The sequence below is a fragment of the Puccinia triticina genome, chromosome 18A (genome assembly GCF_026914185.1).
Source record: "Puccinia triticina chromosome 18A, complete sequence".
NCBI classification, from domain to species: domain Eukaryota; kingdom Fungi; phylum Basidiomycota; class Pucciniomycetes; order Pucciniales; family Pucciniaceae; genus Puccinia; species Puccinia triticina.
This window is the reverse complement of record NC_070575.1, coordinates 1,820,148-1,879,436: the sequence shown is the minus strand read 5'-3', so window position 1 is coordinate 1,879,436 and position 59,289 is coordinate 1,820,148. Positions and strand designations below refer to the sequence as shown.

At 48.3% G+C, this 59,289-nt stretch overlaps 12 protein-coding genes across 12 annotated transcripts; 1 reads left to right on the top strand and 11 right to left on the bottom strand.

Annotated features, from left to right (window-relative positions):
• Positions 1 to 3,101: 3,101 nt before the first annotated feature.
• On the bottom strand, positions 3,102 to 5,256 carry PtA15_18A245 (uncharacterized protein; the record flags this gene model as incomplete). Its single annotated transcript, XM_053164765.1, has 5 exons — positions 3,102 to 3,410; positions 3,495 to 3,835; positions 3,922 to 4,004; positions 4,083 to 4,347; positions 4,428 to 5,256. The coding sequence occupies 5 exons, from the start codon at positions 5,254 to 5,256 to the stop codon at positions 3,102 to 3,104; spliced, it is 1,827 nt and encodes a 608-aa protein (XP_053028742.1).
• Positions 5,257 to 5,813: 557 nt separating this feature from the next.
• PtA15_18A244 (uncharacterized protein) lies at positions 5,814 to 8,560 on the bottom strand (the record flags this gene model as incomplete). The annotated part of the gene is made up of 9 exons (XM_053164764.1): positions 5,814 to 5,816; positions 5,879 to 6,169; positions 6,276 to 6,405; positions 6,482 to 6,558; positions 6,635 to 6,803; positions 6,898 to 7,187; positions 7,347 to 7,696; positions 7,792 to 8,116; positions 8,204 to 8,560. The coding sequence occupies 9 exons, from the start codon at positions 8,558 to 8,560 to the stop codon at positions 5,814 to 5,816; spliced, it is 1,992 nt and encodes a 663-aa protein (XP_053028741.1).
• Positions 8,561 to 8,670: 110 nt separating this feature from the next.
• PtA15_18A243 (uncharacterized protein) lies at positions 8,671 to 9,029 on the bottom strand (the record flags this gene model as incomplete). Its single annotated transcript, XM_053164763.1, has 2 exons — positions 8,671 to 8,734; positions 8,842 to 9,029. The coding sequence occupies 2 exons, from the start codon at positions 9,027 to 9,029 to the stop codon at positions 8,671 to 8,673; spliced, it is 252 nt and encodes an 83-aa protein (XP_053028740.1).
• Positions 9,030 to 13,691: 4,662 nt separating this feature from the next.
• On the bottom strand, positions 13,692 to 15,315 carry PtA15_18A242 (uncharacterized protein; the record flags this gene model as incomplete). The annotated part of the gene is made up of 4 exons (XM_053164762.1): positions 13,692 to 14,025; positions 14,114 to 14,404; positions 14,499 to 14,833; positions 14,893 to 15,315. The coding sequence occupies 4 exons, from the start codon at positions 15,313 to 15,315 to the stop codon at positions 13,692 to 13,694; spliced, it is 1,383 nt and encodes a 460-aa protein (XP_053028739.1).
• A 9,942-nt stretch (positions 15,316 to 25,257) lies between these two features.
• PtA15_18A241 (uncharacterized protein) lies at positions 25,258 to 25,692 on the bottom strand (the record flags this gene model as incomplete). Its single annotated transcript, XM_053164761.1, has 2 exons — positions 25,258 to 25,548; positions 25,630 to 25,692. 2 exons carry the CDS (start codon positions 25,690 to 25,692, stop codon positions 25,258 to 25,260), a joined length of 354 nt encoding a protein of 117 aa, XP_053028738.1.
• A 2,742-nt stretch (positions 25,693 to 28,434) lies between these two features.
• Positions 28,435 to 30,494, bottom strand: PtA15_18A240 (uncharacterized protein; the record flags this gene model as incomplete). Its single annotated transcript, XM_053164760.1, has 7 exons — positions 28,435 to 28,674; positions 28,778 to 29,130; positions 29,237 to 29,315; positions 29,392 to 29,467; positions 29,549 to 29,633; positions 29,711 to 29,996; positions 30,078 to 30,494. The coding sequence occupies 7 exons, from the start codon at positions 30,492 to 30,494 to the stop codon at positions 28,435 to 28,437; spliced, it is 1,536 nt and encodes a 511-aa protein (XP_053028737.1).
• Positions 30,495 to 37,460: 6,966 nt separating this feature from the next.
• Positions 37,461 to 38,288, top strand: PtA15_18A239 (uncharacterized protein; the record flags this gene model as incomplete). The annotated part of the gene is made up of 1 exon (XM_053164758.1): positions 37,461 to 38,288. One exon carries the CDS (start codon positions 37,461 to 37,463, stop codon positions 38,286 to 38,288), a length of 828 nt encoding a protein of 275 aa, XP_053028736.1.
• A 1,126-nt stretch (positions 38,289 to 39,414) lies between these two features.
• Positions 39,415 to 41,106, bottom strand: PtA15_18A238 (uncharacterized protein; the record flags this gene model as incomplete). Its single annotated transcript, XM_053164757.1, has 9 exons — positions 39,415 to 39,451; positions 39,566 to 39,633; positions 39,770 to 39,833; positions 39,946 to 40,025; positions 40,101 to 40,228; positions 40,306 to 40,450; positions 40,558 to 40,790; positions 40,890 to 40,973; positions 41,043 to 41,106. 9 exons carry the CDS (start codon positions 41,104 to 41,106, stop codon positions 39,415 to 39,417), a joined length of 903 nt encoding a protein of 300 aa, XP_053028735.1.
• Positions 41,107 to 48,302: 7,196 nt separating this feature from the next.
• Positions 48,303 to 49,273, bottom strand: PtA15_18A237 (uncharacterized protein; the record flags this gene model as incomplete). Its single annotated transcript, XM_053164756.1, has 4 exons — positions 48,303 to 48,833; positions 48,919 to 49,009; positions 49,085 to 49,136; positions 49,222 to 49,273. 4 exons carry the CDS (start codon positions 49,271 to 49,273, stop codon positions 48,303 to 48,305), a joined length of 726 nt encoding a protein of 241 aa, XP_053028734.1.
• A 1,306-nt stretch (positions 49,274 to 50,579) lies between these two features.
• On the bottom strand, positions 50,580 to 51,877 carry PtA15_18A236 (uncharacterized protein; the record flags this gene model as incomplete). Its single annotated transcript, XM_053164755.1, has 4 exons — positions 50,580 to 51,016; positions 51,078 to 51,276; positions 51,338 to 51,646; positions 51,743 to 51,877. 4 exons carry the CDS (start codon positions 51,875 to 51,877, stop codon positions 50,580 to 50,582), a joined length of 1,080 nt encoding a protein of 359 aa, XP_053028733.1.
• A 2,382-nt stretch (positions 51,878 to 54,259) lies between these two features.
• On the bottom strand, positions 54,260 to 55,002 carry PtA15_18A235 (uncharacterized protein; the record flags this gene model as incomplete). Its single annotated transcript, XM_053164754.1, has 2 exons — positions 54,260 to 54,313; positions 54,376 to 55,002. 2 exons carry the CDS (start codon positions 55,000 to 55,002, stop codon positions 54,260 to 54,262), a joined length of 681 nt encoding a protein of 226 aa, XP_053028732.1.
• Positions 55,003 to 55,750: 748 nt separating this feature from the next.
• On the bottom strand, positions 55,751 to 57,820 carry PtA15_18A234 (uncharacterized protein; the record flags this gene model as incomplete). Its single annotated transcript, XM_053164753.1, has 1 exon — positions 55,751 to 57,820. The coding sequence occupies one exon, from the start codon at positions 57,818 to 57,820 to the stop codon at positions 55,751 to 55,753; it is 2,070 nt and encodes a 689-aa protein (XP_053028731.1).
• Between the last annotated feature and the right edge of the window lie 1,469 nt (positions 57,821 to 59,289).

Sequence of the window (59,289 nt, the reverse complement as noted above, 5' to 3'; positions counted from 1 at the left end):
TTATACACACAAATTATTTTTTCACCAATGTTTTTTCACTGCTCCTCCCTGGGAATCAAGTAGAAACAATTTTGAAGGCTATTTATCCTAAATTCTTATTTTTATTTTTATTTTTCTGGCTCCTTATGGTTTTTGGGCGGGGCCCGCCGGCGGCCCGCGGGCTGTCCATGGGCAGCCCAAGTCATAAACGGGTTCGGGTTTGGACATCATTTGAATGAGGCTGGCCCGGCCCGGCCCGTCCATCAAGTTCCCAGGCTGCGTCGGGCCAGCCCGCGGGCGGCCCGAGCCCGCCCGATTACCATCCCTAGGTTGACCCGCGGGTCAACCCAACCCACCTGGGTCTGGGGCGGGGTGGGTCAGCTGGATGCCCATTTTTGACCCAGATGGGTCGACCCACTGGGTGGCCCGTTGTGGGTTGGGTCACAGGTTTTTGGGGATGGGTTGGCCCATGGGTACCCATTGAGACCCGGTTCACCGTGGGGATGTGAGTGATCCAGGAATCTGAAACTCAGGAGTTGCTCCAGAAGCATAATGAAGATGAAGACAACTTGGCCTTCCAATAGCATCTTGCTAAGACCAAAGGTGTTGACTTGACTGGGACCCCGACCAGAGAGCTTGATCTTTACCTTCAAGAGGCAAACATCTCAATCTCAAAGGGAACCCAATTTGACATACTCAAATGGTGGGACTTAAATTCAATGCAGTTTCCAACCCTTGCTCAACTTGCTTGAACAATTTTGAGTATCCCAGCAACCTCTGTTGCATCCAAAGCAGCGTTCTCCACCTCCGGTCAAGTCCTACACAAATACCAAAGCCGCCTCAATCCTGATACACTTGAGGTGCTTGTCTGCACTCAAGATTGGCTCAAAGATGACAACAAGGATCATGACACATCTGAAGAATAGAAGTGCTTCACAATGGACACATGCTTTTATTTATTTTTATCTCTTCTTCATTTCAACCATTGTGATAAGCCATACACATGACCAACAGGGTCCATTTTGTATATAGCCAGTTCAACGCACACAGATCTCATTAAAAAACATTTTTTTCAATCACCCTTCTGGACCGACCCATGGGTCGGCCCATGACCCAACCCGCCCCAACCCGCTCCACTTGGGATGGGTTGGGTCATGGGGCGGGTCTTGATATTTTAAATCTCTGACCCAACCCGCCCCGACCCATTTAAAAACGGGGTGGGGCGGGTCAGCATTTTTCCAACCCAACCCGGCCCATCCCCATCCCTAGGACCCGGGTTAGATACGTAGTACATGAGGAGGAGTTTATGGGAGAAAGGCCCACTGGGGTAAAAATGGACAAAAAAACCTTTTTTGGTTGACCCAAGACCTAATTTTCTTTTTCAGGCAAAACCCAAAAAATACCAAATACATTAGGGCCACCTTGGAAAAATAAATCAATTGAGATACATATCTGGTGATTTACATGAGGAGCATTGTGCAAAAAATGTCCCCTGGATACATGCTACATAAGGCGGCTTGGTAGGGGCTCTCCTGGCTCCTACCCCTCATATCTCATGTTTTGATGTCACACTCTTTCTATAAATTTGAAGGAGTTCAATTTATGCACAATTCAATTTGATCTCAAACTTTTACTTATGTAGTGCGTGGGAAAAAAGAAGTTATGGACAGGGCAGATAGTAAAAAAATATCAAAATTAGTCGCAACAACTCCCAAATAAAAATCTGTTTAAAACAACCCACAAAAAAGGGGCTAGGTTGATGTCCCAAACCAGTTGCAATTTGGTCCCAGCAACGTATCATGTATAGGAAATGTTGTTTTACCAAAAAACAGGAGCTGTTTTTCCAACCCTCAAATTCATGGAGGACTTCCCATCAATCTGGGAACCCCTTCCAGACCCAGATCTGAGCCAAATTTTGCAGGGAAATTTAGTCTTTGAGACTCTGGGAGGCTCCCAGATTGCAACAGAAGTCCTCCAATATCCCCCTTTTTTAAGCACATTTAGGTGAGAGATCCAAAAAACTTGCCACCTAACTTTCAACAAACCTTGCTTTTAAAATTCTTCAAACACATGTATCTGGCAATTGCTTGTCATTAGCCTAATTTTGACTGCTTTTCAAGGATGGTTTGAAATCACATGCACGCTTCCTGCATAAACTTAAAAAAATACTGCATAAGCATTCCCTTCAGCAAGGCCTTTACAGGGGAGGTCTTGCTGAGAACTCTATTTATTTTCCAGAGTATCCTTGCATTGAGCTGCATGAGCAGCCATCAAATTTTTAGCAAGTTTCAAAATCAGGCTAACATGAACCCCCCTATGGATTTTGCAAGTTCACACTCAATTTTTAAGATTATGTGACGTTCAACAGTGGAAAAATCGAGAAACGGAGGACTTCCCGTCGGCATTTAGAGAGCTCTAGATGCCCCTCTAACTCCTAAATTAAGACACCTACCAGAACAACAAACAGTGCACATGAAAGCAATGAACTACAAGCTTAGGAAATCATTTTCCCTTCTACCAAAAATTAAGAGTCTGGGTGTGTAAATTGAGATCTGGGAGGCTCCCAGACTCGACGGGAAGTCCTCCAATCATCCAACAATTTAGCATAATTGCCTAGCTGCGTAGTTCCATGATCGTGACTCTGTAGGGCGCGCTCTATGAACCCCTCCGACGCTCTGCTGGCGTGTGAGGCCGAGCAATCTTTTCTCACCACATCCAAAGACACATAGGCCACAAGTCGAACCATGTATTTACACGCATGCAAACGCAAAAGATGAGCATCGCCAGAAGAAAGCCCGACCCCCCAACATCTCCATGTAAGAAGCCCATACCGACCCGAGCTCATTGGAAACATGGAAAGACCAATCGTCAAAGAATTGGCAATACATTATATATCAAAAAGAGCTGAGAGACTTCTTTAGTAGGGGGTAAGGGGATTATGGAATAAACGCGGTGTCTCTCATGAAAAGAAGAACCAGTTATGAAGTCTGAAGAAGAACAAGATCGAGTGGGGAGGAGGACGAGTGCCATGCTAAGTACAACAAAAAGAAAGCCCGCTTCATGAGGCTGTCTTCTTTTTTTTTCTTTCTCTTTTTTTTTTTGAAAAGAACAATAAAAGTGGATCAATTGAGACCTAGTTGTGCCTGGCGTTTGGGCGGCGGATCGTCGAAGGCCTGGAAGGCGTTTGCGGCGTTTTTAGAAGCAGGATGGTGTTGTTGATGGGTGCCATTAGGGATCGTCGTCAACGCGGTTGTCGGAGGAGGGGGCGGAGGAGGATTCGCGAGGCCATTAGGATTGCGCTCCGCGTTCTGGTCCTCGTGGATCTTCAGCGTTCGGTTGGCGTCCTTGTTCTGTTGCCATACATCTAAGGCCGCACAATCGTCTAACGTGTTCGCGAATTGCCACGTCGCTTCTGATTCCGGGTACCCCGCCTGAAACACAGGCACACACACAAAGAGACGACTCAATTTCCCCTGCATACATAGATCCTCACGTCAGAAAAAGGAAAGACGAACCCAGAGAACTTTGTAGATAGTTTCGCCATTGATATCGACGCTTTCGCCGATGATTTTATCGACAACGAAGAGTTCCTCTTCCTGCTCAGGCGGCTGATCATCCTCGTCCTTATAGGTATCGACATAAGACTTAATAGTCTGAGACTTGCGTTTCTTGCGGCCCTTAGTGGAGGAAGACGCGGGGGGAGTTTCAGTCTGGGCAGTTGCCAAGCCGCGCGACTTCCTCTTCCGCTTCGGATGGGTGCTGCTTGTCGTTGAGCCGTGTTGGGAGGGATGAGCTGAGTCTTGCCGTTTCGACGAAGTCGTCGAGTCCGCCTCCAACGTCGTCTTGCCTGTCATCTCTTTTATCGTGACCACCGCCAAGTGAGAATTTTGTGGGATCAGCTTCTTGGGAGGATCTCATGGGCAGGCGAAAGGTCGATCTTACCAGCTGAAAGGGACGTCTTCTTTTTATGGTTGTGTTCCGAAACCTGTTCGTAATCGGGATCCGAGTCTGATTCTTGGATTCGTCTGAATGAGGGTCGATAATCAGTTAGTAAGCCATCTGAGTCTTGGGGAGAGGATGAGGAAAAGAAAAAGTGGACCGACTTTCGAACTTTTCCGAGAGATGACAATGGGTCTCCTCTGAGGAACGGGTCGAGATGATGGGTTGAGTCGGGGTCGTCTTTGCGGATCGCGGGCGATCCTGAGGAGACGGCCCGCTTGCTCTTGTGTCCGCCTCCTGAATCCAGGGTGGTGGCGGGCGACCCTCTGGACTGATGTTTGTTTTTTCCCGTCGACGTGCTCGGCTTATCGTTTTCGAGCTGCGATGTAGCTTTCTTCGTCCGGGTTGATGGTTGACGCGTCAATTGACCTGAATCCACCCCCCGTGTGCCATAATGAAATCAGGACCACTTCTCTTCTCAAAGCGATGACAAGATGAGAGAGACTGACCGCCTGACATGGTAGCCTTGAGCTTTGAAAGTTCTTTGAATTTGTCACTCTCGAGGAATTGGTCGATCGTAGCCTCTTCTCTTCCGAACCGGCCGTGTTTCTTGATGAGCAGGGTGGAGTTTTGGGAGGTGGGAAAGACGGCCCTGAAGGTTTGAAGTTCGGTCCTTCGTTCGGAGAGTTGGTCGGCATCTTCGACCAACTTAGCCGGCTCCAATAAGATCCTTGATTCGAAGGAGTGTTTGAGGAACTTGTCGATGGTGACGAAGGCTTGATAGAAGCCTGAGGAAGTCAGATCGGAAGCAAAGGTGAGTTCGTATGGTTCGGCAAAGGTCGAGCTGGATGGGTCTCGGTTGTAGTGTTGGTAGTGGGAACGATCCTGTACGGCAAGATCGAAGAGCCGGTGTTGGACTGGTTCTAGGAGCTGGTAGCAGAGTTTCCAGGCGTCGATCTCATGATAGGCCAGCTTGAAGATCTCGCCGCCATCGATCATCTCGATCAGGCCGTGGACGAACTCGATATAGTTTTCGATCTCGTTGAGGATCGTGTCGGCGGCCTCTGAGAAGCTTTCGGCAGGTCCGAGGTTCTGGTCGAGCGAGTCGAGGAAGCTGTCGACGAGGTTGTCTGGCTTGCGCAGACAGAAGTTGAGGAAGAGTCGGACGCCGATCGGATCGGCGATCTCGGGCTCATCGACGAGTGCCTGGAGGAAGTCGTAGCAGAAGTCCTTCTGGAATACTGCGGTTGCCTTCTGGACGGCCAGTCTGAGTGCCGGAGTGATTTTGGTGTCGGCAGCCCGACTGCTGATCGGTAGCCCGGTTGCGAGGGTGGTCATGGCAGACTACTTGGTATTCCCAGATGGTGGTTGTTTTCGATCAGCCAATCGAGATGGAACGAAACGGGTTGCTTGGGGGTGATGTTTGGAAAAAGTTGGTGGGCTGGGCCTGGGAGGGGCGGACTGCTGAACAGCCCAGTGACAGGCCACCCCCCATAACCTAACTTAACCTAACTTACCACACAGATCATCTAACAAACTATAACTTCCGAATGACAGCTCCCTTGTTGTATCCAGATCCTCTTTCGTGGCAAAATGGGCACTGTGGGTGCATGGTGTTTCCTTATACATTCTCATCAAAGAAAAAGGTACAAAAAGAAATTAATACAAGATGTATGAAGAACTAACGCTTTGCTTATCTGACTCAACACACACACATCAATAAGAAACAAGAGGCAACGTGTGTCTTGGTTCTCGAAGAAAGTGCATAGAAAGAGGAGGTTTTACATGCAAAAAAGAAAAGGTAAAAAAAGAAAACAAGATGACGATGAGGGAGAGCAAAACTGACGGTCTGAGTAAGTGCGATATTTGATGTATCGGACCAGGAGACCTCAGGATCACTAATCACAAGGAAACAGTTAGGAAAGCGACCACCGAGGGAAAAGCAGGGAGGGAAGCTTACATTGAAAGGATCCTTAGGGCCACCGGCAGGGAGACGTTTGGAGGAGCCAACGGAGGCGGCGTCGGCGGAAGAAGAGCTGGCGACGTCGCTGTTCTCCCGTGTTTTGGCCTCCCTACTCCGGGGATGAAGGCGCTCATGAGACGGCTTCTTCTTTCGGCGCTCCGAGCTCCCGGCCAGCTCTTGCAGTTTCCTCCGCTCCTCCGCCAGCTCCTGCTTCGTCGTCCGCTCCACCATCCGCACCTCTTCTAGCTCGCTCTGCAATTGCTCGATCTGCGATTGGGCCTGTAGCATCTTCAGCCAGCCCATCAACCAGTACATCCCCATCAGTCACACGTTGCAGGATCTAATCGTCTGCGGTCCTCACAGAAAAAAACCCATGGCAAGATCATGAACACACCTTCGAGCGTTGGTCTTTAAGCTTCTCTTGGACCCGTTCGGCAACCCTTTCGAATTCGGACTCCTGTTCGGCCATTTGCCGCTCAAGCTCGAGAATTCTGGACTGCGATTGAGCCAGCAAACGGTTCAATCTGCGCAGGAAATCCATCCCATGTGCGACAGTGTGAGCAAGTGCAGTCCAAGAGATGTGGGCATGAGGATGCTCACCTGGTACACTCATACCTCGATCGTTCGAGAGAGCTTGCCAACGACCGAGTCGTTTCAGGTCCGCAAGAGCTTTCGGTCTACGAAGAGAAGCAGGCGGGTGGCGATAAGCAAATGATCATGATGGCGGTGGAGGAGGGGCAAACAATCACTTACGGGATCCGTTTCAGACGAAGAGGTGGAGGATGACGAGCGCGAGTTCGTTCTGCGCACTTGCTTGCGTCGCAACGCATCTGTCTCCTTGCTCCCGTCTTTCAGGTTCGACTTCAGGTTGGCCACCTGTTTAGAAAGCTCGCCCAGGAATCGCCAGAGTGCCTTATTGTCGCTGCAAGGAAAGATGAGGATGACAGATGAGGGCAAGGTCATAAGATTCACGGGAAACCGCCGGAGGGAGCAAAAAATAAAGGAAGAGAGCTGACGAGGCGTCGACTGGGATTGCGGAAGATCGGTTGTTCTCTGTGGCCGATTGGCCGTGCAAGTCGTCAAGGACGCGTGTGGGACGCGAAGACCGGTCGTCCATCGGGGACCCGAACTGGCTGCTCTGTGTCACTTCTTTCAACTGAATCTCGAGCTGCTTGATCTCCTCCTCCAGTTGACGCTGGTCCCTGGACTGGCTCATGGGTGCGGCTTGTTCAGCGGTGTGGAACGGGTGGATGTGCGTGGATTGACTTCTCTTGTTCTGGTCTATCTTTTGGCGGGGCGTGGCTTCCTACATCAGCAGCAAAGAAGTTAACGGTCCACCATGGAATTGACTTGCCGCATAGAAGAGAGAGAAACGTCATACTGAGTCTACCATTTGTTGGTTGAGCGTCTGGGATGAGGGCTCGGTCCTCCCAGTCTGTTCGTCTTCAGCCTGATGAGTACGCACGTAAAAGCCATCGAGACCCATGAAGTGCTGCAAGCGAGCCATGAGCTGTCTGATTTCATCGTCGCGATAGTCGATTAAGCCGTTCAGACGACTAATCTCATCGTGCTTGAGCTTCAGCTCGACCTTGATCTCCCGTCTCAACGATTCAAGTTCTTCGGTCAGTTCGGCGATCAGGGTGATCGAGCGCTGGTTGTTCCGCTGCGTCTCTGATCCCGTGCTCCGGGCTAATCGCTGTCCGTCGCTGGAAGACCTTGACGAAAGCAAATGAGGCATCTGCGTCGGATTGTCCGCCTGACATTGGAGGTGGAACGTGCACAGATCTTCGCTGAGAAGGCTGTGGTCCTGCCCAGCTGCTTGCTCCGAGTTATCTGTGCTCCCCACCCAGGGCAAAAAAAAATGTTGAGTTGACTGACTTACCCGAAGAATTCCGAGAGGAGCAACTTACGCGAGGACGGTGGTAGAGGGGAAAAGACTTGGATAGCCCCATGCTCAACGATAGACCAATCGCCCTTATTGACCACTTCGACTCGCTCGAGGACAGACTCCATGACCTCCTTACTCTCTCGTAGCTGCTTGTCCATCGCCGCGATCTTCCGCTTCAGGACTTGGTTGACTGCCCTGACCCCGTCGCGCTCATCGGTCAGTTGTTGGGTTTCGCGCTGATGAGTCTGTTGAAGGTCTGAGAGTGTATCGACCGTGGTGAGTAGACGCGACTGGAGTGTAGATTGTAGGTTGGTGAGCGATGAGATTGACTTCTTCAAATGGTTTACCTAGAGTCAAACAACCAATGGGCATATGTTAATAATATTGTTCAGAGGGTTGACCATCGGGCCCTGTGTTTTTGTAGTGATGATCACTTTTTGATTTTCTAACCATCTTTCTCGGTTTTCTCTTTCGGGGTTTCCTCCATCGGGACTTGGTAACGGAGAACCTTGGGGATGACTGGAACCGCCGGCGAAGAGTACCTGCTGTTCTCTGAGTGATTTCAATTCCTGGGCCAAGAAGTTGATAGCATTGATGACGTTGTGGGGCAGGGTTGAAAGACTGGCGGCAAGGACGGGCAGGGTGACTGGCGATTGATGATCGGAAGCTTCTCGGGAGAGATGGGGGGGTAGGAGCGGGATGAGCGAGATGGCCAGAGTCGTAGGATCGAGTGGCTCGAATGTGGAGTTGGAGGATGATTGGCGAAGTCGAGTCGAGGCGAAGGTGGACATTGCGTGTCGGTCCTTTGGATTCGCCAACACAGGTCCAGCTGTAATAATCCTCACAAGGCGCAAGCGCAAAACACGGGTGTCAAAAGAACTCAATTTGTGGGCACCATCTTTCAAATAGACATTGTCGCGCCTGTCTCCGAGAAATAGCGCGGCTCGATTTTTTTGAAAATGTGTCTACGCGGAAGTATTCATCCAAAATTTCAGTAACGGAATTTTCTTTGCAGATTGCGGAGAGACTGTGAGACGCGTCAGATTCAACAAAAATCTACAACCCGACAAACTTTTGTCTCGGCTCCAGACGCGTTCCAGCCAGAGTGATGGGTGCGTTGCGGGGAGTAGGGAGTAGCTGCGAGTCTTCGGTGCCAAGTGGTCTGAGATGAGGGATAGCATAGTCAGTTGATGCTGGTTTGAAGAGACATGTCGGAAAGAGCTTACTGTGGATTAATTGTTGTTCAAGCCTTCCCCACATTCTGCGACAAAAGGCTGAAGCCCCGAACCGCATCAAGTCCCCGTGATCCCCGGAGCGGCTCCGGGTATAGGGCCAAGTCTCTAGATCTAGCACTCTCGAAATTTCAAACGTCATGACTCCCTGGTCAACTTCCGGTGAAGCTGCAAAAAGGGTGACCTTACGAGATCTAACTCCTCACACCAATGCAGAGAAAGGATTCTTGATTATTCCTATGACAAATGGCATACTCGTGCCCAAGGCACACCCAAACCTTGCACTTGCTCTGAAAAAGTTGGAAAATAATCAATGGCTAAAGCTGGAAGATTGGAAAGAAGCAAATGGATCTCTTGAGGAACTAATTCAAATGTTCAAAACCTGCAATACAGAAAGCCTGCCAAGGATTTCCAAATTGTTCCGTACTTGCAATCTAAGTTGGAATAAATATACAACAATTCCAAGCTGGATCACAGAAGTCTTATTGAAAGGTAGCTTATTACTTATCTATTTCAAAAAAAACCTTTTTGAATATACTCACTCAAATTTACACCCTTTTTGCAGTGCAGCTGAAGGAAAGTAAAGGAGACTTAAAGTAAAGGAAATGTAAGTCAATTTCTGCTTAAAAGGATTTAAAGAAAGGGCTTACTCTTTCCTCCTTAATCTTTCAGGTGTTGCACGCAGTATGGAGTATAAATGCCTTGTTCCCCTGAGAAGAAAAGCAGTACTCTGCAGTGAGTTACATCAGATTGGAAATACTGTAACAAAAGGAGGGAGGCTTGCAATCAAGGAGTAATTGTATTTATTGCTCTAGCTGGAGTAGCATTTGCCTTCTTCCTTTTCCTGGGATGAACAAGGGGAAAGTACGAAAAGCAGTGAAGTGCAGTAGTACATTAAGTCATATTGTAATAAGAATGGAATGACTCAGAAAATGAAGCAGACTTACAATTTATTTTCCAGGCTAGTTCCTTCTACTACTGGAGTCTCACAGAATGTTTGGTTCTGACTTTGGGGAAAGAATCCAGATGAACTGGAAAATAGGAGGAGACTTAGGTTCTATCCTCCTCAGGAATTTCTGCAGGTTCTACTGAGGAACTGCTTTGCCTTCTTTCTGTAGGTACCCTGTAAAAATGCAGCGGAAAGGGGCAAGAACAAGTTAGAGATTTGCAGACCTGGAAATCAGAGAGCAAAAGAAAGCAGTGACTGATTCATATTTTCCAGCAGATTTTGTGGTTCAGATTTCAGGAAATGCATTGGTTCACTGAGGTGCAAAGCAATAAGTGCTGAGAATTACTTCTTTGAAGAAGGACCGGAAAAAAGAGTGAAGGCATACCCAGGGGGTGAAATTAGTGGAGAACTAGCAATTGTTATTGGTGTTGGGTTGCCATATATTGGCTCTTGAGTTCCCCCAGGTGTACTAAGTGGAAAATACTGAAGCCACTCTTGCACCCACATTTTTGGGAAACAGCATGGACCTTGCGTGAGGTGGGCACCGCAATGTGATATCCAGACCAAGGACATATTTAATACAGGCGGAAATTGTTCTTGATGGGACAGCCGGTTTGACCACTTTTGGGTTTGGATTTGGGCGCTGGTTTTGGATGGGGTCCACGTTGTTTGCTCCAGTAAACAGTGGTTTGCATAGCAATAACAAATGCTTCAGATTCAGTGAGAGTCTGACCGGGGATTGTAAACTTGTGAATCAGAAGGAAGGAGTGGTTGCCACAAGACTTCGAATCATACGCAGGGAGTTAGGGATGAGTGGTTGAGCCGGCTGCACTGGAATCTCCCGGGTGAAAGGTAATGGCACAACATTGTATATGTTGTTAACTAAAGGATACAAGTTTGTGGTGGATTGGCCGGCTGGTCTTTTCATTGTGTGTGTTGTGGTGGAGAGAGTGGGCTGACAGGAGACAAGGTGCTATAAGATTTAGGACAAAGACCACAAAAATAAAGATGAAACAGGGGAGAGATGGCTGGGAAATAAATTAAGTATGTATTAGGGGGAGTTGGAGGTATATGATAAAGAACCCTGCAGATTGTGGTGAGGATAAGAAGCTAGAAATAGGGTTGTGGTAAGATGGTGGTCAGGAATTATAAAATATTTTGGCCAAGTATAAGGGAAAGTTTGCTAGCAGCAAGTGATAACCAAGACTATGGGATAGATGTCAAAGAAGAATGGAGGAATGGTGAAAACAGCTTGAAGTGCAACTGGATTAAATTCAGGTGATTGAGTAGTGAAGTGTGGAAAAATAAGCAGTTTCAAGATTGAAATTCAAAGGGCAGCTCAGTGAAAAAATTCCAAAGCTTGATGGGTAAGGGCAAGGAGGATGTAAAGTTAGAAATTGGGATTTACTAGGACCTGCCAATGAGAAACAAATTAGGGAGCTGAACAAAGCAACCTCAAGAAAGGCGGAGTAGTTATAAACTCCTCATAATCACAGGTCTCTTATTGTGTGGTACATGGAGTTTTGATGGAGGAGGGGACTTGGCCGACCACTTGGACCCAGTTTCCCAAGCTGGGTGTAATTATGGGATGTGGGAATCTCTGTACGGTTACTGATGATCCTTGGATATTCATAGCCTGTGTTGGGACAGTGGGGACCCATGGTAGCAAGTATGTAATGGTTAACCAATTTACATAAGGCTTATTGATGATAGTTTTGGGGAGCGCAGCTGCACTACAAACCCGCTGTGATGAACGTCCGCAGTGTTTTGCAACCTCATCACGCAGTTCTGTGTGTTTTGCAACATTTTCGGGACAAAATCATGAGAAGTCAAAAAGAAGTTGTTTTCTTGAGCTCTCACATGGCAGAGAATCTTTTGAGTTGGTTTCAAGAAGACAAAAAAAAATGATGCAAAGAGGCCTTGGCAACCTGCTTTGAGGCTGTGTTGTTGACTTGCAGTGGTCACAGGTCAATTGTTAGGCCCTACGTGGGGCTAAAGATGTCACTTGATACCCGGGTACCTCCCCAAAAAAACGCTAATTCTTGGCACCCGCACCCCTCTGAGGAGCAGGAAGCAGGTACCTGGGTACCCGCGGCAGGTACCCGGGGGTGTGGAGATTTTTTGTGGCTAAGTAGCAAGGAAGCCTTCTTGGCCAGTTGGTGTAAGTATACCGCCCCACCAAGAGGAAGTCCTCTTGGCAAGCTGGTGGACGTGTTCCAGCCCGCCAAGAGGAAGCCCTCTTGGCGAGCTGGTTTACGTATACCAGCCAGCCAAGAGGAAGTCTTGGTAAGCTGGTGTATGCATAGCAGCCCACCAAGAGGAAGCCCTCTTGGCAAGCTGGTGTATGCATACCAGCCCACCAAGAGGAAGCCCTCTTGGCAAGCTGTTGTATGTATACCAGCCCGTTAAAGAGGAATCCTCCTTGGCGAGCTGGTGTATGTATACCAGCCAGCCAAGAGGAAGTCTTGGCAAGCTGGTGTATGTATGCCAGCCAGCCAAGAGGAAGTCTTGGCAAGCTGGTGTATGTATGCCAGCCAGCCAAGAGGAAGTCTTGGCAAGCTGGTGTATGCATACCAGCCCTCCGAGAGGAAGCCCTCTTAGCAAGCTGGTGTACATTATACATACCAGCCCGTCAAGAGGAATCCCTCTTGGCAAAAGCCTGGTGTGTGTGTTCCCACTTGCCAAGAGGAATCCATCTCGGTGAGTTGGTATATGTATACCAGCTTGCCAAGATGAAGCCCTCTTGGCAAGCTGGTGTATCATACAAGCCTTTCAAGAGGAATCCCTCTTGGCAAGCTAGTTCTTCATAGAAGCCTGTCAAGAGGAATCCCTCTTGGCAACAAGCTGGTGCATGTGTAGTATAACCACTTGCCAAGAATAATCCATCTTGGTTAGTTGGTATACAGCAATGGCAGAAAAGCTTGCCAATTTGTGTGGCTGAAAATGATTTCTGCATTTCAGCCACAGGCCAGTACATCTTCACTGTGCAGGCAGTTGAAACCCCTTCAGGCGGCCGGGTCAGCTCAAGGAGGGTGCCAGGCTGGCCATGGGGGCAGGGGGGGATGTGCAGCAAAGGTTTGCAGTGGCAAAAAATCACTCCAGGATTCCAATGGTGCAATCCTTGAGGCCCCAAATTTAAAGACAAAGAAACTGGAGTTTTTCTTCTGATGGAATTCCTGACATACAAGAGCCATACAGGCTTTGAGGCTGAAATCAGCAGCCCAAAAGTTGGGCCTACTCAACTGCAAGTTTTTCTACCATTGCTGTATGTATAGCTCACCAAGTGGAATCCCTCTTGGCATGGGATTTTATTTATACCGCTTGCCATGAGGGATTCCACTTGGCAAGGTAGAAGGTATTGGGGTGGGCGGGGGCACCTGTAGCCCATCAATCCAGACAACCGCACCCGCCTGCGGGTACCTGCTAGCCGCCAACAGGTACCAGCCCATAACATAGCACAGGGCCAGGGGGAGTCCGCAGGTTCATCCATCCATCCATAACAAGTTCGCCTGGCACCCCATTTGGACAACCTTTTTATGGACATACGGACATAAATGTGTACATAGACTTGATGGATAATGTTACATGCATCAAGTTCGTTCATTCCATCCGTTCATAATTTCGTCTATCAGGCTACGCAGGTAGGGACCGTGAGATTGGATATGGAGATGCATAAAGTGGACTGTCTACGGGGATATGTGTCTTAGTTCCGAGCAGAGGGGAGAAGAAGAGATCGAAGATCTAGGGAGAGGTGAAAGATTTGTACAGATCGGGGACGGTGCGGTCGGGTAGACAGCCGATAGGACAAGGCACCCAGTTAGCCTCGGGAACGAGACTCCAAGCGGATCCACCCTCGACAATGACCTCGTCATCTTTGGCAACCAGACACTGCCATCTCTGTTTCATCGCCGCAATCCGGGTCTCAATCAGTTCGTCCGGCTGAGCTCCGTCATGCGCTATCTTTTGCCGGTCCTCTTGGGTCTTCTGCAGGAGGTCGATCAAGGGCGAGAGCGTGGTGTCAACAAACCAGTCTGATTGATTGGCTTCTTTTAACCTTTCAACGACCGACAGCGTGCTGCACAAAATAAAAGACAAGATACTTGAACTGGTCAAACACCGGACGTCTGTGACAAAGTTGCCCAGGAAATGGATGGTTGACTGACTATTGGTTTGGTTTGATGAGCAGGCTTCTGAGAGCTTCTGGCCCCACAAGTGCGCCATCGGGCCGGAGCAAGAGGTAAACCAGCCAGGCAGCGCAGGTATAGTAATAGGTAGAGTCGCCATGCTTGCTCTTACTAGCTTCCTCTGGGATCGCGGAGAGGATGTCCAAGAGTGTGATGATGAGCGATTGGATGAATAGTTGAGGATATGATTGGACGAGATGGTCGATTAAGGGTTCGTAGAGCTCCTTCAAAGGTTCGGGTAATGGATCTTTTAGTGATTGACAACGCTTCCTAAGGTGGTTTTCGTAAACCGCAGACGAGAAAATATTAGAATAAAAGAAGTAATAAAGTAGCACAGGTTCCGACGAAAGAGATCAAGGCTCACTTGACGGATTGTGGGACGAGCATCTGAGGTTGGGCCAAGATGGAGCAAAGCGCAGCCAACGGGCGATGGTCGGCTTGTCCGAATTCCTCTGCGAGTCTGCTCTGACTTCCATCCCCACTGATCTCGCGGGAAGCCGCTCCGATCCAGCGGTCGATTTGAGGCAGGAGTTGGAGGAAGTCGGTTTGGGTGTTATCGAGTATTGCCGCTTTCCTGGCCCGTTTGAATGAGATCAATAAGCCTTCGAGCGAGCTGGTCGTCTGTTGCTTCAGCTGTCCCGTCCCTTCGATATCGTTTAACCTTGGCAGCCAATAATGGGTATACAGCCAATCGAGAGCCTGATAACCAAATATCAGGGCACGATGTCTCCGGGGGATGATCGAGTGGATGTGCTCACGAGGTTGGCGGATTCGAGCAGGATGGTCAGACTGGGCAAGTCCTCGTGGGTGGCTCGATGGCGGAGTTGGACGAGGGCCAGGGGGAGACCGAGTTCGGACGCGATCTGAGAGATGCTGCGGGCATACATGCCCTTCTGGAGCGGATCTACGAGACTGTTGACGAGCCGGGAGAGGGCCATGGCAAGGCCAAGTCGCTGCTGCTGGACATTGGGCGCGGGTGGGAGGATGAGGGAGAGTAAGGCATGTGTGGCTTCGATGGCCGGGGGCAGACTGGAGGGCGAGCGGATGGACCAGGCGTAGAGGTGGTTGAGTGCAACGGGCTGGCTGGCGAGCGGGTCGGCAGCGGAGAAGAGCAGGTCGAACACGCCGATAAACTCGGCCGGCGACGACCACGGCACCTTCCTGGCGAGGCTGGGGGACATCGGCGGAGGTTGAGCCGAGAGCTGGGCAGAGCCGGGCCACCTGGCCGGCGCAACTGGGATGCGCCGGCGGACGGCGGAGCAGCCGCACCTGCAGGGGGCTAAGCTCAATGGCATAAACTCAAGCCCCCCGCCGCCGGAGAATGGATGGCTGTGTGAAAAGGCAGGCTGGGTTTCAAAGACTGGGCCACGTTGAACAGACCATGAAGTACACAAGCTTTCAGATCCAAGCCTCAAGCACAAGCAAGACAGCCATAATGGACGACTTCCTTTTAGAGAGCTCTAAACTCCTAAATTATGACACCTACCAAAACAACAAACAGTGCACATGAATGCAATGCACTACAGGCTTAGGAAAATAATTTGCTTTCTGCTGAAAATCCAAGGGCCTGTACCGTAGGAGATGAAAATTGAAAATTGCCAAATCTATTTCTCTCAAAATTTATTACCACTAGAACTGACCATCACCAAATGGTATTCTTGATCCCAAATGTGAAGAATTTCAACAATTGAACCCTTCCCTAGTTCTCATTTTTTGTGTACAGGACCAGAAAGCCAGGTTCTAGCCATTTTTCAAATTTGAAGCCCATGTGGTACAGGCCCTAATTAAGAGTTTAGGCCCCGTTTGGAGCCAATACAATTGTACAATATAATCTGGAATTTTGTGACATCTGATCAAATTTTGGCGGACCTGATCAGATGTTACATAGGATGTCAGGCAAAAAAAACTCATATATTGGCTCCAAACGGGGCCTTTGGTGTTTGAATTGAGATCTTGGAGGCTCCAAGATTCAAGAGGTGAGGAAGTCATCCAATATGTGAGGCGTAAAATTTGACTCATTCTTTACTGGTCCTTAAGTGGGTGGATGTAAACTTGAAAGAAACTACTCATTCCATTTCAAGTTGATGGAAAACACTAGGTAGCATAAGAGAGGTGGCTAAAACCATCACTGAAAAACAAGGAAAAGAAAGTAAAAAATGACAGATGATAAATGAAAAACATCAAAAACCATAAAAAAGATGTGTTGAACTGTGGATGAGAGCCAATTAATTTATTAACTACCCCACATGAATTATTAAAATCAATCATGAAACACTACCAAAAAATCTTGAGAAACTGGTGCAAGTCAACATGGAAGACCCCAAGCCGTTCTCCACTCTGAGCTAACAGTTGGACAGAAATAGTAAAGGGATTAGAAGTATTTTCAGTTGAGTTTTGCCTACAGAGATATTGAGCTGAATTTCATAGCCCAAGGATCATCTTATTTTTTTCCTGTAAATTACGGGTCTGTTGAATATCAAGCCCACACAAGCATTCATAGAACATTTCAATCCATCCCTGTAGCACAGTTTCTTGCTCATAAAACTCCAGCATTTTCTTGATGGAATTGTGAAGGTCTAGATATTCCTCCTTTGATTTGGGCTGTGATTTTTCAAGGAATTCACCAAAGTATACCATGAATATGATTTTATTGTGGAGGACCTTAAGATTGATAAGATTGGGTATCAATTCAATTATGATTTCTGGATAATTACTATGGAGGAAATTCACAATGTGATGGGCCATTGTGAATTCATGCTTGAGCCTGTTTCCAGAAAATCTTTCTAGAGGTTGGTAAAAGTATTCAAGTACACTTTGAATCATAAGAATTGTTTCCTGATTTTCCATATTTTTCTTCACTTCATCTCCTTTGGTAATGCTTAAACTGGAAGAGATCATCTTGATATCCTCAAGAAAAGTTTCTGAGATAAACTGTGTGTGTATTTTGTGGAATTTTGAAGTCTCTGCTTCCAGTTCCAAGTTATCATATGGATATTGCATTTCCATGATTTTTGCTATGGCATAATATTGCGAAAGTATTTTGTCTGGGGTAGAGATGCCTGCATTGGATCCAGTTTTTAATATTCCAGGTGTAGATATCCAGGCAAGATCCAGGAACATGAAAGCAAAGACATCAATCCTTCAGAAGCCAGATTAAGTGGTGTAAATCATGAAACAAAATTCAGCTCATCAGCTGAGAACATACCTGCAGAAGATTTAGTAAAATGGTTTATCATCATCACAGTCTTTGTGAAATCTTTCCCACAAGAGCCCCAAAAAACACCAAGGTGATGCAGCCCTCCAAGGGAACTGCTGTCTTCAATCATGCATGAAACTGCAGCAGCCAGAGATTTTGGTTTGAAATCTTGAACATCTTGAAAAAATTCTGGTGGGTGCACTTTGCTTAGCTGAATGGAGTCTACTAGAAGGAATAGGGTTTCTGAGTATATAGACCTGAAATTCCTCTTGAATTCTTCAGGATTCTCCTTTAGAAACTCCATGAAGTTGGTTTGTACACTTTTCCACTGCTCGGCCAAAGGTTTGGCAATGAATTCCTCTACAACATAGCAGGGACCGCAACGCATTCCAGTACTTGAATACAGCTTGGCCCTTTGGATAACCATATCGGGCTGCATTTGTTTGTTGAATTCTTTATAGAATCCATCAATTTCTACAGTGAGGGTATGTTGCAATTCATTGAAACTTGCAGTGTCCATAAATTTCAATTTTTTAATGTTTGTCTCAATATATTTACTTCTCCTTCCTAACGGCCCAATTTGGTCTATTTAATTTCAGAAAGTGAGGTGTGTGAGTGGACTGGCCGAGCTTGGGATGTTGATCAAGAGGTAAAACCTTTACCGTGTTCGATAGCTTCTGATTTGGAAAGTCCCTGCCTCGTATATGAAGGCCTTTGAATCTTTCCCGTGGGCCTACCCACCTCAAAAGAATCACAGAAGTCTGAGCAACCATTCCAAGGGGGAGGAAACGTTTATCAAGACGTCAGAAAAAGTTCAGCGTTCGAGTAGCAACAAAAGATCCGATTCTTACCCAAAACGGAGCCTTTTCGTTTTAAAGCTGGACTAGGCACTGCCGATACACTATTGGCTCTAATTATATACAGAGAGATGCATAAGATTGTGCACTGTAGCTTAATCATGACTTGAAGGAGGAGCGTTTGCGCTTAGCTGCTCAGATACTTGTTTTGTAAGGTTGAAAGTTAACGATGGTAAGGTAAGATAGGGTTACGCTTCCGACGACTTGACAGTCCGGAATTAACACATTGGCTAGCTGATTGATGCGAATTTTTACAAAGCATCAAGCAAGCAAGAGGCTTCGTATTTATAATCTTCGTCCCAGTAATTTCGAGTGATATCATCCGCAGGCGTTGCATCGAGTGACTCGGCAAAGCAGTCCTCCAGATGATGATTTTGCAGAAAAGTTGCATAGACTTCCAACAGCTTCCAACGGAAGCAGCATCCTAGGACAAGGGGAGAGCATTCATCCAGTGATGTCCGTCACAAACAGTAAATACTCAAGTCACAGGGTCTATTGATAGTCCCAGCCACGTGCTCCGAAAGATACATACCAAGGGCAATGAGTCAATCGGAGTCAGCCTTAAGCTGGCGGGGCCGCTACAGATTTTGACACAAATCCTCGCTCAACGTGGTCAAACTAACTGAAGTAATGTTTTGGCCGACATTAGGCAAGCAAATCTGATGATAGTTTGGCTGCGACTTGTTTTAAGCTATCACAAATTGTTATCGAAGCTCAAGCTTCACCGAGTTGCTGTGAGTCTGACTTTCCAACCTTTCCTTTGATTGATCAAGGGTTTATACCCAAGGTTGTAAAGGGAACTGCCTGTTGTGGGGTTTATATATGCTAACATATACTTAATTTGAGAGAGATAGTTTTAGCAATCAGATTGGAAGACAGAGAAGGAAGAGAGGAAAGAAGATAAAGGCAGTGCAAGACTGTAAATTTTGAAGTTGCTGGTTTGATTCAGGCTTGGGGGACCAAATACTGTCTTTTGCATAAAGCTTGGATTGTTTCTCAACTTTTCCGGTTTTGCTGAGTGGGGGCGATCCCATATTTCTGATATCCTTCCCACTCAATGTCATACCATAAGCAGTGCGGGGAGGCAAAGGTGCTATGAAGCTACCCTTGTGGCAGCCCATATATCTCAAGAAGAAAATTGATTAAAGAAAGGGATAGCATAGATGGGGGTGGATTGGTTTGAGATGACAAGGTGGATACCCTTGGCAGAAGTGGTTCAATGAGAATCAAGGCAATAAGTCTGACAAACCGTGTTGGAGAGGCAGAGAAAAGTTCCAAACTATGAATATGGCAGGATTAGAGAGTTGGGAATCAGATAGGGATCAAGGAATAGGCTCAAAAACTCAGAATATTTCCTGGAAAAGGGGAGGTGGAACTTGGGAATCAGAATCAGGATTGTATGGGTTAGAAGAAAAACAATGTTATTCACCTTGGATCAGGATGGAAATTGCATGGGGGGGGGGAGAAACAGTGGGTTGCCATGTAAGGACTCCAATTGGGAGTCCTTCACTGTCCGTCAAGTGGGGCACAGAGGGGGGGGACCTCGAGACAAGATCTAGTTCACGGGGCTGTATATTGCAGATGGGGGACAATCTAGCCGCTCCAGATGGAGGAAGGCGGATCTCTCAGTATGTACTACCAGTGGTGGGCAGATACGTTATCAATTTGGATAACTCTGCCCGTAACGTAACCTTTACAGTTACGTTACCGCCCAGCTACCAATAACTGGTGGCTGAGTTACGTTATCCAATTTGCAAAATTGGATAACAAATTTTAAGTTACAATATTGGATATTGTAATGGTTGAGTTGCTCTGTTATCCGGAGTCTGACAAGTGTGAATTAGACCAGCTGGCAAGGGGTTGGTTACACAGCGGGCAATTGGATGTCGCACGCAGCCCGCAGCAACACCCGAGCCAAGAGGACCCCCTTTACGCGGGTGTTGCTGCGGGCTGCGTGCGACACCTGATTGCCCGCTGTGTTGGGTGCCTGCCAGCTTCTATGAATGTCGCGAGTTCAACTCCCACCCTGGGAGGGGTTCGCAAGTCTCCTATGCATCTGTGGGTGCTCCAACAGTTGTCTCAAAAGGGCTTTTTGACATTACAAATATTGTAACACCCCAAAATTACGTTAATCGCGCCTGATTCACGGCAAAGTTATGTTAACATGGCTGCAAAAACAGTAAACCATCTGTGGGTTACGTTAAATTACGATAGAGTAAGAAATAATGTACGTTATCCCGGAGGGCAGATGTGGATAACTAGAAATAGTTATGGTATCCAAAATTGCACCCGTAACGTACCGTAACGTATCTGCCCACCGCTGGTACTACTACAACTAGGGATTTTTTATGAGAAAGAAGGAAAAGGAAGAAGGGAAAGGGAGAGGCTTGCCTAGCCAGGAGAGATGGAGGAAGGTGGATCTCTGCTGGCTAGGACGTGGAAGAAAGTGCGGAATACATATCTATCTGTGACATGTCTACATCTTAGCTGGTGAAACCCTGCAGAAGGCAGAGGCTTCACAGTCTCCCCTCCTATAAAAAAGAGGGGCAATAGAAAGAATAGAGAGTGCGAGTGAATGAGCAGAACAGACGGGGGGGCAAATTAAAAGAGATGGATGTGGCCGGAAGGGATGCAAGACAGAGAAGATAGGACAGAGTTTTAGTTCCATTGGTCCCAGGAGATAAATTCTGAATCATTGAGAGGTTGGTAGGGGGAATCCTCAGAGTGTGGTACTTCATCTTCATCAACTATTGTTACTGTTGATATGTGCGCTGTTTTGGCATTGGCCACTGGTGATGAGGGTAGGGCTGAGTTCGACTTCTTCTTCTTTTTCTTATTTTTCCTCTTATTTGTGCTAGCCTGACCTGAAAATTCTGAGGCTGAAGGCATCAAAACAATGGAGGGAGAAGGGAGGGCGGAGGACAAGTCTGAGGATAAGGAGATGACCGGTGTAAGACTCAAAAGTGGTAATGAAACCCTTTTGCTGAATGGTGAAGGGTATGATGGAGTTGCAAGCTCTGCCCTTCTGTTATCAGTCAACAAGACCCACCAAGCTCAGCTTGGCAAGTTTTATTAAGTGATAGGTCTGGTCTGTTCCAGATGAAATCTGTTTGACTGGCAACATGTAAGTGTTTCAATTACTTTGTTATAAGGGTTGAATTGTTGTTATAAGGGTTGATTTATTGTTATAAGGGTTTTAGGATTTGAGTGTGGATGAGTGTTGGGTGACTTGTGAGTTCTGGGTGAGGAACTGGGGAGCAGACCACTGGGGGTGGAGAGAGCTCCTTTTATAGACAAAAGTGGAGCCCCAAAGGGGCTTGTGGGTTAGGGTTTCAGCTAATCTAGACAACAGGGTGAGGGATTTTAGCTGGTGGGAGTAGATACAAATGATGTCATAACCCCTCAGGGGCGCATGAATGGTGTCAGAATATACAACAGAGCATTCTAAGGCCCCGTTTGGACACCTGGTGTGATATTATAAGGGGCAGGCTAAATCCACACCAAAAAATTACTTCATCCACTCCAAAAATGGAGTGAACAGTAGTCCACTCCAACTTTCATTGGAGTGAACCATAGTCTACTCCAAATTTTGTTGGAGTGAACAAAATTACACTCCAAAAAAGCCTGTTTTTTGGAGTGTACCCATGATGCACTCCAAAAATTTTGGAGTGAACCCAATTCCACTCCAAAAATATTTTTTCAAGGGAGTTTTTTTTTTTTTTTTTTTTTTTTTTTTTTGGAGTGCACAGATGTTTACTCCGACCCAACACCCTCATGATGGCTGGTTGACCGGTCATCAAGAGGGACTCTACACCTCTCAATGACTGGTCCGGTCATCAAGAGGGAATCTACACCTCTTGATAACTGGTCCGGTCATCGAGAGGGGAAAGTCCTCTTCAATGCCCGGTCAACCGGTCATCAAGAGGTGAAGTCCTCTTCTAGCCCAGTCAACAAGTCATTGAGAGGTTGAACCACCTCTCAATGTAGAGAATGTCAAAACGGACCCGGGTACCGGTTGCACCGCCGGTACCCGCGCGTTTTTTGAGAAATACGGGCACCTGGCACCGCATCCGGCACCGCCAGGCGGGTACCAGCGGTCTTTTAGGCGGGTACCACGGGTACCAGCTGGTTTTTTTTTTATCAAAACTCACTCCCAAGCCCCGAAGGGAGGGCATGAAGACTCACTACCCTCTTGATGGCCGGCAGAGACCGGTCATTGAGAGGAGTGCACCCCCTCGATGACATTAAGGGGGCGGGGGGGGAAACACTCCCCTTTATGGCATCGCGAGGGAGATATAATCCCCTCCATGCCTTCGAGGGATTTAGAGGGATTCTACTCTCTAGATATTCCCCTCGGCTCCCCTCGATCATTGAGGGGATGGTGCACTCCCCTCGATGGAATCGAGTGGGGTGTGTCCTCTCGATGACATTGAGGGGAATACACAACCCCCCTCGGTGTCATCAAGAGGACACAATCCCTCGTCATTGAGAGGACACACTCCCCTCGATGGAGGGGAGTGTGTCCTCTCAATGACATCGAGGGGGGGGGGGGGGTGCTCCTCTCGATGACATCGAGGGGGGGGGGGGGTGCTCCTCTCGATGACATCGAGGGGAGTACACACCTTGATCCCATCAAGGGGAGTTTGTACTCCCCTCGATGGCACCAATGGGAGTCCATCCCCCTCTGGATGCCATCAAAGGAATGGTTAACTCCTCTCGATGGCGTCGAGAAGAGGACACGCTCCCCTGCCGGCCATTGAGAGGAGTAATTGATCCCCTTGATGGCCGCGTGCCGGAGTACCTGGCTCCCCGGCCGGGGATGAGCGGTACTTGGGGGCGGTACCCGGGTACCGCACCGCTTTTTGCCAAAAAACGGGCACCCGGCACCGCATCCGGCACCGCTGGGCGGGTGCCGGGCAGGTGTGGGCGGTACCCGCCAGGCGGTGCCGGGTACCTTTTTACATTCTCTATCTCAATGAGTGGTTGACGGACATCGAGAGGTGTAGAGTCCCTCTTGATGACCGGACCAGTCATCAAGACGTGTGTAGAGTCCCTCTTGATGACCGGACCAGTCATCAAGAGGGACTCTAGATCTTGATGACTGGACCAGTCATTGAGAGGTGTAGAGTCCCTCTCAATGACTGGTCCGGTCATCAAGAGGTGAGGTCCTCTTTGATGACCGGTTGACCGGCAATTGAGAGGGTGTAGAGTCCCTCTTGATGACCGGTCAACCAGTCATTGAGTGGGTGCAGAGTCCCTCTCAAGGACTGGTCCAGTCATCGAGAGTTGAAGTCCTCTTTGATGTCATCCGGAGGTGAATAGGTTGTATCCTCTGGATGGCCTGTCCAATTGGCCATCCAGAGTGTGATGTGTCTTCTTTGATGACCGGTGACCGGTCATCAAGAGTTGTTGTGTCCTCTTTGATGAGCGGTTGACCGGTCATCAATAGGTTGTGTAGTACGGGCCATGGCCACATATCACCCGGAAATAGAGGTCAGGACCTCTATTTCCGAAATGGCTTAGGATATAAATGGCCTGCAATATGGGGTGATGAATTTTACAATATTATTGGCAGCACCAAACATGAATAAAGCAGGTGCTATACCCCGAGCACCCCCGGTTATAAGTCGCGCGACTTATAACGGAATTTGGGGCGTCCAAACGGGGACTAAACATGCCAGGGGTGCATACATGATGTCAGAATATACAAAAGAACATTCTAACGCATGCATGAGGTGACAGTAGACTGCATGAGCTGTCATACAGGGGGAATTAGTGTATACACAAAGTCTGAAGCTGCAGAAACAGTGTAAATGATGTCATCCTATGTATATAAAGGAGTGTATGTAGTTAATATGTAATGAGTGTAGCCTGACAGGGAGATGTATGTTTGTATCCTGTGATATGTATAAGTGTACTACTGTGAAACTTGGGTTGGGGCAGGTGACAGCTGGGTTACTGGGGCTGGCTGTGTGATAGGTGTCCATGAGGTGTAACTTCCACACTAGAGGGGGTCCAGGGGTGCTTCCAGTGGTGACTAGGGGTGAAATTGGCTGTAGAATCCATTTGATGGTATATTGAGGCCTAGTATGAGTAATTATGTGGCATAGAAAAAAACTGTTTATTTTTCCACTTTTCCCTCTACCACACCAGTGAACAGGATGCAGAGCAGATTGGCAAGCTATTTAGGATAGACAATGGTAATGGGAAAGTCGAGGTGGCCGGTGCCGGGGACGGAGAGGGCCTGTCTGGAGAGGCCAGGGGCAAGGTAGGTAGTGGCAACAATGGGAAGTTATGTGATAACATAACTGAATTGGTGCCGTTATCTTTGCGCTAACGGCAGCATTGTTTTAGTTATGTTATTTTTTGTCTTTTTTTCTGTTTTATTAGACCCGTTACGTTATCCCCCGCAATCTGAGGAGGATAACGTGCAGATAACGCGGTTTTTTTGGCAATTTCACCGTGCTTGTAGGCCAGATAACACAGTTAGCGCATTATCGGCGTTATTTTTTGTGGCATCAAGGCGGAAAGTCCCCTCTGTTACGTTATCCAAACAAGCGCAGGAACGTTTCACCAGATAGCAATAACACGTTATCTGGTAACGGTGGGAAGTTACGTTACGAAAATCCCGCTGGATAACGTAACGTAAGTAACTTCCCATTGTTGGTAGTGGAGTGGATTGCAGCGGGGGGGTTGATGAGCAAGGGGAAGCTGGCAATGCTGGGGAGGTCAACGGTGTAGACGTTGCAGGAAACAAAAGCGGCAAGCAGACAGGTGATGAGGATCTTTGGGAAGTGGTAATTAGGCCAGGTTGGGGCCCGGAGCGTGCGGTAGAGCATGTTGCAAAGTGTGTCGGCGAGTGTTTGTTAAGGGTTGGAGCAAGAGGAAGATGCAGCAATGGTCTGGCCAATTGGTTGTTGGCAGCTGGAGAAGGGAGAACGTTGGGTGGTGTAGTGAACAGTGGCAAAGTCGCCGGGGAGGATGGACTTGACGGGCTTCTTGCGCAGCGCGGGGCTGATAATGGGAGAGCTGGAGGACAGTGTGGCCCAGGCGCTGAGCAGAGGCAGGTGCTACTGCTGCTTCTGCTTGGCAGCGAGGTGGTGAGTGATTGGGTTGGAGTCCGACTGGATGGCGAAGATTTCATTGGGGTGGGTGCTGTGTTGGAGTCGGCAGGCAAGGAAGGTGGCTAGAGTGGCGAGGAGGTAGACAGAGCTGGATCCAATCGCGCCAAGCAGGCAGTTGAGCGGTGGGGCGATTTGTATAAGGCAACGTATGGTGTGGAGACGGGCATAGGGGATAGTGCTGGTTTGGTAGTTTGGGTAGTGGTTGAGGGTGTCTGCGGCCTGGTCTTTGCTGGTGAGCTGTTTGGAGAGGACAGTGGCCCGGTGCCTGGTGGCGGAGGTGAGTAGCTTGGTGGCTCAGGCCGGGCAGACAGAGCAGACGGGGGATCTGGCGGTGTTGCCGGTGTGATGGAGCGGCTTGGAGGACAAGAGCAAGGAGAGCATGAGGTAAATCTGGTGGTAGGTGATCCTGCAGAGTAAACAACTGAGAGCTTTAGCAAGTGTGCAGTCTCTTCAGAAACCAGGGGCTCAAGACCCCAAATAGAATATCGGAATGCTCCAGCCAAGGGAGCAGGATGGACAACCACGGATCCAACAGGTGTTGTCCTGGCTAATGTCAAGACTCGGGCTCAGGCCCTGAGCACAGGAAGCGCTTGGAACTGAACCCTAACCCCGCAAGGGGGACAGGTGAGTCCGCGCGACCCCCAGGCGCATGCATATGCATGACGCTCCCAGGCAGATGGATTATGCTAACGCTAATCCTCTGCTCCATTTCAGCCACGTCAACACAAGACAAAGAGCCTAAGCGATACAAACAAACTCTACCAAACTCAAGGTATGAAGATTGTTGTATTGTCCCAGCTAGGTCAAGCAGTGCTGACAGGATCTCTTCTCCTTTACAGCACGCTTGCTACCGACGCCAACCCAAACCGTAAAGGTTCCAGCCTCAGCAATAGGATAACCAAACCCACCTCAGGTGGTAAGTACCTCGCTGCAGAGCCTAGCAGACCAAAGCTGAAGACTTACCGTGAGCTGAATGATGAAACAGAATCCATCTGCTCAAGAAGTCTTGCAAGTTGAATTGGCCCGTGAGGACCCCGGCAAGCCCCTACTAGACACCCTTACGTGATACCCCGGGAATTTGCCATTTTGAAACGGCTGTAGTTTTCATTTTTTGGAGAGAACCAACTGTTTGAAACCAACTACGTCAGTATGTTCAATTTTGCAATTTTTTGGCATAGTGGATTGAAACAAGTTACGTAAGTAACATCTGCAGCCATTTGTGGGGGTTTTGGATAAGAAAAGTGCAAAATTGATGTTCTGGTTAACATTGCTGATGTATTCCAAAAAATGGATTAAAATCACTTGTAGAAGCCTTTCAGACCTTCCTCAACCCTTTTAATGTAACATGGGAGCAGGAGAGAACAGGGAGGAACTAATATGTATGCACACTATGTTTACGCCTTTAAGCACAAAAACAAATTGAAACAAAACACGTAAGTATGTCATTTTTTCCCTTGGAAGGGAAGACCAGATTGAAACAGGGTACGTCAGTATGTCCCAGAAGAAAAAAATCCCGGACACAAGGTACCTGGGGCTGTTGGGGGTGGAAATCCCCTGGGGGTCAGGAACACCCTTGGAGTGCTTCAGCGGCTTGCAGGGCCCCAAGGGCGCAACAGCTGGACCATTTCCAGGGCAGCAATTGGTTTTCCCCCAGGCTGTCATTTGTCTCCAAGGGCATGCCAGTGGCCCCACTGGCCCCGGGGACAAACCTGGGTAGCCCTGGGTGCATTCAGGGAGTGCTAACTGTTGGGGAGAAAGTGTGGCGTTTTGGGGGCACGCAAGTGGAGCTTTGAGGCTGTGACACCCGCGCGGTGCACCACCAATTATCAATTTTTCCCACTGTGTATGTTGCCCCTCTTGCCTGAGAGCATCAGAAAAATCTCTGCGCCACCTTCTTGAAATTGTGAGGGCCTTCAATGTCTGGTTAATTGTGTTTTCCAATTTTGTTCCTCCAAAGAGACTGAAACAACAAATCCTGTATCAATTGCCACATCTCATTGAACAAAGATTCCGCATGAAACACAGCAATTGAAATGATTAATCATAAAACATAAATAAGAACCCTTGCTGCATAAATGTCTATACGCACTCATGGGCTACAGTCATTGAAACAGAATAGAATGTTTCAGCACTGAACACAGCTTTAATGTGTGGAAGTGCCTGGAATTCAAGTGTAATGCCCAAGAGGAAATAAAAATGTTACACAGCAGGATAGTGAAGGCAGCTGATGGGATGGATACAAAAGCAATAGTAGGTACATGGGGACCGCTTGCATGGTCCCAGAAATGAAAACTAGAAGGAAAAGCGTCCAGAGACAAGTATGTGAGGTTGATTATGAAAAACTGCCCACCAAAAGCTGAAATGCTCCCAGGCCACAGAGTCAACTTAGCACAAAGTCCCTCCTTCAGAGCACTCCACTGAGGATGGAAATTAGCTAAGTTAGACCAGTGATGGACACCACAAACTTCTTGCTCTCAGCCCTGCTGGGTGTGACCAAGTGGATGCTGCCACACCTTTGAAGGGTATACAACAGCTCTCAGAGTTTGTCAAGGTGCAAGAGATCTTGCAGCCAGGGGACAGCCACAGTTGGTTGGAGGGGAGAGGGGGCTCTGGACTCCAACTGAACTGTGACTGCTTCCTTGTTGCAAAACCCCCTTACCTTGATGAGCTCTCAGGGCTGTTCCATACCCATCAAGGATGGAGCAACATCCTGTAGAGCAAGCAATAGGAATAGCGCAGACGGGGGGGATTGAACTCACATCTCCCCAATGCATGCTGGGTTACTCTGCCATTGAGCTATATGAAAGAGATACCAATAACCTCAAGAATTTGGCAAAAACCCTGAAAACAACAAGTGGACCATTATCTTGCTCATTATCTGTACATAAGACAAACTCAACCTTGTGGAATGTATATGAGGAGATTACATGAATAAATACAACATAGACAAAAAGAACTGATGAGAATTGTTGATCACAACCAATAGAAAAGATGCAAAGTTAAGGTTGGATGAGAAAAAGAAGAAGCGAAGATACATCAGATGCAAAGGAAAAGGGAACTACTAGACAGTGGAAAGAGCCGTCCAGAGAGAGAGAGAGAGAGAATGAAGAGGAAGAGAAGGCATCAAAAGACAGGGAAAGTGATGTTTTTGCGAAGGAACTCGACCTTCATCTTCTCAATTGACATGAGCAAGTTTTCGCGAGACATAGGATATCCTAAGACGTCCCAAAGATCGACAAGTTCTTCTTTATTTGGATCAGTTTCGGATTTCAGCTTGACTTGAGAGTACTCAAAGGTGATCAAGCCGTTGCCGATCACCCGTCCTTTTCTGTGATATATCGATCGACCTCTTATGTATGGATCCTGTTACGATTATTTGTTGGTGTGTTTGTAGAGAGTTCATAAGGATTGAAGAGTAGGATGAGTTTTTGGTAGGGTGGATGATGAGATTGAGAGATGGACTGACCAGGACAAAATAGTGGACCCGGAGATGATAGGTGATGAATTTTCGGAGCTGGGCGGAGACCGAAAGATCCTCAGGGACCAAAAGATCGTCTCTCAGCTCGTTAGCGGGGCCGGATTCCTCGGCCCATTTACGGGTGATATCGAGGTGAGCCTTGATGAGCTTCTTGCGGTTCTGGATCTCGTGCAGTCGGACCGCTGTGTCGGCCATCAACTCATTCTCGCCCTTCTGGACCGGCTCGTACACCCATTTCCATCCATTTGTCCCCCCTAGACTCTCCAGTAAATGCTTTTCATCTATGTGTACTTTGAGCTCTTCGGGTGACTTGGTGATCTGGATCTTCGCTCGAACCACCGCTGTCAAAAATCACAGGTTATCATAATTAGTCCTGATCGTTACTAGTATCCAGCTGTGGTGACCTATGGTCAGTCAGTGTCTAGTTTGGAAGGACAAGTCGCTTACGATCTAACATTGGTGCAATGATCTTCCAAAGTCCCTGGAACACCCAAGGCGGGTTATGAACGACGAGGACATTCAAAGACTGAAGGCAAAATAGATAACAGAAGAACGTTAGTGAATGAATTTGAGACAGGGTATGTAATGTAGTTGATGCTTGCCTCTGGATAGTATGACTCCAGACATTTCACGATGAACGCAAGCGACTTCCAATCCATGTTCGCAAGCCCGAAGCCCCTGTGAATCATAGCATGATCTCTCAAGTATAAGTCGTGGTGTTGACGATCGGATTAGGCATGATGTAGACGGACGACTCACGACATGTCGATTATTATTGTGACCTTCTCGACTAAGGGTGGAGTTAGCATCAGTCTGACAGACTCCATTGAGAAGACGATGAACTCTATATCACCAGCCAAAACAAAAAAAAAAACGTTGAGTACCTGGCTGTTGGAATAGGAAAGTAAAACAAAAACAGACCTTCTAGAGTCTTGGGAGATTGATCAGAGGCTTTATGGAGACGGACGTTGATGTAAACGATTGGCCGGCCCTGTCGATCAGTGCCCTGGACGAAAGTCTTGCCGATCTTGAGTTGGTGCAAGAAGCCATCCTGGTTCAGATAGCCTTCTTCGCCCTTCGAGATGATCTTATCCACTCCATATTCAATGCGCCATTTCATGCATGCCGCCATCATCGCTACTCCTGCGGCTACGTTCCATTTCCGCGCTCGTAGAAATTTCAGTACGATTACATCTGGATCATCCATCTAAACAACCAGATGTGTGATTTTTTTCTCATGAGTCCATAGGCTCGACAGTATCAGTTTGCAGATATGGAAGGACCGAACCATGATCATGTTCCAAAAGGTGTCCATAAACCGAGTCTTGCCATACCTCTCTAAGGCAGCCTTTGCATCCCGAAGTTCCTGTTCAGAGCGCAATTTTTCCTTGAGATGTTCGTCCTTGAGACTGCCACTAGGAGGAGGGCCGCCAGCGGCCTTCGCATCGCTGCCATTCTGCTGATCCTTAAGGTCGGTGTCCGGGTCGAGAGGTGGTTGGTCGCCAGTCAGAGCCGCCTCGGTTCGCTCCAGTCCGTCCTCGTCATCGGCGTCCTCCGCCGAAGATCCTCGCTCCGGCGCGCTGTCAACTAGCCGAAAAAACTCCCGCCAGAATGACTTCAATGCCCCGTATTGACTCGACGTTAGTTTTCCCACTAGGCCGTTCTCCGGAAGTGGATTGCCCTGTTGCTGTCCTGCTCCACTCATCTGATCCTTGAGCCCTTCCTTCAGTTATGCCCTGTGTTCTTCAGCTATGGTTCTTCGTTTGTTTCACTTCCTTCAGTCCAATCACTTCGTCCGCTATATTTGTTGGGTGTGCTGTTGTGGTGTCTCTGTCCAGGAGTGATCAATGATGAAACCCACTTCTCAATCTTACATAAGCAACTGGAGGACCTCCCGTGCAATCTGGGACCCCCGCAGATGTCAAGTTTAGACCCGAAAAGTCTAGATTTTCGCAGGGAAATCTGGCTTTTTGGGCTCTATGTAGATCACTTCTCGAAGGGGAGTCATCATCCCCTACTCCCTCGAATCAGCATTTTTTCCACGATCTACAATCTGGAAAATCATGAGGAGCAGATTACTGACAACTTCCATTGAATCAATCAGGAGTCTCCCGGGCGCCAAGTTTGCTCAAACGTGTCCAGAGCCAAACCCTGGTGGTGCAAACAGACCTTGAATCAGGTCATCAAGATCGGCAACCGGGCTCATAGATGGTTAATTTTAGCTCAGTAATAGGAGGCTATTTGTCTGGCTTGAGTTCATTCCCATTAAATAATGTAACAATTTTACATTGGTCCCTCTTTTTGGATAAAGCAACAACCACAAACATATCATTTTCCAAGCTTCCCGCATATCCACTTGTACCACCCAACTGAAGTAATAAATCATCAATTTTTTGTCAATGAAAACACAATTCTTCTACTCAGTAGTCTGGAGAAGAACAAACAGGAACTTTTTTGTCTTCCTTCCGGTCAATCAAAATGCACTTTCTTCCAAGACACTGTAGGAAAATTTTATAGAATCATGAGCTTATAAATATTTCATGGATAGCTTCAGAAAATGATGAGTGAAAGAACTGAACTAAGCATTACTTGAAATGATAATTTCTTGATTATCAAACAAGATTAGTGATTTATATCTGTGCACAATGAATCACTTTTTCTTCAAGTTTGATTCACCACTAGCAGTTGTGGTAAGTTATGTTACTTTGTATTCACATATATAATTTGAATAACATAACTTCTTGTTACTTTCTGTGGCCCAGCGCTCCATGTTCTCTGATACTGTAACTAGCCCAAAAAAGAGGCTCTTAAATTCATGTGATACAGCAATGTCAGAAGAGCTTGCGGCCATCTTTTGGACCACTGATTTCAGCCTCAAAGCCTGTATGGCTCCTGTACGTCAGGAATGCCATCAGAAGAAAAAAACTAGGTTTTTTTTCCACTTTGGGGCCTTGAGGGCCCCACCATTGGATTCCTGGAGCAATTTTACCTCAATCTAGCCCTTTGCCACTCCTGCCTCCCTTGCCCCTTGCCCGGCCCGGCACCCATGTCAAGCAAAACCAGCCGCCCAAACGGGTTTTGACTGCCTGTACAGTGAAGCTGTATAGGCCTGTGGCTGAAATGCAGAAATCATTTCAGCCACAAAATTTGGCAAGCTTTTCTGACATTGCTGTAACATAACACACCACCATTACTAGTAATGTTAACGTTCTGTAACATCCAAAAAAAATGTTAATTTACCTTTATCTGTAATGTAACTATCCACTGTGCCACTAGGCATTCTTTTGGAAGGGGGCCTGTAGGTTTTTGAAGCCTCATAGGGCCCTGCAGTCATAGTGTAACAACCCTTGCTGAAGCCTTAGGAGTCTGTAGTTTTAGCGCTGCGCTACAGTGCTTTTAGCGGCAAAAAGGGTTGAAAAGTCGCTAAAAGGCTCTGTGGCACAGCGGAGCAGGGGCTACTTCGCGGCCTTGGTGTGGAGCTTTAGTGCAGATCCGGCGGAAATTCACTAGACTGTGCTGAAAGGTAGCAGAATTTTGCTGGGTTATGCCACACTACCACTACCATTGGCAGAGCTGGCCCACTATTCAGTTTGTTACACTGCCAGAATAATTGGCTGGGTTTAGGTTATCCCAGCTAAACTGGGATGAACTCAAACAATTTAAACTTGGTTGATCTCAACTGATGGAAAAATTCATACTGGGGGTCCCTATGGGTATTAGGTTTTTCCCACCAATACCTGCTTCAAGAGTATTCTTGGACTAAAATCCCCTGTAAAAGCAAGATCACCAAGGGGATGTCTGGGCCAGGGCAAGAAAAAACATTTTTTTTAGTTTTTGCCTGTTTTTCATAGTACTAAATACACATGATGGGCTATTTCAAGAGTATATTTTGGACAAAAAATTACAATTCATTCCTATTTCAAGGGTATGATTATGTGATTTTTGCCTATTTTACATACCATTTGCAACACCCCCCTTTCCTGGGTTGTGCCACATTCACACCCAGCTCACCAGGGGAGACTTTGACGCACTTTCCCAAGAGTGCCAGAGTCCAATTTTATGTTGCTCTGGGTCTGATGTGAGTCAGATGTAGATTAGGAAATGATTGATGAATTCTTCAGAAGTCAATGGGAAGTGTGTCAGAAGTAATACCAAATTGTCACAGGACCTTGTGCAATGGTCTATGGAAATATTCAATTTTCTAATGATAACTTAATTACAACCTGTAATAAAATCATAGCTAATCAATGCCCAATTATTACTCATTTGTGGCGTATTTCTGTTGATCAATTTCTCTATGTCAAAGGGGTTTCACACAACCTAAATGTGACTTGCGGGGGTTTTCATGACTTTCTGGCTGTTTTTTACTTGTAATGGAGCTGTGAAAGGCCCCTCCATTCATTTTTTGTTGGATTGAAATGTCACATGCATTACACAGTTGCATAAACTTCCATGACATTCTAGAAAGGAGTTCTCTGGACTGAGTGCGCTGGGACAACTCGCGGGCAGGACGAACAAGCTTGAACAACACTCAAGACCCAAGGATCAAACTATCAACTCAAGCCAATCAATCAAGACTCAATCAGTACTTCACATCAATATCACGCAAGGTACCCAGGGGGAGATCTAGAGGTATCATTAACTGGCTCTGTCATCAAATTGGGTTGTTGTTACTTATGATCAATTTCTGTTGTTTTTGTTTCTGTCTCAAGTGTACCGTCATCTTATTGTCTGTCTGTCTTTGATTTTTTTTTTTACTCATCAGGTAACAACTCTTTCATTTATTCACCGTTGTTTTTTCATCATTGATTCTTATTCTTGTTTTTTTGTTCAAGTTATTACTACTACTGGTTTTATCAAGTGTTTGCAATACAAGATCAGACTTCTCAATCTTACATTTTTCACCCTAATTTACGCGCGTACACAAAGGTGAAATTGGCAAAGTGGAAAAAAACTCATATTTATATGCATGATGCATGGAGACATTGGAAAACAAACAAACACAAAAACAACTCACAAGCTCATTATATATATGTTAAGAAGCCAGGATGTCTAGCTGGGATCTGGGACCACACACCTCCAAGCTTGACTTGAATCATATTTTCACCCTACTTTCATCCTTTTTTGGCTCAATTCTAGATGATACTGGCCTTCTTTAGGGAAATATGCCACTTCAGATGGGCCTTTCACATCATTCTAACGGGGGTGTACATGTTGTTGATCTGCCGGGGGCCCAACCTGCAATTTGTAACAAACTTACCCACGCGCACATGACAGTTACATAAGCAAAGTGAAAAAAGACCACCTTCATGTTCATGTAAATAATATGAATTGAACCCCAAGAATTCATCTCAATTAATTACAAACAGTTCAAATTGAATTATGAGTTGATTGTGACCATTGTGTCTTAGTGGTTTCAACCGCATTCCAGTTGTGTTCCAGTTGACTTCTGCATGACTTCTGGATTGTTTATACATGAATCCAGGATCAGTTTCAGATCATTTGTGGATTAGTTCCAGAAATTTTCATTAATTCTTACACTACTTTCATCAAAGGCATCCAGCACAGTTACGGAAAAAGGGTACAGTATGGCACTCTCTGGAGAGTGAAAATCTCCCCTGGTGGCTGTAACTAAATGTGTTACCGTTCAGCTGTGCACTAAAAAATGAGGTATTTCACGGCTGTACACTAACCAATGAGGGATTGCACAGCTGTTCACTCCCACAAATTAGGTGTATTAACTTGCTTAGATTATTTGTGGGTGTCTTAGAAAAGGGGTGGGGCTGAGGAGGGTGATACAGCTTCTAACCTCACCATGTTTCAAATTGGAGGAAGAACAAAATGTCATATGGACCAATCTGTCTACAAGAGTTCACAGGATGCAAAATTTATCTTGGGTTATAAGATTTTGTTCTGATTCTTTGATTCTTTTATAGTGAAAAATAACTCAATAAGCGCTGACGTGCAACCAGGGAAGAACTAAATAAATTTAAAATGATGAGATGCTGAAACTTTCAAAAGAGAATTCAAGATTTCATTCCACAAAGTAATTCAGACTAAGAAATACATGTAATAGATGAAAGATATTATATCTTGGGAAGTATGCAGGTATCCAAAATAAAATTTTTTAGGGGTGCTCAGTTAGCTTGCTAAAATGAAAACCTTTAAACCTATCCAGAGAGCCTCAAGCTAGGTATCCAATGTAGGAAAAAAACTGAAGGAAAAATCTTCAAGTGTAACAGCTCAATCAAGGTATTGTGCAAGAAAATAGCTTGGTTGTGGAACAGCTGCATTTTTCTCAATTTCTGCCTTCAGGGCAAGGCAAAGATCTGGATGCATGTTAATTTCTTTTGCCATTTGAGTCTGTCTGGAAAAATACCAAAAGTTCATCAAAATAGATGAAAGCGTGCTAGCTTTGGGTTGAGGATTGGCTTGACCAAAAAAATGACTCAATAATGAATTCAACTTGCCAAACATTGGTTGTTTCTCCTCCGACACAAGGCTAAATTTTTGACTGGTGATGTCGCCCATGATTGGAAAACCAATTGGAGGGTTCAAAATCTCGTCACGCAGCCATTCTAGAATTGCCTGATTGTGAATCTGAATTGCACCTGCTGCAATGTGAAGTTTTTTCAGAATTTTATAGTGATCATAAGTGACAGAAGTTATCATATATTTAAAGCTATTAATCAATTGTTCTCGCTCAAAATAACTTTCATCTGGATGGGCAATCCAGCAGAATGCTGTAGTTGTTAAATCTTTTGCTTCCATTTTTGTGATAATGAGAGATAATTCTTTGAGGTGTTTTCTTTTGTATAAAAATTGTATTTGATTGGGCTTGGGATGTAAACTGTGCAAAGTCCGAGCGAATTCAGACAAAAGTGAGTCGATTTGTTGAATCATCCAATCCTCCTTTTTTACTGAAAGCCTCTTAACCGGTAATGGGTTATGCTGAAGATTACCAACGTTCACTACTCCGAGATGTTTGACTACATCAGCAGAGTCAACTGGAGATCTTTCCTTTGAGGAGCTTGCGTCCATGAGATTATTGAGCTCTACAAATGGGAAGCTTATAGACCCTTGACAATGGCTTGAGCTTGAAGTAGACTGCTTGTTGTCCAAATGCTGATTTGGTTGTTCCTAATGTATTCAATGACAAAGATACTGCCGTCAGCATGTCGAAGCACCTCAACAATGGATGTGATATTGTGAAATTGTAAGATTGAGGTCCAATAGTTGGATCACTTACAACAGTATGTGCTTCCACTTCTAACGCTCTCATAAACTGCTTATCATCGAAACTGAAGCCAGAATACCTCAAAGCATCTGTAAGAGCAAATGCAAAGAGTCAACTTACCAGCCAAGATGTTATCGTCTTATCCCAGTTCTATACAAGATCCGAATTCCAAAATAAAGCCAATGATAATGATAACACAAGTAGTAGACATATGGTGAAACGGTACCTATGATTGATTCTCTAGAGGGTTTTTCGATCGACAAGGGACTGGTTTGATCTTCATTAAACTCCGGCATTGGACTTGTTGCAATCCATGAATCTATATACACAAGAATTAACCGCTAACAATGTTAGCCGACGAGTAGGTGGAAAACTGCAGAAGCATGAACCAAAATAAGAAAACTGCGATGTGCCACTTTCCGATTAACGATAAGCTAGGACGGTGATCTTGATTAGAACTAGGCTGATCAATAAGAGGACACCCAGTCGATGTTGGCACAAGCGGCCCTTCCGGTCTTGATGCCAGTTGATTGTGAAGATCAAACTGTTCACCTGGCCAGGACAATGAACTGCCAAACCCACCATGATCGACAGCGGGATCTGGGTTAATTCTAGTCTGTTCGGTCAAATCGAACATCAAGACAAACAGCGCAAAGAAGGGAGATTCAAACATGTCCAGCTTCCCTGCACAATGTGATCCTATTCCATTCGGAGTCAGATCGTCATTTTTATAAGTTTCTTTGAGAAACGTGAAACATCTTATGTGATCATCTCCTCACTTGAATGTAGACGTACGAATTAATGCTCTTTCTTATCAGAAGCTATGCGGTGGCGATGACCACTGGCACGAGCCAAGGTTTGAAATACAGACGGGGTTTCGCTAGGGGAGATACGGCGGGAGACGGGCACGAGATTCCACAAGCCCAAAGAAGCTATCACCAAGGAAAGCGTTTAATTGTTACTTTCAACTTGCCTACAAAAGTTGTTCCGGAATCCGCGTCTGCCTCCTGATACATGCTCGGCATGTCGATGCCCCTAATGCGATACATCTGGGGCATCTATCACTGCGCCGTTATCAGGATCAAGTGTTATCTCATGATCTGTACGATGAACCCCTAAGCTCGCTGAGGTTTTGAGCCACATAAAATGAGTTAGGAGGGGGTGGCTAACTTAGCTAATTTCCCTCCTCGGGGGAGCGCAGCGACCTCCGAAGGAGGGTCCCTGCGGGACGGCGTCCCCCCTCCACATAAGGAGGGACTTAGTTGAAGGGGTGGGCGATGAAGGATTGTATTCGGCATTGACTTTACACCGGTGCCTCCACTTTCGGATGACCTGGCACATGCGGGGTCCCCGATGAGGACTACACGGGGAGTCCGAACCTCGGGCCTCAAGGCCCACCACTTCGCCAGCACATCTGAAATCGATTAAACAACGATGCGGCGAGGAGTGGGGATCTCATCCTTGGAGAGGACGACAGCGACGACGGCCTCGTACGGTACCCTCTCGGACAGTCTGAGCGCGGCCCAGCTGACAAACCTGCAATCGCAGCTGCATCAATTCCAGACAAGTCTGAAGACGTTTGCGGTGAAGCATGGGAGCAAGATCAAGTCGGACCCGGCCTTCCGTGGGGCGTTCTCGGCAATGTGCACGGAGCTCGGCGTGGACCCGTTGGCCGGAGGTCGCCGCGGGATCTGGGATTGGGTCGGCTTCGGCGACTGGACCTTCGCCCTCGCCGTCCAGGTAGTCGATGTCTGTCTCTCCACACGCGACCGGAACGGCGGCCTTCACGAGATGGAGGACGTCATCAGCGCCGTTCGCTCCCTCCGCGACCTGCACCAGCAGCAACCCTCGAAGAACGAAGCCAGCACAAACAAGCCCGCCGGTCCGATCTCCGAGCTCTTGGATACTACGATCACCGAGCCGGACATCGTGCGTGCCATCAAGTCCCTCGAGCCGCTCGGCTCAGGCTACTCGATCATCTCCATCGGCTCCAAGAAGTTCATCCGCTCCGTGCCGGCCGAACTCGACCACGACTCGCTCGCCATCTTCGACTCCATCATCACCGCCCCGCACCCCAAAGGCTACACGACCGACCGGATCCTACAATCCTCCCTGAATTGGTCCGCCGAACGGGTCAAGGACGCTTTGAACAAGGCGCTTATGAGAGATTCGATGCTCTGGGTCGACAGCCAAGTAGGCCCTGATCGATACTACGCCCCAGTCTTGTTTGAGTTTCAAGATAGCTCGCCTTCGCCGCCCTGATATGTATGAGCCCTGTACCTGTGAACAGCCTCCAAGTTAAAGTCTCAGACTCGTGCACAGGAAAGACTTCAGAGAACCTTTGAGGGGGTCCTTTTTGGTTCTGTGAACTCCACGGAATTTGAGTTGCGCGCCCCTCTTCAAGTCCCCCCAAGTCAAATTCCCCTCATCACACATTTCCTGGCCCCCAGATTCCCCTCTCCGAGTTTTAAAATGTAAGCGTGACCTTATACACAATCTTGTACTTCTACACAACCTTGTATAAGAGTTGTCTTCATCTTTTTACTCATTCCCCTCCCCCTCTCCGTTCCAGTCCGCCAAAGTCATCTTCAGCAGCATCAAGCTCTACCAGACAAGGGGTTTGTCTTGGTCAATGAACAATACACTTATTTCTCGTTGCTTTTGCATGTTGTACGCAGATCTGGCGTTGATTTTTTTTGTCTTGTTGTCATCTCATACCTCCACTTGTAATGTAACAAAAGTGCAATCCAAGAGACATGATTTTTTGAGGACAATTGTCATATCTAGAAGGTCCCTAAGCAGTAAGGCAAGATTGAAGAGCTCAGAAATTGAAGTCCTGGCTATTGTGTTACACTGCAGCAACACATCCAAATAGCTCTACAGCCACAAACTTCATCCTCTGGTGCTCTCAAAACATTAGCTACTCTTGGTTTAATCTTTTATCTCAGTTTGCGCCGGCAACAATGGGCAGTTATTTTACTTTATCTTACAGATATCAGTAAAGTAAAGACCCCGAGTTACCCTCTGAACTCGTTACCACTAACAGTAACGGCCAAATTCTGCGGTATCAAGTACCGTAACGTGCCTGTTTGATTTTTTTTTTTGACCAGAAAGGGATATCGTAGCTTAATTTCACCCTGGATAATGCGAAGAAGCATTATTCAGGCATGAAACAGCCCAAAGTGGGCCCAACTACAATTTTAGATGCTCAGAAGCTTGAATTAACTCTGCAGACTTCATTGGATATCCATACATAATATCTGGCGTTTAAGCCTTCTTGCTCTTAATCAAACAAAAGGGACACAAAAGTAAATTTCCAAACAAACTTCCTCCCTCCACAAGAACATCTATACAAGTACTGGATCTATTTTTAGACATCACATTTGTTTTACAATAGACAACTGGAGTTGGCCGGATTATGGGCACTATATTTTTTTTGGTCGTGACAGGGAAAAGAGAAGACAAACAAAGCGTTGGTTAATGGATATGAATAATTGGTGTTTATAGAATTTTCGCAGACAAATGAAACTATAACTCACAACTGAAATGCCTTCAAGACCGACATGTAATGCATTCCAGCAGCAATTAGGATGAGCGTGTGGAATATCTGATCCACACGTGTTTATATCCATCATGAAGGAAGAGGTCCAGTCAGACTTCAGTTTACTTCCATCCTTGTCACACAAGTTGAGGGACGCAAGCATAGCTTGAATGAGCATTCAAATGGTGGAAGTTGATTTTACCTGATGACTGGAGCCCATGAGGTCGAACTTTCCTGGAATCAGCCGTTCAGGAAATCGTTCGGCACTGCGGAAAAAGGAAGAAAAAAAAAAAAACGACGAAAGATTCAACTACCATGATTTCCCTACTTGATTTATGTGAAGCCTTTGCAGCTGAGACTCGTGGGCCTTTAGCTTACTAAAATACCGCCCCGAGGATGTACATGGCTCCCGAGCCCAGGAGCCACCATAGCCCGACTCTGTTGGCTGCATCTAGTAACTACACGGGAGAGAAAAGACGGGGCATGGTCTCGTAAGAAGCGGTATATCTGGTGAGCAAGTGGAGTACACCAACGCCATGCGAAATAATTCCATGTGTTACTGGAAAGATACCACTGAGACCTAGAGCAACGAATACAATCGTACGATCGCGGCGACCACTGTTAGAGCGATAGTTAGGAGAGACTACTGTGTAGGTAGCAACTGTTCTCGGAATAGAGAGTAGCATCAGACACTCAATAAGATTCAGAAACACTGCATAGCCAAGGAGAACATCTCACAGGCACCCAGGGTAGTTATCATGATTAAGTAAGTGGCGATCACCTTCCCATGACAGAAAAAGCCGTAGTATATGGATGGGTAAAAGGAGCCAACAGTTAACCAAACGATCCCAATGTAGTCCAATCGACCAAAGGTGGAGCAGACCTGTAAGTTGGAGAAGAAACAAATGTGATGCAAGCGCAGGCGAGAGGAAGCTGAGGGTGAGTGTACGGTGTACTTTTTCTTCGCAGCATAAAAAAGCAGGACTCGACTTTATGGCTATGGCAGGAAAACGTATGGAACAGAGCGCTGAAGCCGAGGCACGACATTCCGGTGAGGAAGAAGGTCCCGAAAACGAAGGTGTCTTTCCACGTGACCGAGCTCGCCAGCTTGGAGCCATCCAGGAGGCCTCGAAGCCCCCATGGGATGTATTGTGAGGGCTGGCTCAGCGAAAATATCAACAGGCAGAATGCGACTGCGCCCCATAAATGAGTGTGAATGTTGACTATATCGAGTGAGAATGATTGATGGTTATCAGAAAGTTGTGTACTGTGATGTCGCAAGAAGGCACTACGTATAATATCTGTGCGAGGACCGGACAGACCTGTTTCGTTGTGAAAATATGCGAAGATAGACTTCAGGCAGGCTGCCATACTAGGCAAATTAGGCCGATAGCCCGTGAGGATATCTGATGACCGGCCACGAAAGGGATCATGAGTGAGATAGAACACACGCGTCAGGCTCAATGGCGGCTTACACGGATTATCTTGACGCCATGCTTGGAGCTCTGCAAATGCCAGAGTCTTTGTCGGCCGTTTCATGGCTGATCACGGGGCCGGAGAGGGGTGAGCGGCTGTCTGACTGCAGGACGGGGAGATCCAGAGACGGCTGGGACGGTCGAAGGGGCGGGCGAAGTGAGCGCAGCGCTGGAGGGCTTTCAGGAGAACAGTGCGCCTCGGATGGCGCGGGAAGACTCGGAGAGAAGCAGGCGGCTAGCGAGTATCGTGAGCAGCAGGAGACGAAGCCGGTGGCAAAGGGCAGATGTCCGACAACTCGGGTAGGAAACATGCCGGCGAGCTCCGCGAGGAGGGGCGATTTATGGCTGGGAGGTTGGGGGAGGAGTGTTGGGAGGAGGGCTGGAGGAGCGTTCGGTCCTGAGGAAATGCTCAAGCAACTCAATCTGGGCTGGCCAGGAGGCAACCTCCTGGCGCATCGTATAGGATAGCTCGACTTGATCGGATGCTGAAACTTGTTGGTTCTGGTTCATCTCTCCTCGACCAACTCGCTGTTGTGACCTGACACAGAAGGTCACAGTCTGTGACACTCGCCCGCCCTCGAGACCGGTTATTAGCGGGAAACTAGCTGCAGAGCTAGTTTCTCCACTTGCATTATCATTCTCACTGTTCCGGTCATCTCAGGTTATGAGCCTGTAAATCTCGCTCTACCGATCGTTCATTTTTTTTAACTCTTTATAATCAAGGTAGCTCCGCATAGAGCGTAATCGACCTGGTCATCTGTCCTCTCTTGAATCTACCTACCCGGGTATCCTAGTTTAAGGAGTAATCGCCCCGGATCTACATCTTTCATATCAATCGTCTTCTCTTAAATCTTATCAATATTCGACCACTCTACCCATTCGGTGTCTTAGGGTTGACGGACTCTGAAGCTTGTCTATCTGGAATTCTGAGTTCTGTCATCCGTTTTCCCCATAACCATCTCTGATTCGGGAAAACAAGCACGTAACGATAAAGCTATACAGCAAGCCAAAACTGTGAATATCTGTTACCCTGGCACGGAACAGAAGCTTAGACGTTATCTTGTGATTACCTAAATCTACTCCTCTTTCTCCTTTCCGACGAACTCAGAAAACCAGGTAGGTATCCTTTAGTGGCTCGTTCGGCCCGAGGATTTACCTTTTTTGTGTTCTCTCTCGTTTTTTTTCTTCTCTCCTCCCCATTTTTTTATGTCCGACAACCATAACAACGATCCACCTCCCAGATCTAATCGACACGCTTCTTCATCTGCCTGGTCAGGACGATCAATTGTCGAACTCGACGGACAGGACCTTATCGACGCTGTAACAGCATCCATTCGAGACAGTCCACTCCGACTGGAACAGATTTTCGGCGCGCACCATCCCACTCAAGCTTCTCCTGGCGAAACTTCTACGATCGACCAGCGGATCCCTGGAGCTTGGCAACAGGCTAGACCGGCTACACCTTGAAACCGGTACTACCCAGAACTTCCACCGGCGCCAGTTTCTGGAACATCGACAGCTGAAGAGACACTCACAGCACGCCATTATATTCCTCTTCCGCGCTCAACTTTTTGACAACCAATTTTCCCTCTCCAAGCTCCGCCTCCGCCTCCTCCTCCACCACCACCTTCTGCCGCCTCACAAGCGATCTCGACCGGCGAAGGAAGTTCAACTTCAAATCTTACAGTCCCACCATCTCCTCCCTCGCCGCACCACCCACCGCCGACATCCTTTGTCATGGACAATCCGCCCCACCTCTCTGCAGCGCGTAGAGCAGCAGATCTAGAAGAAGCCAAGATGCAACTTGAGGAATCAAAGATAGTTGGTCAGGCCATTCATGCGGCAACGGCAAAGATTCCAGAAAAATCGATCCTCGAGCCGGATGGTTCGAACTTTGAGGTCTGGAGTCGTGAATTGGCCGAAAAAGGCGGCATCCACCTGAACAACAAGGAGTTCTTCACCACAAAGAACGCTAACTCGGTTCTCGAAAAAATTGGCCGCGCAATTTTTTTGTCTTTGGTCCACGATTCTCTCAGATCTGACGTACACGGATCGGCGACTTGTTTCGACATGTATGAACTAATGTTTAAAAAGTTCAAGTCGATCAGCCGTGCAGCCCAACTTGATGTATTTTACCGGTTTAATGAGTTCAAGAATACCGGAGACGTTACGTCGGCTGGGGTGGCTTCGAGTCTGAAAGATTTAGCGACCGAATGGAAGAATTTGAAGATCGAGCTGACAACGGACATTTTTATGGGCTTCGTCTTGCAAAGCAGCCTAGGAAGAGACACGCCGCTGGGACGGGAATTCGATCGAAGAATTGAACTTGAAGTCCAACAATCAGCCGACAACATCACCCCTACGTTTGATCGACTTGTTCAAATACTGTCGGCATGCAAACTTCAAGACGACAAGACTCGACCAAACGCTCGGCCGGCCCCTTCACACAATCAGGCTCCATCGCTGTTACACGCCAACGCCGATCTTCCACCTTTCGATCAGGCGGCTTTCTTGGCAGACATCCCTGAAGAACACTGGGAAGAGGCGCTGGCCTTTTACCAAGTAACTGCAAATCGGTGCTGGAGCTGCGGTGATGCGTTGCATTACCTCCGTGACTGCCCCACGAGATCCAGATCGACTCCTGTCAATCGGCGCCAGCGTGGACCAGGAGCTCTGTCGTACCGTCCGGTTCAATTTCCTCGTCAGCAACAGTCACCTCAATTGCCGTTCATGCCGATGATTGGAGCGGTCTACCCCCAGCAACAGCAAGGCCCCGGTCGATACTTCAACCCGAGTCAGTACTTTCAGCAAGGTTCGATGCCATACCCCCCGTTCCCACAACAATACCAGCCAACGAACACCTACCGACAGCAATCAAACCTCCGACCGGCAGATTCATATCGCCCCCAGCATCCTCAATCACATCAGCAGACTCAACAGATCGCGCGCCCCAGACAAGATCAACATCGGGGGGGTGTGGCATCGGCAAAGGAGGCGGAAGTCTCGGATCTCCCGGATGGAATTGCAGAGGGAGATTTCGGAGCTATGACAGCTGAGATAGATGTGAGTACACCCGCAATTCTTGACTCTGGGGCTACCCATAACCTCACTGGCGATTTGCGCCTTCTCCATAATTTCCGCGAACTTAAAGTTCCCATTGCTCTCAATGTAGCAACTGCGGGATCTGGAGCCTTTATATCAGGCGCAGGGGAACTGCTTTTCCGAGGGCCAGACGGCTCGACAATTACCCTAAAGGGTGTGTTGTATTGTGAGCACGCGTCATCTACTCTGATTTCAATGGCGGCCCTCAGGAAAGCTGACTGGTCTTTTGACTATGATCAATCGTCAGACTCCTTTGAAATCTTTGATAAATTGGGATCACTCGTGTTCTTGTGTCCTTTCGAGCGCAATCGGAATCGTTGGTGTCTTCCGTATCCGATGATCAGGCGCACATCTTTGCCTGGGCAACAACATGAACAACATGTTTCGGCGGCTATTCCCCCTGCGGGCAATCATTCTGTTCTCTCTTCTTCATCTGTTTCTCTGTCCTCTGCTACTCCAAGTACGACGACTGTTTCTTTCTCATCGTCCTCGACAAATGCAATTCCTTTATCTCCAACTTTAGTCCCTATGGAGAGCACATCTCTTGTGACGTCGCCCAATGATCCCTTCATTACTCCTTTTGAGAGAGTATATCCGTCCTCGTGGAAACCCGAATCACTGACTGAGGCGGAGAAAGTTCTCCTTTTCTGGCACCGAATCTTCGGACATGTAAGCCTTCGGAAGATTCGCTCGTTGATCAAACAGCGACTAGGTTTTGGTTTGCCTACAGATCTTCCTCCCGGGAAGATTCACTGTCCCATATGTGCAATCACCAAAAGCACAAGCTTGAACCCTCTCACCAGCACCATGAGAAGTCCTGCCCGTCTGGAGATTCTTTGTACGGATCTAATGGGGCCATTTCCCGAAGAAGCAATAGATGGATCGAAGTATCTTCTTACTCTGAGGGATGTTGCATCAGGGTATTCCTATGTGAAGGGCCTGAAAGCTAAATCGGACGCCAATGCAGTGCTGATGGATATCATACGGCGGCTGGAGAACCAAACTGGGGACACTGTGAAGATTCTCCGGAGTGACAACGGCGGCGAGTTTGTCAGCAAAGCTTTCAATGTATTTCTGAAGGAAAAAGGAATCATTGCCGAGCGGTCCCTTCCGTATCACCACTATCAAAATGGTGTCGTTGAACGCTTCAACCGTACTGTTGCTGACATGGGTAGAATGGTCCTGAGTGACAGCCAACTGCCGCGCAGTTTTTGGATCTACGCTTTTCTATGGGCAAATCATGTGCTAAACAGAGTCCCTAACAAAGCTAGTAAAGGAAAAACTCCGTACGAGGCTATGTTCAATCGACCACCAAGCTTTGACACCTTCCGCATTTTTGGGTCGAAAGCTTTTATCCATGTACCTGTGGAGAAGCGAGATAAACTCGACGACAGGGCACAAGAAGCATACGTTGTGGCGCACCTGGAATCTAGTAAGGGATGGCTGTTCTACCTTCCCTCGACCGGAAAGTTTATTTCATCGGCCATGGTGCGCTTTGTGGACTCCATCCCAAGAGTTACGGTCACAAAACAAGCAATTCCTCCACCGGTCAATACAGTTTCATCGAAAGAAAAAATGTCTTTAGATTTCATAGCAAGGCAAATTAGTCTTGGAAATTTTGTCAACGAAGTTGAATTCGACAACCAGGAATTTTTGATCGACGCGGTCCTTCAAACGTGCTCTTTCTATGGGGTTGATATTCCAAAGACCTATAAGCAAGCCATGAAATCTTCGGATAAGGCAGCATGGGCTAACGCAATATCCGAAGAATTGTCAAATCTTCTCGAGATGGATGTCTGGGTTGCGAAGTTGATGCCAGAGGACAAGAAGCCTCTGGATGGACGCTGGGTGTTTGCTAAGAAATCTGGCAACGATGGGAACACCACGCGATACAAAGCGCGATATGTGGCTAAGGGTTTCCGGCAAGTTGCCGGTAGAGATTTCAACGAGACTTTTGCGCCCACCGCGACTTTTGTGTCCCTGCGGCTACTATTGACTATCGCTGCCAGGTTTAATTGGCGTGTTCATAGTTTCGATTTTGTAGCTGCCTATCTCAATTCCCCCATTGACGAGGAAGTCTGGGTAAAGCCGCCAGAGGGAGTCAATCTGCCGAAAGGACATGCCTTTCTTCTGAAGAAGGCTCTGTACGGTACCAGGCAAGCGGCCAGGTGTTGGTGGCTGCATTTGCGAGGCATTCTGGACAAGCTCGACTATTCACCATCGCAATATGACAATAGCCTTTATATACTGCGTCATGCGACGGAGACAGAGGTTATTTGGATACATGTCGATGATGGGGTGGTGACCGCCTCGAATGAAGATCTGCTCAAGAAATTGGAAATTGATCTCAAAGATGTCTTGAAAATCAAATGGTCGGCGCAACTGGACTCTATCGTAGGCCTTAGCATACAACGAACATCCGAAGGTTTTGTGCTGTTGCAGCCAAAACTGATCACGACACTTCTGGATGAAGAGTGGGACGGTGTACAGGTAGCGAAGACACCTCTCCCTCCTAACTTCAATGCTCCCACCGAAGAAGGTGACCCGTCGACATCTTCGAAATACCTCCATGTCCTAGGCATGATGAGCTATCTTGCGGTAGGAACTCGGCCGGATATAGCGTTCTCAGTCAATTATTTGGCACGTTTCTCTGCCAAACCAAGTGTTCAACACTGGAAGGGTGTCCAGCACCTTGTTAACTACATAGCTGGTAGCGCTGAACAAAAACTTTGCCTTTTTCCAGACAGAAACCCGAAGGCCCTTACAACTTACTGTGATGCTTCCTGGGGCGGTGAATTTTCGAGATCATCTTATGGCGTGTTGATCCTCTTTCTAGGTTGTCCAATACTCTGGGTGGCGCGTCGTCAAACGACAGTGGCTGCCTCGACATGCCACGCAGAATATATGGCACTGGGAGCGGCCACACGTCACACGCTCTGGATTCGCCATCTCCTTCAAGATGTCCTCAAGGCAAACTTTGTTGGTCACTTGCACTGCGACAATCAGTCGGCGGTAAGGGTAGGTACTGATGATGCGTCCAATAAGCGGACGCGTCATACAGATCGTGACTTCTACATCACCAATGAAGCGCTGTATAGAAAGCTAATTACGTTGACGTGGGTTCCCACTGCTGATCAGAAGGCTGATGTTTTTACCAAGAGCCTGCCACCAGAGCTTTTCCGTAGGATGCGAGGTTTTCTTCTACGGGATGATTAGCTTAATCTTTTTCTCTCCTTTCTTACATCTATCTCATTCTCTGCTGTTGATGATACTTCTCCTTTTTGGTTTTTCCTCTCGGCTTATATTTTTTCTTCCTGTTGTCCTGTTTTTTTTAGCTTTTGGCACGATTCCTTTTTGTACATAGGGTCTCGAGTCTAGGCGAGGGGGTGGCTGTTGTGACCTGACACAGAAGGTCACAGTCTGTGACACTCGCCCGCCCTCGAGACCGGTTATTAGCGGGAAACTAGCTGCAGAGCTAGTTTCTCCACTTGCATTATCATTCTCACTGTTCCGGTCATCTCACTCGCGACAGTCTCGCTTCAGCTGAACCCAGCAGTGTTTTGCCACTCCACGGGTAAGGGGACAGCCGGTGCGGCGAGGTCCACCCCGGCCTGCTTTTCCTACGCAGGCGGCGTTTCAGCTACAGGCACGTCCACCCCAACCTCTCCCAGCTCAAATACACCACATGCGAAAGATGTGATGTCCCGGAAACCGCAGATCACTGCTTGCTCCAGGTTCGAAGGAGCTAGGGCGACAGCGCGAAAGCTCCTTCGCAAGGAACGAGCACACCCGCTCACCAGCAGGAAACTTCGCGACAATCCCCGAGCATTCGGAGCCATCGAGGCTGTCCTCACCATCTCGGCACGCCCTCCACCATCCCGCTCGGAGAGGGATCACGCGCGACAGGACCTTTTCCCCAGCCTCATATTTTCTTGTTTTTCCTTCCCGATCTTCCTCCTCTCTCCCCAAATTCTGCCCAGGTTCTTCCGTGTGTTGACCGTGCTTGCATTGTCTTCAGATCCCCCACGATTGTTCTGACGTTGTTTTTGGTATGTCGAAGGTCAACCCACGACGGCCGTTTCTCTACATGCTTATTCATAGTGCGCAACATCAAAACAAATCTACACTTTAAAAAAATGAGGGGATTAGTTGATGCATCTAGTCCAGATCCATGCTTTGAGTGGCGGGAACCAGGGCGGATTTTCGCGCGACTTGAGACTTGACTTTGATTTTCGTCTTAGCCTTCTCGGGGTGCGCCCGAGAGGCGAGAGGGGCTGAGACGAGCGCCTTGGAGATGGCATGAGCGAGATCGACGTCCGGATGGTCGTCTTCCTCGGCGACCGGATCCATCTCGAGGTCTTCAGTCGGGGTCTTCTTCGGCGTTCTGCCCGCTTTCGTCTCCGCTTCCCGGGCGGCGATCACTGCCAGACGGCTCTCTGCCGCCGCGACCGCCTTCTGTGTCACTTCGTCGTCCCTCAAGCCAAGCACATGGCGGTCCTTGACCACCTCGACGGCCATGCTCTTGCGAACAACCGGCGCTGCGGCGGCCATGCGTGCTGAGTAGAATGCCTTCTCCCGCTTGGCTTTGATCGCTGCTACTCGGTCGATCGCGCTGATGGTCGTCTGGACCAGCTCTCGGTCGTACTTCACAGGAACGTTTCGACGTTTCTCGAATTCCAGCGTCGAGTCCTAGGGGAGATTCTATCGTTAGTCTGGCCATCATATGGCATCCAGAAACAAATCGGCCAAGAATGTAATCCGGATGTTGTCTTACAATCGCCATCTCTTTACCAGCAGCCTTGCGGAATGCCTTGGTCCATCGAACTTTACGGGGATTGCGTTTCATCTTGAAGTTCTTGTGGCATCTGGAAATCAATTTTTTCCGAGTGTTGGTTAATTATAAAGGCCTGTGCCGCGCTTTCTTCCGGATGATAGCTTACTTTGATCGACAGAAACGAAACGTCTTGGCATCGTTTCGAACAAACATGGTGCCTGCACAGACATGTCCAAACAAAACAAAACATAATCATAAACTTGCATGCAAGAATAGGGATAGGATCAGCTATGTTTTTCTTACCATGACCAGGATAGACATTGGCACCACAAAAATAGCACTTCTCGATTCTCATAGTAGTCGGTCGGGTTCTTCGTGGATAAGGACGGCCGGCCGAGAGGGTAGTTTTGCTTGACTGTTTCGCTGATAACCTTCGGCGGTGTGTAGTCTAACCAGGCGGAGAGTTGCGGTGTCGACCGACTTGTCAACTTGCATATCCAGCAGGTGATCAGCTGCTGACGTGCTGCGCCGCAGCCGGCGGGAGTCTGCACGGCCGGGGGGCGGGGACAGGCGGGGATTCAGATCACGGGAATGGGAGGGAAGTGGATATTCAGTCTCTCTCTCTCTCAGGGAGAGCAGGCACAGGAAACCCGCCAGCGAATGGGTCTACATCCCGGGGCCTCGCCGCCGCGACCCAGACCCACATCCGACAGACCCGCAGACATCAACAGCAGCGCGATCCATCGATCGGCATCGGGACCACGCCAGCCGCCAGCCGCCAGCCGCTTGTTGCTGGCGCTGTAACTGTTTTCGTGCGGGCTGTGGCCGGTGCCGATGGCCGGTGCCGATGGCTCGGGCGGCAATGATCCTGGGCGGACAGCGACATAAGTATGTGTCGATCTCGAAGGTGCCGACCGCGCTGGTCGGAGGCGAGGCCGGCAGCGGTCGTACTCGGGGGCTGCAGCGGGGCGGTGAGGAAAGAGGGGGGAGTGGACAAACCTTAACTGAGTCCGAAGGTGGAGGCGCTTCGCGTTCGGCCTCCCTCGGAAGGTACTTAGTCAAGTTAGGAAGTGGATAGCCTATGGAGCGCAGTGCTGGAGCTGTCTTCGTGTTACACTGGTCTGTCGCAGATGACTACGGACGGGTACACTGGTAGCACATCGTAAAGGGACAGGAAGATCGAAGACACAAGCCAAGATCTGAAGAGCCCCTCCAACCCCTCCCCCATGTCACCTCCCACCACCTCCATCACCCTCGAGCATTCTCAGAGACCTGCAAGTGTATTTCTTTCAGTACAACAAGTATACCAGCACCGCCCATAGATCGTACATACAACAACAAGCTTACATACAGGCATGTAAAAACCACAGTCTGTTTTTTTTTGTGTTTTGGGATACTGAACGAGAAAGGAAAGAGATAATTGTGTGTGTGTTTGTGGGGGTAGGAGTACATGCATAGACTAGGCGGGCGGCGGAGAGCCCGGAGGGAAACGTGTGCAAAGCTTGTGTGGTTTGGGGTACGAACAACGAGAAGGAGGACAAGGGGGGTGATGGATCCGATACGAAGCGCTGTCAGTCGTGCAAGGCGTTTTTGTGAGCGGAAAGAGTCAAAAGAAAAGAAGAGCGAATGGAAAGGCGATCGGGAGCGATAGCGGGGGATTCCTATGGATGGAATGGGGGCAGAAGGCGCCAATAGAAAGAAGGAAGAACAAAGAAGGGGGCGCGCAGGGCGAGGTTGGGGAGGAGGGGGAGAAGATTTCCAGGCCGGGCGGGGTTGGTGGACAGGCTAGAGGACCCCAAGAGGAGGACGGTGAGCGGATATTTTCTGAGGACCTGCACGCAATCCGCAGGGTGTCTTCTTTTGATCTTGGGCGCGGTTTTGTTCTCGGGGCAGGCGAAGGAGGGCAGAGATGGAGCGAGGTAGTTCTGGAGAGCAGAGATGTATGTGTGTGTGGGGTCGGGCGAGGGCGGGGGGTTTTCTGGGGATAACGGTGGGGAAGGAAAGTGGATGTATTTCGTCGCTGATTCGGTCGTTTGTTTCTTGTGGGGGAGGACAGGTGTCGGGCTTGAAGCGCTCAGAAAGGATGGTCGCGGATCATCTGTTGAAAGGAAGACATGAGGATGAGTGAGAAGGCCAAAAAGTGGGGGAGCGGCAGGGACGGACCCTCTCGCCCATGGGGCTAAGCTTCCTCCTGGGGGGCCCGGCGGCGCGTTTGCTAGCGTCGCCGCCGCCGAACGAGCTGAACAGGGAGCCCGATCTGCCCCGGCGATTGGCCTCGGATTGGGCGGGCTTATCATCGGCAGGGGAGGGGTCGATGGGGCTGTAGGTGTTGGTGTAGGTGGGCAGCTCGAAGGCGCGCTGGGAAGGAGATCGGCTGGTCAGCCGGGGGTAAAAGAGAGGGGGGGGGATGGTGGCTTACTCTGAAGGCGGGTCCGCCGACGCTGGTCCGTCTGGTGGGCGCACTCGCGCCGCTCATCGAGGTGGGCCCGGGGCCGGCGGGGGTGTGGGTGAGGGAGGGGGAGGAGTTGGGGATCTGGATGGGCTGGACGGCGGTGGCGGTGGCCGAGCCGGGCCATCTGAAGGAGCTGGTGAGGCCGGAGAGGGAGTCGGAGAGGCTGGTCTGGCGGGAGTGGGGTGATCCGGCGGGGTGGTTCCAGTCGATGGGGCTGAACTTGGGGTCGACGGGGGAGGCGATGGAGGAGGCGGGGGAGCCGCTAAGCGTGCTGGTCTCGTGATGGGTGGCCAGGGAGGAGTAGGAGGGCGAGACGCTGGCGGTGCTGCTGCTGCTCGCGGTGCTGCTGCTGAGCGAGTTGTGGCGGCCGACCGACGGGCTCGGCGGCGCTGCTGTGCTCGGGATCGAGAACAGCGAGGAGAGGAAGGAGGCTCGCCGCTCGTTCGTCGACACCGCCGGGGAGGCTGGCGGTGGACAGTCCTTGGCTGGCTGGTTTGCGGAGGACATGGCTTGTTTCTGTGGATGGTGTGTTGGTGGTGGTGGTGGGCTCTGCTGCTGGGGATGGGGACGGGCGTTTCTTATATTTATGTGAGCAGGGAGGATGAGCGGGCAGGGTGGGGCGGTGGGGTAAGCTTCGGCTAGGAGGGCAGAGGAGCACGCCACTTGGCCTTGGGGACGGGGTTCGGGTGGGCTGTACGCTTTGTTGTGGTTCTAAGATGACATCACTCTGCTCTAGGAGGTATGTATTGTATTTATTTCTTTCTTTCGAGACTGGGCTCTGGGAATGGATGGAGCTGGAAGTGTGTTGGGGTGTGTTTGTTTTAAAGAACGCTGTTTTTTCGAGGCGAGCGCAATCCAGGCCATTTCGAGTGTGGCCTGGGAGACCGCGCAGCACACGCCCCGGGGGACTGGCTTACATAAGAGGGGAGAGAGTGTGAGCGAGTCTGAGCAGCTTCGTCGCTCGTCCGAGCAAATCCAAGTGTGCGAGGCTCCAGTGGAGGGCGGCGGTTGCGCTGGAGGGCTGTTCCCATGATGCTGCTTCAGCTGGCTGACTGTCTGTTGTGCGGGGGCAAGTGCGGGCGTATCCTCCGCGGAAAGTGTCCGTTAATTGGTTTTGCTTCATTAGTGTATTTCGATAAGAACGCGGTCAGCTGACACTGCCCTCATTCTTCGCCAGCATTACATGAGTCTGACCATCCACCCTTTTATGTATACATATGCTTCTGCTTCTGCTTCTGCTTCGATCAGCGCCTGCCGTGCTCAAGCCACGACGGCAGCGGACCTTTGAAGGAAAAGAGGCCTGGCCCCGTCGGCACAAACAACAAGCCCACGACGACATGGTCTGTTTGCCGTCTGACACGAGCGAGCTTCGAGAGGAGACCCATGCCCTCGATCACCTGCTCAACGGTCTGCCCAGAGGCTCACTCAGCCATCCACACCGCCGAAGACTCATCCAATTCCAGGCCGACTGACGACTTCGTGAGGGGATTGGTCAGCTCAATACATATCAACAGGCTCACATGACGATCGACAATCGGCCACGCAATTCCTCCGTTATGTAACCAGCTCGGGAACCTTAATAACCTTGATATGTTTGTGGCTTACCCCGCCTTTCGAATGACGTACATACATATTACACTGGTTGTTGTTGACCAACTGCCAGCAGTGCCAAGCCTCGAAAGTCTTGGGTGTGCCCCGAGCAGGCTCGAGTCGCCAGAGTGGATCTGGCCAACCCAGCCACAGGCCCTGCTGGATCCAGCCACATCCGGGGCAGAAAGTACAACGCGTTGATGTGGAGAGAGCCGGCCGGAAGTCGCCCCGAAAAACATGAACAACTTGCGTGGATCGCTGGCTCCCGTGATGCATGGATCCAAAGCAGTGGCACGAAAACAGGAGAACATGGCCAAAGAAACACCCACCTCCTTCCTCTCCAAAACACCCAACCCCACACCATATTAAACTCTGGGCCCCTGTGTGCTACAACACAGGTGCACAAACGGTGAATTGCGGGGCCGTGGACGACACGTATTGGGGTCTGTTTGTGGCCCATCAATACGCGCGTACCCCACACGTTCCGACCAAAGACTTGCACCATGCACCCCACACACCACGGCACTGGACCAGGCCCCACAAAACACCACGCACGTCCAACCCCCGAACCAATCTCAAGGGATCCGGGACTCTGTATGGACATGAGGAGATCAGAAATGGGCACCAGGGTTGTGCGTATTTATAAGAGCTGTTCACAATCACATGGTAGAGGTGGTGACCGCATTAAGCGTGCAAGGTGGGATGCTGCTTGGTTTCATGGACGGACAAACCCATCTACAACGACGGATTGAATTTGACTCCAAAGATGGTGCAGCTCTAAGGATTGGTCTTCGCCGACTCTTGGACGTTTTGGCACGGTGAGAGGCCGGTAACCTTGTGGACTATGTGTAGTGGTCTATGTTATAGCGCTTGTTGCAAAGGCACCATGGTGGTGGCAAAAGACCTAAAATGTGCTGAAGTGAAAACCAAGCGCAAGAAGATTCTATCGGAATTCTTTTCGAGCAGCTTTGACAGCTCAAAACTGCGTCCCACGAACCGCGACGCGTCTTGAGCGCGGCTGTAAAATCTCCCTCCGTGTTCAGGCGCGGATGGATTGGGGTTTGCGACTGGGGAAGGACCTGAGTAAGGGAGCGACTTCTCCGAAAGCATGCCGTGTGATCATATTCTCATATATGGATTGAATTACAAGGGTAGCTGATTCTATTAAGGTGGTGGAACAAGATTCTGAGATCACCATTTATAAAGAAAAATATACAAGAAAAGTATCAATTTTTTTTATCCGAAGATGAGCAGGATATCCATGAATAACTGCTTCCGATTCAACAAGCTCGATTGATTTCATTGCAGCTGGGCCCTGCAGCGAGGGCATGAAGTATCTTTGAGAACCCATCTCTGAAGTATTTTTAAAAAAAAGTTAGTGAAGGGGTCACTCCTTGAATAAAGAAAAGACTCACGGAGAGGCAGCTGCGGTGGTAGTGATGATTTGGGTTGCATCTGAGGATAATAAGCTGGGAGTCCGTAGAGTACTTAGACAGGCATATCAAGCAGCTGGCCGGGCCATCGGGAGGGTTTGGAGAGACAAGATGAGCCGGAGGGGGAATGATGGTGGGACGACTGATGCTCTCAGACAACCGGAGGCGACGGAAGCGTTCATTCAAACCATCGACAAAACTAGCCACGGCATCGACGAGCTCATCGGTGAACAAAGCGATCCATTGGGGACTGGCCGAGTCCAGTATCGTGACGACTGGGTGATGGGCTTGGGGGACTAGGCGGGTCTGGATCCACAGCAGTTCCAGAAAGTGGCTGGCGTCCCGCCGGACCCGGATAGTGATGGGCAAGCCCTCCAGGAAGTCCCGCACCCGCTTCTGCTGCTCGGGGTCCCGATCGAGGCTCCCCATCAGGGCCGGCGGCATCGAATAGAACGGAGCCAACTCTCGCAGCACAAACTTCAGGGTCACAGGGGGCGCCTGGGCTTCGGCCGGGACTGCTTCGCCTGCGGAAGCGCCCGCTGCGGGGGCCGAGTCTGCTTGAACAATGTTGCTTCCTTCACCATCCGGATGCAACAGCTGCTGATCCATTTTTCTTCGCGAGGGTTTGTTTGTAGGATGGAAGGGCTGTACTGGGGAATTCGGGAGGAGATTGGTATGGGCTGATTGGAAAGTCTTGAAGGTGAAGGGGAAAAGTAGTGGGTGGGGTGAATAGCACGAGTCCTTAAATACTATCCAGCTGCTGCTGCTTGAAGCTGAGCTCTCTACCCCAGTGACCCAAAATATGCTTCCTCAGTCATACTATCATACTAACGGGTACATATCAGCATCTACCTACCTCAGGAGAGGCCAACTGAGGCGACATTTCTCTCGCTCAGTCGTCTTCGGGGGACACCACCTTGCAAGCTCGTGCTGCTCGCGACGCGGTTTTCCTCCCTCAACCACTGTCTGGCCCACTCTGGTTGTCTCCTTGCGCCCCTCTTTCGGTGGCATGCGGAAGGCAAGTATCGAAGGCTTTCAAAACCAACATCAACACCCAGCTGTCAGACGGTTCATCAACGAAAATCACCAATGGCACATGTCACATGTGACGGCTTGACTTCACAAGCAAGAAGAAATGTCGGGTAGGCATACAAAAGTGAGAGAAGGAGAAATGGTGGCGACACAAAAGACTGCCCAAGCAAGCTATGCCGGCCCCGGGAGACAAAAATCTGCTGCGAATGTGTTGAGTAGCTGGTGCCTCGGTGATTGAAGCCCACCCTCAACTTTCCGTCTCAGGTTTGTTGGCTCGCGCATCGTATTCACCGCTGCCACCGCCTTTTCGTCTTATGAATACCGATTATTCAGCTTTCTTTTTGTCAACTTGATCTATGAGCAACTTTCCAATTCTTTGAAATTCAGCATAACCAGATTTGATTCTTTGCAAGATGGTATCTAAAGATTTGACTTTATCCTGATCATGTTTGTATATGTATTTGAAAGCCAGTTTGGATTTTGGATTGTCTAAATCTGTCGCGTCTGCTCTGTAATCTGCTCTGTTTAAAATTTGCAGGATCTTGACAAATTTGGTCTCTTTCTCAAACTCTGGGTCATCTCGGGATAGGCTTCGCAACCGTGAGATTTCATCGAGCTCCTCATCAGTGAAGGTTGGCGGGAATTCCTTGCTTTCTTTTTGAGGAACCCAAAACTTTAAGTCTGTATGCGCTAATTGGTTGGCAAGTATTAAGAGGTGATGGTTAATATGATCGCTCCTTTTCAACAAGACGTGCTCGACTGCGAATTTCTCAACTTCATTTCTGGGAAGCTCTTCAAGTTTTGAATCAGATTTCAGCTGTGTCAATAAATTTGCTTCCTTTTCGGTGAGCGGGATTCCCCTTCGTTCCATGGATTCTAGAGCTTCAGCGGCGTATCGGAATCTGGTCTTCACTGATAGGGAAAGTGGGTCGAATGCGAGCTCTCCAACCTTTTCTAAAGCTTCGATATGATTCTGGGCTGTTTCGAGTAGCTGGGTATGCTTGTGAAATTCTCTTGTGCGCTCAACTTGAGCATCGTACTCCTTGGCCCATTCTTCGATTTGATCGGTTTGGACCTGGCGTGGTGTTAGATTGAGGTTGTAGAAGTCCTTGAGTACCCGGATTTTATCGTATATGACTTCTTCTTCGAATGAAAGCTTGGGCTTCATGCCCAACATAAAAAGTGTTTTCATGCACGAGATCATACTCTGCGCTTCATTCCTTTCATTCAAGAGATACCGAATCTCCCTGCTCATCTTCCTATCCAGGCCAAAACTGTTCGGGAAATCCTGTCCATCTTTCATCTTCTCCAAATGAAATAAGAGCTTTATCTCATCTTTGTTCAATTCTTTTCCTTCATTTTCTCTTTCCTCCAGCTGGCTCAGTGCTTGAACCACTTCAGTCATTTTTGGATCGGCCGGTTTGCTATCCATAGCCCTGGAATATGCTTCCTTCAATTTCTGGATCTTTCTCACTTGCCTTTGCGTCGCTGTCTGACTAGATATTTCGGCAATTAAATTGTAATCATCAGGGGTTAGGTAGGATTCACCAGCTAACATGTGCTCAATGAGTTGAGCCTCTTGTTCTGAAAATTTAAAGCCTCTTGTTTCAACGATTGTTAACCGGTTTATTGCAGTCCATTGTTCCTTATTCGCAAGGGCTTTCAATTCTTGAAAATTCCTCCTTAGTTTGCTTAATTTGCGGGAAAGTTTTGTTGATTTCCATTTATCGCGTTTGAAGAGATAGAGGTAAAGGTCGCCGAATTTAGACCACCAACTTTTCAACTCGAAATCCTGTTGGGCTGATTTAACGATTTTCAAGAGTTCCATCCGAAGTGGCCCTGCTCGTGCTTCTTTCACGATGAGTGGACGTAACCTCTTGATTCCATTACGTGTTCCATGTTTTTTGAACTCTTTTACAAGCCGATCTTTCAATTCATTTTGGAACGCTTCAATGGTCTCTATTTCTTGCAGGAAAGAGGATTGGGTTCGTGTATGATATTTATTGAGAGCCTCAAGATTCGAATGGTCTTGCATAGATCTAGTGAGCAATTCATCCCTAACAAGCAAGTCTTGATACGTGCGAGGTGGACGCTCGACGTGAAAGTAGTGAGGCCAATAAATATATTTTGTGCTCGTTGGCATGTGCAATTCACGCGAAACTGTGCCTGATTCCGCGTCGTCCTTCAACTTCAAGACACCCGTGCTGCTACCTGAGGTCGCGACAGCTTCTTGTACACCACGAACATCCTCTTGGACTTTGGAATTCGGAATTGGCGACGTGTTGGTAGCGAAGTCAAAATTTAAAAGTATGATCAAGCTTATCATCATAATTTTGGGCCATTTGATAGCGGGCCTGGATCTATCCAAACTACGGGAAACCTGTGAAGTAGTCATGAGAATTGGTAATCTCTATTTCTGTCGTAGATGCTGGTCTTTCGAGATAGTTTAGTTTTTCGGTTGTGAGTTGGGGGGTTTGAAATGGAATGAAGCTGATTTTTAGCCGGTCTGAAGGCTATTGCCCCACAAGAAAGTCAGGAAAGCAGCGACAAAGTGCCGGATTATTTTTGGCCCCACCATTTAGAACCCTGGTACGCACATGATATTCTTCGGACCCCAATCGGTTGTGCAAGTCCCGAGCAGCTCACGCCATATTCTTAATGCAGCAAACGATACATACTTCATTTGTCTGTGGGCCTTGATGTGACCAGGGCCATTTTCCCCATTGTATCACAGCGTCATTGAAACTTGTGAGAACTGGAGGGATGGTATCGAGCTGGATGACGCAAAGCTCTACTTGTACAGGTGCCTCTCTGTTACCTTCAGGCAAGGAGGAATAGCCCGAGAGAATGCTTGTCATGTTTCAAGAATGATAGATTCTGAAACTTGATCCAGTCTAATAATCATATCAACACCAATGGGTCCCCAAACACTGATCTTTGCGAACTTAGCACAAGTCCCTCGCCTGCCGAGGGGCAGAGGCGCGGAGTGGGTGAGCCTGCGGGGCCTCTCAATGGCTTTTTTAAGCTCGTCATTTTTGGGGCTTCAATCTCATTCTCTTCAGAAGGTTTTTTTTTTGAAAATGGCAAAAGTTAGAGTCACATGGATGGATGGTTGTTGGTTTTGCAGAAAAATATCTCTTGTATCCTCACTCTGACCTGCCTATTTTTTGAGTTAGTGACTTTTGGTGATTGTGTCATTCCTGAACTTAAATAAGTCCCTCTCTTGCCTGAGGCTTTGCCGGAGACTCATGACTTATCAGGAATCTTTGTGTGATTAGGTTTGGGTGGTATTTTTCTTTGAACCACCAGAACCCAACTCTGACACCAGGGGAGAAGGTGTGGCACTCTCTAGAGAGTGCCAGACTGTAAATTTATCTTTGACTTGGTCAGAAGTCAGTTCAATGTGGGTGGGTAACTTGTGTACAACTTTGTTGGTGAACTTATTAGTAGCTATTGTATAAGAGTATGATGAGTTCAGTGCAACTCATCTGTAACTCCTGATAGTATCAGTTTGGATTTGATTCTATCCTTCAGCCATCTGGATTTGAAGATAAGTCATGATGACTGCCAGATACTTACCTAAACTTGTCTGATTCTGTCCTCATTACAGGCCATTTGCGTGATTTGTGAAGATTTTTTTTGGCTTCCTCATGGACCATATTCAGCCACCTTATTCACATGAGCTATTTGGATGCAGATGTGAATTATCAGGTTTCTCCCTATGACCCATATTGTTTGTCTCCTAGTGGTTTCCTGCAGCTGTTGCTTGACCATGATGACCTGGAGAGTGGGTGATGGTGCCCATTCAGGGGATTGGGGAATCCTCTTGGTGGCATGGTTGTACTGGCCATTGAGGAGACACAC